The 72,089-nt window shown below is 43.0% G+C and overlaps 1 protein-coding gene across 2 annotated transcripts; it reads left to right on the top strand.

Annotated features, from left to right (window-relative positions):
- The first annotated feature begins 11,929 nt into the window (after positions 1 to 11,929).
- On the top strand, positions 11,930 to 55,547 carry C4H1orf198 (chromosome 4 C1orf198 homolog). Of its 2 annotated transcripts, XM_075862839.1 has the most exons (4): positions 11,935 to 12,553; positions 23,204 to 23,254; positions 42,532 to 43,146; positions 48,528 to 55,547. In XM_075862839.1, exons 1-4 carry the CDS (start codon positions 12,212 to 12,214, stop codon positions 48,582 to 48,584), a joined length of 1,065 nt encoding a protein of 354 aa, XP_075718954.1. In that variant the 5' UTR covers positions 11,935 to 12,211; the 3' UTR covers positions 48,585 to 55,547. The 2 variants fall into 2 exon arrangements, with proteins under 2 accessions (XP_075718955.1, XP_075718954.1); XM_075862840.1 differs by lacking the exon at positions 23,204 to 23,254 and having other exon boundaries at positions 11,930 to 12,553.
- The last annotated feature ends 16,542 nt before the right edge of the window (positions 55,548 to 72,089 follow it).

Consider the following 72,089-nt stretch of genomic DNA (forward strand, 5'->3'; position numbering starts at 1 on the left):
ATCCAGTTGACATTTGTTATAAAGTAGTTTGAAACTTTCAATATGATTAACTTTTTTTTAGTGGCCTTCTAATCAACTTTCTCTAGAAACATCAAAAGTTTTGCATTGAAATGTGTAGTTCGAGGTGTCCTGATACAGCAGGGGGCACGTTTAAAGAGAGAAAAGGGGGTAGCTATTGCGCGGCACCTTGATCAGATACGGGATTTGGAATCCTGTCATAAACGCGATCCCTCCTCACAGGTTTTCTCGGACATTACCATAGCGAGATAATCAGTGCGTTCTCTACTAGACCAGTCAGACGCTAGGTTCAGGGATCGGATGCGGAAGCATTCTTATGAATTTGCAGACAAATGTGGTAGGTCTCTGGCAAAGATTTTACATCCCCGTACACAGGTGTCATACATTCCTAAAATTGTGTCTCCCACTGGCGGTGAAGTTCATGATCCGGTTGGCATTACTGACTGTTTCAGACAATATTACTCTGCCTTGTATAATCTCAAAGGACATTTTCATGATATGCCGGCAGATTCGTTGCGGGACAAAATTAACCGGTATGTACACGACACTGCTCTACCGTCCTTGGGGGACGGGGAGGCTTTGGGACTTGAGGAGGATTTTTTGGAATCCGAAGTGGAGTGTGCAATTGGAGACACTCCTTTGGGCAAAAGTCCAGGCCCGGATGGGTTTAATACTAAATTTTATAAGACATTTAAAGATCAACTTGCTCCCTTTTTGACGAAAGTCTTTAATTCAGTGTCTTCCTCTTGTCCCTTTGCGCCTCAGTCCCTCAAGGCTCATATTACCCTTCTCCCAAAACCGGGTAAGGATCCTACGATATGCGCAAACTTTAGGCCCATCTCGCTGATCAATGTCGACGTAAAGCTCTTTGCAAAACTGCTTGCCTCTCGCCTCTCTCAGTTATTGCCTGGCCTGATCATGGATGATCAGGTGGGGTTTGTACATGGTAGAGAATCTCGGGATAATACCAACAAGACCCTTCTTTTAACGTCATATTAACAATCACGCAAAATACTGATGTGTCTCTTCTCAGTTGATGCCGAAAAGGCTTTTGACAGGGTGCACTGGATGTTTCTCCGTAGTGTCTTGATACAGGTTGGCCTTGGCACCACTATTGTGGACAGGATTATGGCATTGTACCGTGGGTCTACAGCTCAAGTTCGAGTTAACGGTCTCTTATCTGGCACGAGACAGGGGTGCCCACTCTCGCCTCTACTATATGTTTTGGTCATGGAACACCTGGCCGTGGCACTACAGAAGAACCCTAATATTAATGGCATATGTGTTGGCGCACAGCATCACAAACTCGCACTCTATGCTGATGATCTTCTTGTGTACATCACGACTCCTATGATTTCTTTGCCATCTTTGACTGGGGATTTTGAGCGGTTTGTGCATTTGAGTAATTTTAAAGTTAATTACTCTAAATCGGGGGCACTGAATATATCTCTGGATGCTCCTCTTGCTGCTCATCTCGCTCGGGTTTTCCCGTTTAAGTGGCAATCTAAGTCCTTAAAATACCTAGGGATACATATCCTACACATTTGTCTGACTTGTTTACCTTGAATTACACACCTATCTTACAACATACCTTGAGGGAATTGGCGGCGTATGGCGGGAACCGCATGTCGTGGTTTGGGCGTATTAACGCTGTCAAAATGGATATCTTGCCAAAATTCCTATACATCTTTCAGACTGTCCTTATTGTAGTGCCAGCGTGTTTCTTCCAGTCCCAGTCTTCCATAGCCAAATTTGTATCGGGGTCCTCTAAGCCGCGCATTCGATTTTCTGTCCTTAGCCGACCGAAACTGGAGGGTGGCGCGGGTTTGCCAGATTTTAAGCGTTATCATTAAGCTCAGATCCTCATGCGTTTGGTGGACTGGTTCTGCTCAGATGCCGATAAGCAATGGGTGCGCATCAAGAGGGGAATGTCTTCCCTCGCCTTGTCCTCCTTGCCGTGGTTGACTGCCTCCCAGCGACCAACGTCTTCTTTGCCTTTCTTCACACGTCAATTTCTTGTAGTTTGGGAGCGGATCATTGGTACTCTGGACCTTGTTCACCGTCCGGGTCCTATGACTCCCCTTTTTGATAACCCTTCCTTCCCTCCGGCAGTGGGTGTGGATACATTCCTCTGTTGGGAGAGACGGGGCAGTGGATGTCTGGCTCAGACCCTTACACCTGATGGCTCAATCTTGTCATTGACTGCTGTCTCTGAGGTCTGCCCGGGGAAACTATCAATATGGTGGTCTTATTTTCAGCTGCGTTCCTATCTCTCTTCCATGGGTGATTGTCTTGTGTTGCTACAAGATAAGACTCCTCTGGAACATTATCTGTCCCTGACCTCTGCTCCTTCTCACGCACTGTCTCATTTACATGGTGTCCTCCAACCTGGATATTCTTACTCTCAGTTGACATTCACTGCAGCTTGGGATGAGGAAATGGGAGTTCGGCACTCTGAGGAGGAATGGGGAACTTCCTTCTTGCTGGCTCATAAATTACCGACTTCGTGTTTTGCTCAGGAGAAGAACTATAAGAGACTTACCAGATGGTACCACTGTCCTTCCTTTTTACATAGGATCTTTCCTAATGTGTCTACCGATTGTTGGAGGTGTGGGGAGGCTCCTGGAACTATGTTGCATATTTGGTGGGATTGCCCCAAGCTCCGGCCCTTTTGGGGGAAAATTTTTGATCTCAGCAACAAACTTTTTGCCACTGAAGTGCCTACCTCTGCTTCTGTTGGGTTGCTTTCCATGGTTCCTGGATCACTCCCACATCTCAAAAAGGGTGTCTTTAGGCATTTTCTGACTGCAGCTAGAACTGTCATCCCACGTCATTGGAAGTCTAGTACTGTGCCTTCTTTGAAGGAATGGGTAACGGAGCTGAATGAGATTATGAGGATGGAGGAGCTGATGTCTGCTGATCGGGGTACATCTGAGATCTTTGTTCGTACCTGGTATATCTGGTCTGGATTCCGGGGTGGTGCTGATCTGCCTCTCTGGCTGGATGGCCTTTTCTGTTGACTGATCGTATAGCCAAAATTTTCCTTTCCCTTTGTTGTCTCGTGTTTATGTAACTTCGGGTTGAAATTTGCACTTAACCGTGTCATTACTGCTCGTTTGTTTTTTTGTTCTCGGGACTGGTTTCCCTACATTTTGCACTACCTTTGATGTAAATTGAGCATTGATAATTGCCATTAGCTGTTATTATCTTCTTCCCATTGCTTCGGTGGCTGGGAGGCTACCTCCTACCAATGTTCATATGTCTTTGTAACATTTTATACAGTCTGAATTTATTATGTTGCACTGCGTACACACTTTTGCAATTTTGTGAGATGTTTTATATGCTCTGTATTGTTTTCTACTCTAATAAAATTGTTTCGATAAAGAAAAAAAAAAAGTTTTGCATTGCACAAGGAGTATCAGGTTCATTTCCTGAGATGTAAACAGAAACAATCTAAATAAGGAAGAATGATGATTGATCTTTGATTCCAAAATTATTTGTTTTGTCCTTGATGGTCTTATCTTCATTATGGTTTTTTTGCATGACAATGGAACCAATGCGGATTGTTTACTGATAAGACAATAAAGAGGACCTGTCACCTCTCCTGACTGTATGTTTTAGTAAATGCTTGTATTCCCCTTTAAAAAAAAAAAGTTATTGAACATATTTTCTTAAAACTCTTCATTGTGCCATTCCCTTGTTATTTCTCTTAGAAATGTATGAATACATTGACAACAGGGCGTTACTAGTCCTCTGGTCCAGGGGCGAGTCCCTACAGTCTAAGGCCCCATGCACACGACCGTATTTTTCATCTGAAATTACGGATCCATTAATTTCTATGGGTTACGGGCACCTTTCCGCATTTTTACAGATGGGTGTCCGTGCCGTAGAAATGATAGAACATGTCCTTTTATGTCACAGAATTTTTTTTACGCCACGGACTCTCCATAGAAGTCTATGGTCTCTTCCGTAATTACGGATGGCTATGGATGTGCATCCGCAGCCGTCCATAATTACGAAAGCGTTGCTATGCGACGCCAGGGGATTACTGAAGATTCCTCACTGGTTGTTTTTGCGGATCCGTAAATACGGATGCATTACGGATGCACTGCGGACCGTAATTACGGACACCGTTACGTATATGCGGATGATTTACAGATAACTATAAATTACTACAGATCCGTATTTATGGACAGTATTTACAAATGGTTGAAATCTACGGACGTGTGCATGGGGCCTAAGGCCCCATGCATACGACCGTAGAATTTGTCCGTAATTATGGGACCAATTCACTTCTATTGACCGTGGACACCTTCCCGTAAATTTGTGGGAACGTGTCCGGGCCGCAGAAAGCCTCCGCAAAAATAGGACATGTCCTATCTTTTGCTTTTTACAGACCGTGCTCCCATACGCGGACCATGATTACGGGCACGGCCATGTGCATGAGGCCAAGGGCCCATTCACACGAACGTGAATATCGTCGGTGTGCTGTGCGTGGAAATCACGCACAGCACACGGACCCATTGATTTCAATGGGGCCATTCACACATGCGTGAGTTTTCACCCAGCGAGAGTCGGCTGTGTGACACTCACTGCATGTCCTATATTGGTGCGTTTTCGCGCACATACGCGCCCATTGAAATCAATGGGTGTGTGAAAACCACACACCGCACACCGGATGCACATCTGTGTGTGGTGCATGATTTGCGCATCAATTTCTTTGAAAAAGCACACTGATGCATAGCGCAGCACACGCGGACAGATTTACGCAAGTTTTTTATGTGTGTAAATCTGTCACGCTATTGTGAATGTAGCCTAAGAATGTGAGCACTGATTGAACATTGTCAAACCGTGTAGGGACATACCCAACTGGTAACACATGGTTGTGAATGTATTGATATATTTCTAGGAGGAATAGCAAAGGAATGGCACATCATAGAGTTCTAAGAAAAGAAGCTCCAGAATTGTTATTTCATGGGGAATTCAATTGTTTACGGCAAAAGACATGTCAGGAGAGGTGACATGTCTTCTTTAAATAAAGGTCAATAGATATAACAATATACCAGCACACTGTTATATTAGGGCTAGTATAGAAAACCTGTTACACGGGTTTGCTAGCAAAAAGAATGCAGTGGTCTGTTAATATATCTAAATGCTCCCCATAGCTGCCCCACACCGTATAATGCCCCCCATAGCTGCCCTACACAGTATAATGATCCCATAGCTTCCCCCACACAGTATAATGCTCCCATAGCTTCCCCCACACAGTATAATGCCCCCATAGCTGCCCCCACACAGTATAATGCCCCCCCATAGCAGCTCCTCCCACAGTATAATGCCCCTCATAGCTGCCCCAGAGTATAATGCCCCTCATAGCTGCCCCACACAGTATAATGCTCCCCATAGCTGCCCCCACAGTATAATGCCCCACATAGCTGCCCCCACACAGTATAATGCCCCCCATAGCTTCCCCCACACAGTATAATGCCCCCCATAGCTTCCCCCACACTGTATAATGCCCCCCATAGCTGCCCCCACACAGCATAATGCTCCCGATAGCTGCCCCCACACAGCATAATGCTCCCCATAGATGCCCCCAAAGTATAATGCCCCCTCTCTCCCATACACAGTATAATGCCCCCCCCCTCCCTTCCATACACAGTATAAAGCCACCACTCCCTCCCATACACAGTATAATGCCCCCCTCCCTCCCATACGCAGTATAATGCCCCCCTCCCTCCCATACACAGTATAATACCCCCCCTTCCCTCCCATACACAGTATAATGCCCCCCCTTCCCTCCCATACACAGTATAATGCCCCCCCTTCCCTCCCATACACAGTATAATGCCCCCCCTTCCCTCCCATACACAGTATAATGCCCCCCATCCCTCCCATACACAGTATAATGCCCCCCATCCCTCCCATACACAGTATAATGCCCCCTCCCTCCCATACACAGTATAATGACCAAATAGAAAAATAATAACATACATACTTACCTATCCCCGTTCCCAGGACGGGTGGAGGATCCTTTGCCTCCTCTGCACTGTGCTCAGTGTGCTGTGATCGGCTTGGCGAAGACAGGCGCGATGTAGTGACGTCATCGCGCTTGTCTGCATCGAGTCACTCACATCGCACAGACCGGAGGAGGAGAAGAATCCTCCACCCGGCGGGGGAACGGGGATAGGTAAGTATGTATGTTGTTATTTTTCTATTAGGTCCATACATATGGGGGCATTATGCTGTGTATGGGAAGCATATGGGGGCATTATAGCTACGCCACTAATCACTCACATCTCCTTCCTCAGTCTTCTGGCTGTGGGCGGAGCTAACTGGTGGTAGGGCTGTGGGCGGAGCTCTATGTGAGCTTGGGACACCACCTCCTTCTCGGTTATATAATCTATATGATAATCATTACACATTTTTATTTCTAAGTGATAACATATATGTTTTGCAAAGTAAAGTACAAGACTATAGCCTTAAAAGGATTGTCTCACAGTTTGAAATAGGCTGCAGGAAATGTTCAAAATAAAACATTTCTCCTGTTAAATCCATTGGCACTAATGCCCCGGTGGTCCCTGCCAGTCTCTGTTTATTTTCCTGCATTGATGACTTGCCCTATATTCACGTGACCGCTGCAGCCAATCAATGCCCTCAGTAGTCATGTGCATGCATGCTGACATCAACGGTAAGGCCAGTAATCGACTTCAGCGGTCATGTGGATATACGGCACATCAGTGCTGCAAGAAAATAAAGACCGGCGGAGGCCAAAGAAGCTTAACACTGGAGTAGCATGGGATTTAATAGGTGAGATTTTTTTGGGGGGATTTTTTTTTTATAACATATTCAGCAGCCTATTTAGTTTGTTCAACTCTCGGATAACTCCTTTAATAGTTTGATGTATTGTGTACTTAGGATATTATTATTTTTTCGTCTTTCATCTTCTCTAGTGATTTCAGAAATCATTCTTTCAGCAGTCAGCACTATCAGGGCCATTTTTAATTATAGGGCAAATGGTGCAGCTGCACTGGGCCACCTTCAGTGTTGTCAGCCCCGGGGCCTGTGTTGTAAGGCTCCATGCACACGACTGTATTTTCATCTATCAGTAAATACTGTCCGTAAATACAGATCCGTAAGTATCCGTAATTTATCCGTATTTACGGATTGGTATCCGCAAAAACGGTCCGTATTGCATCCGTATTTGATCTGTATATACGGATCCGTAAAAAAAAGATGGAGGCTGCAAATGATGTCATCAACATGTTGCCTAGCAACGCTTCCGTAAATAGGGACAGTTTACAAATGCACATCCGTAGCCGTCCGTATTTACGGACGCTCCCATAGATTTCTGTGGGAGAGTCCGTGCCGTAATTACTGACAAGAATCGGACAGGTTGTATACGTTTTTCAGCACGGACACGCATCAGTAAATATACTGAAAGGTGTGTGTGGCCAATAGAAATTAATGGGTCTCTAATTAGTGTATATAACTACGGACCGTAATTACTGATGAAAAATACAGTTGTGCGCTTGGGGCCTAAGGCCCCATGCGCACGACCGTAAAACTGCGGACCGTACCAAGTTCCGCGGTTTTACGGACCCATTCGGTTCTATTGGTTGCGGACACCTTTCCGAAGCACTATGGATGGGTGTACATGCCCTAGAACCGTGCCGGGAATTATGGAGCATGTCCTTTTTTTCGTATTTTACGGGCCGTGCTCCTATACTTTGTATGGGAGCACGGCCCGAAAATGTGGACGGCCGTCAGCGGTGGGCTGTGATTACGGGCACGGTCATGTGTATGGGGCCTAAGAGTTTACATTTTCTCTACACTTTCTACTCTACAGAGCAGCCCAGGAGCATGCTAGATATTACTGAGGTAGAGAAACTTTTTAACATGTTAATATAATGTATGTGTATATAGTCATGAGAAAAACAAAGCCCACCCTCCTTAAATTCTACGGTTTTACGTATCAGGACAATCCTGTCTCATGGGCCCTGTATATAAGCCTACCACAAGGTAGGTTTAGATACAGGGCCCCAGCACACTGTTATCTTATACTGTATAAGATTACTGTCTGCTGGACCCTGTATCTAAGCCTACCTTGTGGTAGGCTTAGATACAGGGTCCCACAAACAGTATCACACATGGGCCCTGTATTTAAGCCTAACACATGTGTTACTAATCGTTTTTTTTGTGTGTTTTCTTACAGGTTCGGTCGTTGGACTACGTCGGATTCCAGGACTACTTCGATGACGGCTTTTTTTTTATTATCCATAAAATGGTTAATGAGGGTTGTGTGGGGGTTTTTTTTATTTCAATAAAATATTTTTTCTATGTCTTTGTGTTTTTTTTTAAACTATATTACTACCACCTTAGTAATGGCCGCCGGCTGATTGACAGTATCGATTGCTAAGGCGGGGCTTAGTGTTAGCCGGTGCAGAGGCTAACACTAACCCCCTTTATTACCCCGGTACCCACCGCCACCAGGGGTGCTGGGAAGAGCCGGATACCATCCAGTACTTGACCATCTGTAGTGATGGTCGGCCACTGGGGTGGCCGCAGGCTGGTATTAACAGGCTGGGAAAGGCCAGATACAGTGGCCCTTCCCACCCTGGTAATGCTAGGCTGCTGCTGCTTTATTGTATCTGGCTGGTTATGAAAAATGGGGGGGACCCCACGTCATTTAAAAAAAATAAAATAAAAAATAATTGGAAAGAACGATGTCGGGTTCCCCCCCCAAATTTCAGAACCAGACAGATACAACACAGCAGCAGCAGGCAGCATTACCAGGGTGGGAAGGGCCACTGTTTTTGGCCTTCCCCAGCCTAATACTACCAGCCTGCGGCCACCCTGGTGCCTGCCCGTCACTACAGATGGACGAGTACTGGTTCGTACTTCGTACCCGGCTCTTCCCAGTACCCCTGGTGGCGGTGGGTACCGGGGTAATAATGGGGGTTAGTGTTGGCCTTTGCACCGGCTAACATTAAGCCCCGCCTTAGTAATGGAGGTTGTCAATCAGCCAGCGGCAATTACTAAGGCGGTGATAATAAAGTTTAAAAAGATACAAGCACATATAAAAAATATTTTATTGAAATAAAAAAACAACCCTCATTAACCATTTTATTGAGAATAAAAAAACGCCGTCATTGAAGTCCTCATATCCGAAGTCCAACAACCGAACCTGTAAAAAAACACAAACACACAAAAATAATCAGTAACACATAAAGAAGCAAAATTATTATTCTTACCTTTCCTGGGTCCAGCGCTGGAGCCGCAATGTCAGCGAGCTGAGTCCTGTATCTAATCCGATCATGTGTGATACTGTCTGCTGGGCCCTATATCTAATCCAATCATGTGTGATACTGTCTGCTGAGCCGCTGTATCTAATCCTATCACTCGTGATACTGTCTGCTGAGCCACTGTATCTAATCCTATCATTTGTGATACTGTCTGCGGAGCTGTGTATCTAATCCTACCATGTGTGATACTGTCTGCGGAGCTGTGTATCTAATCCTATCATGTGAGATTCTGTCTGCTGGGCCACTGTATCTAATCCTATCATGTGTGATACTGTCTGCTGGGCCACTGCATCTAATTCTATCATGTGTGATACTGTCTGCGGAGCTGTGTATCTAATCCTATCATGTGTGATACTGTCTGCGGAGCTGTGTATCTAATCCTATCATGTGTGATTCTGTCTGCTGGGCCACTGTATCTAATCCTATCATGTGTGATGCTGTCTGCTGGGCCACTGCATCTAATCCTATCATGTGTGATACTGTCTGCTCAGCCACTGTATCTAATCCTATCATGTGTGATACTGTCTGCTCAGCCACTGTATCTAATCCTATCATGTGTGATACTGTCTGCTGAGCCAATGTATCTAATCCTATCCATAGTTTATAGGGTCGTAGTGCTATAGATATGCTATGCTGTCTCCTATACACACATTTTTTTTGGGGCGGACACATATGTATTGGGGCTATTTCCCCTGACATTTTAAGTCCTTAGTGACGCCCCTGGATGCTAGTGCTGCATTGTTGGGTCACTTAGGAGACCCAGCGATGCAGCTGAAAGCTGCGGACCGTCGGCCATGAGAAGTTTGCGGGGGGGGGGGGGGGCAATAAGAACTTTTGCATCGGGGCCCATGAGCCTTTAGCTACGCCCCTGGGAATACCCCTTTTATCTGATACCTAAAATATATAATTATAGTCTGAGCTTCCCATCCCGCTGCCTTCTTTGTACTAGGCAACTTTTGTTTTACTTTTTGTTACAATACTGAGCAGGGGAGTAGATATAAGGGGTTCAGAGGTAGCAGTCACACCCAGGTCCTGGTGCATAAGGGGGCCCAAATGCCATTCTTCCACGTAAGAAGACACCAGTATTACAAAAAGCACATATTAGGTGGGGGACCTTAGTACAGATTTTGCATTAGGGCCCAGGAGCTTCAAGTTACGCCTCTGATACTGAAGTTTTATGCAAAGCAATTAATAATCATTTACATGTGAAGATTCTCTCCCCCCAGACTGATGGCATTATAATTAACTACTCAATTATCAAAAGAACAAAGACCTAAATAACCTATTCTTCTTATCAACTGTGGTAGCTAATAAGACAATATACCATCTACCTTGTTACAGGCGTCTCCTCCATGTATGAGCTCTCAATCTGTGCTGTGTCTATGACCGAAATACAGATTAACATTGATTGGAATTGTGTAGTCATGACATGTGAAAGTGTGATGAACTGTGGCTGGATATATACACCGGCCAATTATCGGGCAAACAAGCATTCACAGAACGCTCGTTCTCAGTAATTCCCCTGTGTAAACAGGGCAGCGATCAGCGGATGAACGAGCAAAAGCTGGTTCATCGACCGATTGTAGTTTTAAATGTGAAAAATATTATCGTTGTCAGCAGCACATCTTCCTGTGTAAACCGTAAGACGTGCTGCCGACATGATTGAAATGTATGGAGACGAGCGATCGGAGGAACGGTGGATCCATCAGAAATGAGTGGGCTCAGTCAACATGCATCTAATGTGTATGACCACCTTTATTCAGTATAGGATGAGATGTGTATTATTGTGAACAGTTTCTATTATTCCTTTTGGTAGTGGGATACTGTTTGATAACAAAAAAATATTGGACTAATTATAGACAACTTTACACTCAACAAGGTTTTGTTAGACATGTCTGCAAATATAGGAATACATTGTGGACCTTTGGCTCTTTCTGACTCATAGAGCGGAGTCTCAAGCAGGGACCCCCTTTATAACGTCCATGTGCCATAATAGGGCATATGTCAAAGGATGTTCTTTATGATTTGATACCATGCAAACTTTATGCAACGAAAAGGCGGCATCAACTGACAATCTAATGCATATGATGTTGCCTGAAAGTCCCTCAACTTCCGCTGTTTGTTTCCGGGGCAGGTAAGTGACTCCAGTGGTGTCTGGCTACAGCTTATTCCACTTTTCGTATTAAAATAAACATGCAAGTTCGGCCGATCCCAACAAAGGACAGCCCTGGTGAACTGCTTATAAAAAGAGAGCTGCTGGCCTTTTTTGACAGTATCAACCCAACAATTGGCATTGGTCATATCATCAGAGTCAGTCGTTGGTGCGGGAGGGTGGCACTACACTATATATCACATGTAGAATGTGTAGGCGCTGGCAGCTTCTCCGGGTGGTAATAGCTGATTTCTGGGGGTTCCAGCAGCCTGACCCCAGTGAAGGGACAACTACTTTTATAATAATTTGGATGAAGAATGACAACTACTTTTATAATAATTTGGATGAAGAATGACAACTACTTTTATAATAATTTGGATGAATGGAAAGGTTTATCTGGCTTCATGTAAAGCAGCATTCAGAAGGATTTGTGACAATGTTCTTGTAGTGACAGACTGTCACCCAGCAGACAATACACAGCACTAGGAAGGCTGGAGAAGAGGCCGTCCTGAGCTCAGAGGAAGCCTCATATAAGGAGACATGGAGGCTGGCATGTGTATGTGGAGGGGGAGGCACAGGGAAGGAGAATAAAGGAAATGACTGTTCCTGCAGACTGTACAGGAGCTGAGGGAGGAGGAATGTGGAGGGCAGGCTCCTCCGTATACTCGGTGCCAGTGTAGCTTCAGGCTGCCAGGGACACGTTTATTAATCACAGCCCCCACAAAGGACGGAGGAAATGGCTTCTATGGCGGCGGCGATAGCTGCAGCCCGGATCTCGGTGTCGGGGAACCGACCCCTGGACGAGAAGGAGAGGAACCGGTTTGCTTATTTCTCTTCCCTGAACTCCATGGCTAAAAAGATCATGCAGGACAAGGAGCGGGTGCGGGAGCGCTATGGTGCCCAGTGGGAGAAGATGCAGCCCAAGGAGCAGGACGAAGCCATAGACAAGAGCATGGTGGAACCGGAGCTGCAGAAGAGATATGCCCTGCACAAAGGCACCAGCCAAGCCGAGCCCGAGCCCTGCTACCCGGCGCTCAAGACCCAGACTGGCCAGAAGGTGGTGCACTTTGGGGAGGAGGTATGTACCGTGCCAGGGAGGTGGGCACCACATAGACACAGTGGCTATAAAGTGACAGACTTTTTCTGGTAACTGTAGGAGACGTGTGTAATAATAACAACAACCTGTAGCTAAATACTACCCGAAATCTATCTACCCGCTTAACAGTTTAATGCAATGTATTGTTCTCTGTTATCAGCCATTTCAGACTAAGGTAAGGCTGACTGGAGTATGACAGGAAGTCCAGGAAAATGTCTGCCCCATGGTCACTAATTTGTCCCCCATCTCTCTAGTCCTGGGATCCTTTAGAGACATCTACATACATATGTGTGAATGATATCGCCTTCTATAAGCAGTGGACCTTTTATTATTATATTGTTTCCTCTTTAAATACTATTGCTGTCTCCTTCATGTGTGGCATTATATATTAACACATATGTGTATACTGTATTGTGGGTGTGGGGGATGTAGCAGACGTAACCGCAATAATGTTATCATTTTCCAGCTGCATCATACGAGTATTTAATAATTCATGTATCGGCTTTTTCTGTTATCATCCCTCGTCTGTCAGGATTGCAATAGAAATATTACAGATTACTGGCAATGACATGGTTAAAGGGCTGGTGGACAAGCAGCTTGTAAAGTCTGGACTGTCACATAAGCCTGATGTCACAGAGTTAGGGTGGCACTGTAGGGTGTCATGGGGTGACAGATGTCTACAATATTATGGGTCATTCTGCATAATGTTTATATAGAAATATCCAGCTTTGTACTGTAGGAGAAGACCAGGGAAATTCGACATTTCTGACTTTTCAGTGGCGTTTAGGTTCCGTTCCGCCATTCACCTATTGCCAACGACAGGCACAACGGTGTAGTAGGCTACACTATTCTACCCCTATATGTCAATGGGATCCATCAGGATTAGTTAATAGTTTAATCTCTCATTTCCCTAATGGATCCTTTAAAAAATGGAAACCATGGCGTCATTGTGAATGGAGCTTTATTTTTGTATTTTTTTTAAAAATTATTATTATTATGATCCCTAATGAACATGCTCTGCGAGCTTGCCCGGCTGTGAGTGAACAGGTTTGGTCAGCTGCCTAGCAACCAGTGAGGATGACCACACTGGAGATGCTTGTGGCTATGCAGATCAGCGTGGTCACCTTCTATACCACTGATATATACTGGGTATAATTAGCAAGTTAATATCCAGAATATATACTATATATCTGTACTACAATGCAGGAAAAAAAATATCTGTTTCTAAATGGAAACCACCAACAAGCAGGCTAGCTAACAGATCAATTATCCCTTGTGTGATTACCAGGACATCCTGCCTCATTAACACATGAACATCCAATTAATATATGAATCACTAATACAAGGAATTCAGAGGATTACCCCATTATGTACTCAAAACACCCAAAGCAGCCTGGTCAACCTGCCACGTTAGAGGGTAAATGTGGATCTTGTTCCACTAGAGGGCCACACATCATGTTCTGACTGGGTGGGAAATGGGGTTGGCACATATTACATATATACTAGTATATAAACTGTAGTTGACCATATTTGTTAAAAAACAGCCTGTCTGTTCTATATCAAGTACTCAGTGTAGGGGAGCGCTCTGGTCTGATCATTAACTTGGGAAAGGCACTGCCTAGTCCCCTGATGCCTTGTGCTGTGGCTCTGGCTACACAGCACACATAGGGTAAGGACACGCACAGCGTCAACACTGGATTTTCCACAACAGATTTCAGTTTGGAAAATCCACATTGCACAGTGGATAAGATGTCAACACACTGCGGAAAAAAATCAACCGAGAAACCGTTCATAAATTGACCTGCTCCTTTGTTGCAGGTTTTCCTCATTGAATGGAGAGGTTATACCCGCAACAAATAGCAAATATTGTGATTTTTGTGTTGGAAAAGCTGCGATTCTGCCGCAAAAATCACAAATCAGAAGAAAAACTATTTTTTTGTTTAAAATGAATAAAAGAACATAATAATATGGCGTTGCCATAGTGACGTCTTTCCCCGTTCTCCGTCCAGGCCGGCCTCCTGGAATGAAGTTTCATCCCATGTGACCGGCCAATCACAGACTGCAGTGGTCACATGGACTGCAGCGTCATCCCAGGAAGCCGGCCTGGACGGAGAACAAAGGGACACATCGCTACAACAACTCCCGGTAGTAAGTATTAACCTTTTATTTTTCCTAGCACTGTTTCGGCAGCGGAGATTTTTGCCAAAAATTAGTCAACTCTACGCTCAGGTTAATAGTAAACCCCAAAAATATCCACAGGACAAAAAATGTAATCAGAATAAAGCTTTATTGTATAAAAATATAATCAAAGACAAATGTAAAAACTCTGAAAAGGAAAAGGAGAACCCACATTAATGGCGGTAAGAGGTAAGTACATTGTCCATTGCAAGAATGGTAAACGGACATAAAACATGTGCCACAGGAGCAAATAATGAATAGTAGATTGCTGGCTGCATATAAAGAGCTGACAGGAGGTAAATAGAAACCAGAAGTCCAGCTAACAAACGGGCAGAAATAAACTATCATTTGCAAGGAATATACCAACCGCACACAAACCACCAGCCCCAACGCACGTTTCGCTCCTCGCTTCGTCCTAGGGTCAGGCTCAAGCTAATAGAAAAACGTCCTAAACAGGGGGACCCCTCTCGTCCTCTATTAACTTAGGGTATTTTAAAATTAGGTTTCTAGAGCAGACAACCAACCCCAGTGCTACAGTCTTGTATGAAATGCTATCTAGTTATTGCTGCATACCCCGAATGGGCAAATTACTCTTGATTTTAGTAGCCAGATAGTCTACTCCAATTAAAAGAAGCACTTTTTTTCCGTTCCCGTTTGCAAATGTAATGTAGTGTCATGTGGAAATGTATACCGACTTACCTGGTGCTGTATTTCATGCGCCGCCACTCTGTTTCGGCCCGCCGTGGAGGTCCATTTTCACTCCCTGTATCCTAGAGCGTCTGCTGTAGGGACCAGAAGTCAGACTCTAAATTCAAGTCTATGAGAGCCTTGATGTGAGTCTCATGGACTTGCCTTGAAAGACTGACATTCGTTTTTCACAGGAGACTTTGCAGGATTTGGGTTGTAAGAGTCCGGCACGGAGTGGCGGATTGTGAAATACAGCACCAGGTAAGTTATACCTGCACCCATGCATACATGCACCATACACTTGTCCACATTACACTACATTACATTTGCAAAAGGGGGGGGGGGCGAGAGAAACTTCTTTAAATCAATGTGTTGACCATGACATGGCAGGTCCTAAAGGCCATTTTCACATGTTCATGGCTGTGTCAGGATATAGGTGTGGGTTCCATGTCTAAATCCTGACGGAATCCGCTCACATTCCGCTGGCAATGACACTCAGGAATGGTTCCACGCGGAATAATGAACAAGCGGTGGTTTTTCATTCTGTAGCATGTTCATTATTGTTGCGGATTCCACACTGAAAAGCGGTGGATTAGCTCCATTGAATTACAATAGGGCTAAACTGCATGTGGATCTGCTGGCCAATCCTCAGCAGAAATCATAGTGTCAGCGGTGTGGGCTGAGAATGGATTTTCTGAAAAAGGGCTCATTCACACGAACGTGAATCTCATGCGTGTGCCGCCGTTAAAAGAACGGCCGTCACACAGACCCTTGTATTTCAATGGGGCCGTTCACACGACCGTTGTTTCAGCGGAGCGTGTGAACGGCCCGTTGAAAATAGGACATGTCCTATTTTACTGCGTGTCACGCATCCCTCCTTAGACTCTAGTCTGTGGAGAATCTGTGACAGTGACAACGCATCCCGCATGCGTCCACCCCGGACATGAAAAACTGCAATTTTTCACGTCCAAGGTGGGCTACGTGTGAGAGACGCTCTTTGTAGCTGGTCTACAATGGCTTATATATGAAAATCCTTAACGGAGATCCCCTCCCCCCTTATAACTTTGAATTCTCTATTAGGTTATTTGAAAATTAACTTTCTAGTCCTTTTTCGTTTATCACAGAGATCATTCACCTCAATGTCCTCTGTGTGCTGGAGCTTAAAATACACTTGTCACCTTGAATCTATGTTCCAAGTAAAATAACAGGGTCATAAAACGTAATGTAGAAGAGGATGTTGAAAGAACAGGGTCTTATACCTAAATAGATATATCCAGGATTCTTAAAAAGACTTTAGACAGTTGTGTTTCTCTATCTTGCATAACTTGGGTCTGTACCAAAGCCAGAATGAGTGTTTTTTCCCCCTCAAAATAGCTCTCCTCCAAAGAGAAGAAAGCTGTGTCTCTGTTACGCCTATAGGTGGCAACTCTGTAAGTCAATGTCCATCCCTTTAAAGATGGCTCGGATTATCAGCCAAACCAGAGGCAACTCTCTGTGGGTTAAGTTGAATAAAGTGAGAAAATTCTAGCCAGGGAGATGTGCAGCTGAGAAAATTCAAACTGTATGGGGACGAACGATCGTATTATTGATCGTTCATCGCTAACAAATGCCGATCGACATGTCACTATTCTCGATTGGCGCTCGTTACTGGGCAGGGATCTGTCTACTTAATAGGGCCCTTAGGAACATCAAACTAACAGCCACAATGAGCTTCTATTATATATCCAAGTAAATGAAAGATCACGGAGAGATCCTAAATGACCATTTATTATCTGGCCACCTTAGGGATATTTTGAAAGAATGGAATTCCATACTGTTGTAGGCTGAAGATTTGGAAATCCCTGAAAACTTGTTTTGCAGAGTCTGTTTGACGTCTGGATTATTGCCCGAGAGCCATCTGCCCTGGTGGTTTGAAAGGCTTAACAGAACATCTGATAAATTATTTAACAACTTCAACTCTACCTACTCCAATTTTTTTTAATTTTTCTTTCTGGAAGACATGTCACCGTTGATGTATTACAGAGCGGTATCATCTCAGAGTGGAATAAAGAACAGGTTACAACTCAATTCATAGAAAAATTTAGTTCTAGAATGAATTCGGTTGCCGATAGTGAGTATCTGGGGGTACAGAGAACAGCATTGGGGATGTCCTAGTGACTGCGGTAGGACGTAATAACATGGTTTTATTTTTCTTGCTTTAGTTAGAAACTGTAAATACGTACATAACATAATTTATCGAACGTGGCAGACAATTTAGGGCTTAAAGGGGTTGTCTTACCAGGATAACCCATGTCCATATACCCTTTTAAGACATATGGGTCAAATAGAGGGTTGTCCATTAATCGTGATGTCTCAACACGACAAGACTTTTTTTTGGAGGGTGTAAATAAATTAGTTTTCAATTCATAATGGTTTTTATTTTGGAGTAAATGCAGTAGTAGTCACAGCCGCCCTACACCCGCTTCAGTAGTAATTGCATTAGCCCTACCCCCGCTTAAGTAGTAGACACAGTATTCCTTATGACCTTCGGTAGTAATCACAACAACCCAAACCCCCACTTTAGAAGAAGTCACAGCAGCCCTCACTCCTCCTTCAATAGTAGTCACAGCAGCCGTAACACCCACTTTAGCAGGGGCGCCATTAGCCACGAAACATGTTGGAGAGGCTGTTTTGTATTACCTCCGATCAGTATATGTAACTAGATGGACTGCGGTTATCCAGGAAAAATACAAGTTCGAGTGGCAACAGTGGCGTATATTGGTGAAGAGGACTTTTTATTTGGCAACATAAACCAGTTACAATGTTGCCAATATGTTTATAATAGGCTAGAATGACAAACATTTATCTAAGATGTAGCAATTTAACTAGGAACACAGAATGTCTACATAGTTGACCATATACTTTACAGAAATACTGGGATTTTAAACGTATGTGATAATAATTCCTGTGTGTATATACACTGAATGGCCACTTTATTAGGGGCACCCATCTAGTAGCACGCAGGATCTTCTTTTGGCCTTCAGAACGGCATAAATTTGTTGTGGCATAGATTCCACCAGGGGTTGAAATAGTTCTTCAGGAATATTGGTATATGCAGACAGGATATCTTTTCGCAGTTGCGGCTATAGCGTCCTTCTGACATAGAGTAAACAGCTGCAATGAAGGGATCAACTTGGACGGCCACAATGCGTAAGCACAACTGTCTGAATGTACATCCACAGGTATCGGAGGACCTAGGGTGTGCCAAGAAAATATTCCCCCGCACCATCACTCCGCCGGCCTGAACCTTTGACACTTGATAGGAAGGTTTCATCTAATCCTGCTGCTTGCAACAAATTCTGACCCTCCCATCAGCATGGAGCAACAAAAATCTGGATTCATCTAACCAGGCAATATTTTTCCACTGCTCAATGATACTCTTTAGCCCACTGGAGTCTTGCCTTTCTGTTTCCCTAAGGCTATGTTCACACACAGTTTTTTGCAGGCGGAATTTCTGCCTCAAAATTCCGTTTGGAAGTTTGAGGCAGATTTTCCTCTCCCTGCACACCGATTTTCGCTGCGTTTTTAACAGCGTTTTTCGCCCACAGCCATTGAGCATTTTCGGGACCGTTTTTGACGAGTTTTCCGGCGCGGTTTCCTCGTCAAAAAACTCGTCAAAAAAGTCTGTGTGAACATAGCCTTAGACAGCAATGGTTCTCGAAGTGGTCGTCTGTTGTTATAGTCCATCTGTGCTAAGGAACAAGGAGTTGTCCATTCAGACATGTTAGGTGGAGCATCAGCATTGCATTTGGCTGCAATCTGCTTGACTATGCACCGCCTGTTCATCAGAATGATTCTTGACATCCTCCTTAGACCCCTTTCATCGACAAGTTGTTGACGTCCACAGGATCCCCTTTTTCTGGATGTTTTTCCTCGATCACATCCTTCACGGTATACTCTCAACACCGTTGCGTGAGAAAACCCCACACGGTTGTCAGTTTTTGAAATACTGGCCCAGCTAGTCTAGCACTGATGACCATGCTTTGTTCGAAATCGATCAGATCGATTTTCTCATTCTAATGTGGATTCACACTGAAAACTTGCTACCTTGATTTTATACTTCACTCCCGGGTCATGTGTCTGATTTCCATACTGGGAAGCTCCAATCGTGAAACGGCACATATCTAATAAAGTGGCCAATCAGTGTATATATTAATATTAGCAAAATAAAAGTTATAGGAAGCAGAAGAGGTTGTTTTGTTGCCTATGGCAAATATTAAATATTTAAAAAGCCCTGACCCTCCCCCCTTTAGTAGTAGTCACAGCTAATTCCCTCACTTTCTTATCAATTAGTTACAGAATATATCCCATCACCCCATGTACTCCCCTTCAGCCAGTTCCAGCGACGTGCCCTCTGCTGGCAGAAAGCTCCATATAACCATTGCAAAGTGCTGTTTGTATGTTGCTGCATCGGTCTCTGAAACAGAGACTAATGCAGGAGGAGCACACAATTCATTGTATGATCAGAGCTGAGTGCTCCCGCTGCCCTGCTGGAGCGGACTATGATCACTTTTCCAGGTAGAGCTAGAAGGGCTCTATCTCTTGGTTTTCTCCAGCTCTGTATTATGTACCGCTATAGTTCTAATTCTCTAATGTAAATGGTACCAGCTTTTACATGGGCATCTAATGATATAGCCAATAGATGTACTCTGTTCTGTAGCATTTTAGGGTATGTTCACACGCAGAGTCAAAAACGTCTCAAAATAAGGAGCTGTTTTCAGGAGAAAACAGCTCCTGAATTTCAGACGTAATTGCTCGTACTCGCGTTTTGCGGGGCGTTCATTACGGACGTAATTTGGAGCTGTTCTTCATTGGATTCAATGAAAAACGGCTCCAATTACGTCCCAAGAAGTGTCCTGCCCTTCTTTGACGAGGCTGTTATTTTACGCGCCGTCTTTTGACAGCGACGTGTAAAATTACAGGTCGTCGGCACAGTACATTGGCAAACCCATTGAAATGAATGGGCAGATGTTTGCCGACGTATTTGAGCCGTGTTTTCAGGCGTAATTCGAGGCGTAAAACGCCTCGTTTACGCCTGAAAATAGGTCGTGTGAACCCGGCCTAAGGGTTGACCATGGACAAAAAAAAATGGTGCTGGATGATATGGCCCCACCCACATATCTCTCATCCTCATTCAAGTGTACCCATTTTATAGGAACGACCAGGCCACGTGGCATGTAAATAGGATGCTTCTTGGCTATGGTGAGGGATCGGGGTACTATTAGAGACACTAATTGTAATATAAGTATATTAGGATTTTTATATATATATATATATATATATATATATATATATATATATATATATATATATATATATATATATATATATATATATATATATATATAAAATCATTATTGATCGGAACGACTGGCCAAGCTGAAGAGCCACGCCTGGTGGACCACTATACAAAAATAATCATTCACTACCTTTAGGAGGAGTCGTTTACAATCGCCATGATTATTGTATCTGAAGTCAAATCTGCAAATGTAAAGCCAGCCTGACACGCACCATGCTTTATTTTAGTATCTGCCATGCTTAGTTTTGTTTAATAAAAGCAGATTCAGCTAAATGGAAATCTTACACCCGTGTTTTAACGTTTAGGGAAGTAGACTAAGCACAAAGGCGTCATCTGTGGGATCGAGTCTTATGGCACCACAATTATACAAACAGCCTTCGCAAACTTATTTTTATGGCTGACCCCGTGCTCTGTTTAAAAGTAATGTAGGATAAACCTATATTTATGTGGTTCCGTGAGTGTGGATTTATATCGGCTGTCAACATTTCTGTAATTTCATTGGAGCAACCTTAAAATATAAATTAAAGACACACCAACACGAAAAAAAATGTAAATCCCTTTTTATAAAACAAAGGAAATTATAAAGTCTGCAATGTTTTTTTAAAAATCAAGCTATTAGTACAAAACATTTGGCAGTAAAGAGCGCTTACAGAGGACGCAATTGTAAATGGGCACAAGAAATTCTAATCTACTGCTAAAAAAAAACAAAGTTTGAGGTGTCAAAGTGTAAAGGAGCTCTATTTTTATTTAAAAGGGTGAAACTCCGCACCACTGTTCAGAAAAGAAGTATACCATTTAATATATGCATATGCAGGTCGCATTCCCAACTGTGTCTTTAAGTGGTGATATCTCCGGTTGTTTCACAGCTAGAACTGCGATCCTGGTGCCATATAAAAGATTAGAATCTGGGTTCTAGGTGGTCCACAGCCCAAGATATGGCTATTTTAAGGGGTCCCCTTCCCTCCAGCCTCAGTTTCTCACACAGTGTGTGAAGCAGCTTCATGCTGATTGGACAGCGTCAGAGGCTGTGAGGTAGCTCCACCTCAGGAGCATCGCTGGCGTTGACGCCCTCTTTTCTAGTATCGCCTCATTTGCATATTTAGAAAAAAAGGTCATAACTTTAAAATAATAAACCTTTTGGGACACAATTTTCACTAGCATTATCAGTGTGACAGCGTGAGTTTGAACATGTTATTTGTCCAATAACCTATTAAGAAATCATAAAAGGGATTGTCCACTACAGGACAACTGATGACCTATCCATCGAATAGGTCATCAGTAACTAATCGGTGCGGCACCCGGACCCCGCACCGATCAGCTGCTACAGTTGCCTGGGGGCACTGGATGTCATTGCACAGTATGCAATGTACGGAGCTGGAAGCAGTTGGCTCCGTACATTGCATAGCGGCCGAACTGTAGCTTTGCTCCTATTCACTTGAATAGGAGCAGAGCTGCAGTACTGCAGCTTGGCCGCTATTCCGGTGGATAGGTCATCAGTTGTCCGGTAGTGGACAACCCCTTTAAATGTTTAATAGCCATTATTAACAAGGGAGTGGGGGCGGGGCGTGGATGCAATTTTTTGGAGATTCTGCTATTGGGCCCTGTGTACTTAAAAACACCCCTGCAATGGTCCCCATTGTCCAGGAATGGGGAATTGGTCTAGCCAGTCTGCCCAGGCAGGGTGCCATAACCACTGCTATTGCAGTGGTTATGGCAAATCCTTAGATAAGACAGAATGCATGTGCTGACAGTTGGGGTGGCTGTTTAGTAAGCACTTCAGTATTAGGCACACGTAGCGGATTTGTTGCAGATTTTCCGTTTGGTTTTGCGGGTGCTGCGCATGCTCATTCTTTTCTGAATGTTCACTGCAGATTTCACCCTTTCAATACAAAGGGGTGAATACCATAGCAAAATTTGGTACGTGTGTGGGTGCCCTTAAAACAGTTGTAAGAGGTTATAAATAAAGGGTCTGCTTTTTTCCAGAAACAGCCCCCTCTTGTTCATGTGCTGTCTTTGGCATTGCAGTTTAGCCCCATTCAAGTGGATACCAGTACCAGGAATAGCCCATGGGCAAGAGTGGCACTGTTTCTAGAAAAAAAAAAGTAAACCCTTTTTTTTTTAAATCTAATGCAACACTTCATCTTCACATTTTTTATGAATGGTTAATATTCTGTATAAATCGTTCACATTTGCATTGAAAACCCACGTCAGGGTTTCCACCGTTTTTGACAGTAAGAATAGCTCAGTCTGCAGTGCTTTTCTTGCCGTCAAAATGGATGCAGCATATGTCATGATTCCGTTCTAAACAGAAGCCATGCCACTAGCGTGAATGAATCCTAAAACAAAGTGAACACGTATCAGCGGCATTTTGCATCTGGTTTTTATTTTTGACAGACTGTTTACATACCATGCTTTTTATTCTTTTGTAGGATATTACTTGGCAAGATGAACATTCTGCACCATTTTCCTGGGAAACTAGAGTAAGTGTTGACTTTCTTTGCATAGAGAGCTTAGATATTTTTGACACGTGTGAGATACAAATGTCCATATAATGTACTTACTTTCCATAAAGATAAAATAAGATGACCTTGTAGCTGAGGATCTGATGGACATTTCTATCAATATGATCTTCGCATCTGGTGGCAACAAAACTCATCATTCTTGCCTAGCCATGGCTCTTGCAGCAATGCCTTATGTTCACGTCCTCTACCGCTGGGACCCCCACCAGTCGCGAGAACGGGGGTCCTGAACCCCTTGTTCCTAGTCACTGCTCGACCACAGTGAGGAAGACATTGAACGGAGCGGTGGTTGAGCATATAGGCAGACCTGGTGTGAACAGAGCCTTAGCTGAAACTCTTCTTATCTGGGTAAACAATTGCATTTCTGTTGCTTCGACATTAGAGCAGATATGAGAATCTGGTCTAACCAGTGACTAGAGCACGATAGAAACTTTATCAAGTTCACGATTTTTATTTTCCTTTGTCTTAGCGCTTTCATATTTCTCCCTGCTGGTGACATGTAAATTGGAGTTTTATTCAGTCATCAGCGTAGGAATACTCGGCCTCCCACTGTCAGAATGCGAATAAAGTTATAACGGAATGGTTTACACCCTGTCTAAGGGCTGAAAGTAGCACTAGCCAAAAAAAAACATACAAAAAATTAAATCTATCCCAGCACTTCTTCCCTTTATCTCCTCTTCTCTGATACCATTTGTCTCATATTACAATTAAAACAGAAATATATAAATAAATCTTTGTGTATCCCAGTAGCTCAGCCATGTCCTTACCTGAAAATGGAACAGATCAGCAGGAAATTAACCCCTGTGTTCTCTGTAAGGGTATGTGCACACGCTCACTAAAAAATTTCTGAAAATACAGAGCTGTTTTCAAGGGAAAACCGCTCCTGATTTTCAGCCGTTTTTTACAGCGATTTTTCTACAGAGTCAATGAAAAACGGCTCCAAAAGTGGCTCAAGAAATGACATGCACTTCTTTGTCCCGTCGGAACAGAACGCCGTTGTTCCCATTATAATCAATGGGCAGATGTTTGGCGGCGTTCTGCTTCCGATTTTTCGGACGCTTACGGGCTGAAAAACGACCGAAGATAAGCCGTGTGAACATACCCTAAGAGCTCTACAAGGCTGTGTTTCAGGAACATGATTTGTTTTAGCCATTGTTGGGTATGGGCCTTGGAAAGTCATTAATGCAAATGACCGATCTGCTTCCAATCAATTGAAGCCCAGATCAAGGCAGAGATTGATTGACGATTTGTTGTTTTAACCCCTTCCCTTCACAGCTATTTTTTTGATTTCCATTTTAATTTTTTCCTCCTCACCTTCCAAAAGCCATAACTTTTTTTTTTTCCATCGATATAGCCATATGAGGGCTTGCTTTTTGCGGGGCGAGTTGTAGTTTTTCACCACACTATTTATTGTACAATATAGTGTATTGGGAAACTGGAAAACAATTCTCTGTGGGATTAAATAATGGTATATAGTAATACTTCAGACTTTAACGGATGCGGGGATACTAATTGTGTTGTTTTTTTTTATTATTATTTAAGAGGAAAAATGGGAAAAGCTTTTTTTTTTAACTAATAATTTCTTGTTTGTTTTTTTTTTTTTACACATTTAGTTACACATCTTTTTTACATATTAGCCCCCATAGGGGACTTGAAGCCGCGATCGCTGGTACAACACATTGCAATAATGTATTGCAGTATATTGTCATATTGTAATGACAGGGTAGGGAGGTAGGGAGACAGGCAGGTGAGCCCTAATCTACCCGCCACTCAGTCCCTGCCTACTTGCAACGACCCGTCCTAAGCGACGGGGTACAACTGGGCGACGGTCCCTACGCTCAGTAAGTGCAAGACAGATAAACAGACAAGGGTACAAAGAAGCTAGGGAAACGGGGCAGCTGCCCACGGGGACACCGTGAGCAACAAGAATAGTGAATGAGCCGAATCAAACCAGGAGAGAATGAGGTACAAAACGCTGAGCAGGAGAGTGATCAGAAAGCCAAGGTCAATAACAAGCAGAGGATGAGTAGTACAAGCAGCAGCAGCAAGCCAGGAAACAAGCATAGAAGAATCACAGGCAAAGGAGGAACAGGAAAGGCAGGTATAAATAGACAGTGGGCGGGAGCTAGCTCCGTCTGGCCGGGCTGTGATAGGCTCTCCCACTCCTAAGCCTGCCATCCTGAGTGGTGGAAGATGGAGTCAGTCTCACAGACATAGGAGCAGGTGCAGACTGATTGCCCACGGGCGTCGACACAGAAGCTGTGTCTGGCAAATCCTTTACAGTACCCCCCCTTTTATGAGGGGCCACCGGACACTTTCTAGGTGGACCTGGTTTATTGGGGAAACGAAGGTGGAACCTCCTGAGCAATACCCCAGCGTGAACATCCCGGGCGGGTACCTGTAATGGCAGGAAGGAGGTGAAGGGAACAAGTGAGCCCTAATCTACCCACCGCCCTGTCCCTGCCTACTTGCAACGACCCGCCCTAGGCGACGGGGTACAACTTGGCGGCGGTCCCTACGCTGTCTAAGTGCAAGGGAGTACAAACAGGGAACATGCAAGGGAATACAGTAGCCCACGGAACGCCGCGAGGAAACGGAGCGGTGAATGAGCCAGTCAGGATCAGGAAGTAGTGGAGTATACAAACGGGAGCACGGAGCAGAAGCAAGCCAGGGGCAAAGCAACGCAGGATAAACGGAACTGAAGCAAGGCAGAAGCACGGCAGAAGCAGGCTGGAGCAAGGCAGCAGTGGGGCCAGGAATCCAAGAAGAATAACAAGCAAGGAGGAAGAGAAAACGGCAGGTATAAATGGACAGGGGGCGGAGCTAACTCTGACTGACCAGGCCGCGATAGGCTCTCCCACTCCTGAGCCTGCCACCCTGATTGGTGGGAGCAGGTGTCAGTCTCAGAGGTCTGGCCTCAGGTGTCGACTGATTAATCCTGGGAGTATACCCAGACGTAGTGCCTGGCAGATCCTTTACAGTACCCAAGTCCTCTCCTCAGGCCCGTATCCTCTCCAATGGACCAGGTACTGGAGGGAGCCTTGGACCATTCTGCTGTCCACAATCTTGGCCACCTCGAATTCTACCCCCTCAGGGGTGAGAACAGGGACCGGAGGTTTCCTCGAGGGAGCCAAGTACGGGGAGCAGCGTTTAAGGAGGGAGGCATGAAAGACGTCGTGCACTCGAAAAGACGGGGGCAACTCCAATCGGAAGGAGACAGGGTTAAGGACTTCAATGACCTTGTACGGCCCTATAAACCGGGGAGCAAACTTCTTGGACGGGACTTTAAGGCGCAAATTTTTTGAAGATAGCCACACCAGATCCCCGACCACAAACAAGGGGTTAGCAGAACGTCTTCTATCTGCCTGGGTCTATTGTATGCTCTGGGACGCCTCTAGGTTCTTCTGAACCTGGGCCTAGACTGTGCACAGTTCCTGATGAACGACATCTACCTCGGGATTGTTGGAACTACCAGGTGAAACGGAGGAGAACCGTGGATTAAACCCAAAATTACAGAAAAAAGGGGAGACCCCTGACGAATTACTAACCCGGTTATTAAGGGATAATTCGGCGAGGGGAATGAATGAGACCCAATCATGTTGACAGTCAGAGATAAAACACCTTAAATATTGTTCTAGAGACTGATTAGTCCTCTCCGTTTGGCCATTAGTTTCAGGATGGAAAGCCGAGGAGAAGGACAGATCAATCTCCAACTTTTTACAGAAGGCTCTCCAAAACAATGAAACAAATTGTACCCCTCTGTCAGAAACAATATTGACAGGAACCCCATGGAGGCGCAGGATGTGTTTGACAAACAAGGTAGCTAACGTCTTAGCTTTGGGTATTTTCTTGAGGGGCACAAAGTGGCACATCTTACTGAAGCGGTCTACTACAACCCACACCACCGACTTGCCTTGAGATGGAGGCAAATCGGAGATAAAATCCATGGGGATATGGGTCCAAGGTCTCTGGGGAATGGACAAGGAACATAGTAAGCCCACTGGTCGGGACCTGGGAGTCTTGGACCTAGCACAAACCTCACAAGCGGCGACGTAGGCCTTAACGTCTTTAAGCAACCCAGGCCACCAGTAGTTTCTGGCAATGAGGTGCTTGGTACCCAGGATGCCTGGATGGCCAGATAGTGCAGAGTCATGATTTTCCCTAAGTACCCTTAGCCGGAGTTGCAGGGGAACAAACAGCTTGTTCTCAGGAAGGTTCCCGGGAGCTGAACCTTGATCAGCCGCAATTTCGGAGACTAAATCAGAATCAATAGAGGAAATGATTATACCTGGAGGCAAAATACAAGCAGGATCTTCCTCCGAAAGAGGGCTGGCCATGAAGCTGGTAAAAAAAAACGCCCATCGAGCTTGTCTCGGGTTTAGCCTCCGGGCAGATTCTAAGAAAACCAGATTCTTGTGGTCGGTAAGGACCGTTACCTGGTGCCTAGCCCCCTCCAGGAAGTTGCGCCACTCTTCAAATGCCAATTTAATGGCTAAGAGTTCGCGGTTGCCAATATCATAGTTACTCTCAGTGGGCGAAAACTTCCTGGAGAAGTAGGCACAGGGACGGAGATGGGTGAGGGACCTGGTACCCTGGGACAAGACAGCACCCACTCCCACTCCCACCTCGGAGGCGTCAACCTCCACGATGAATGGCTCCATTTGGTTGGGCTGAACCAGCACTGGGGCCGAGATAAAGCACTTCTTAAGGACCTCAAAAGCCTGGACAGCCTCAGGAGGCCAGTGGAGGAGATCATCACCTTTGCGAGTGAGATCCGTAAGAGGCTTAGCGATGACCGAGAAGTTAGCAATAAATGTCCTGTAATAATTAGCGAATCCCAGGAAGCACTGTAACGCCTTCAGGGAGGCAGGTTGGACCCATTCCGCCACAGCCTGGACCTTGGCGGGGTCCATGCGGAATTCATGAGGAGTGAGGATTTGACCCAAAAATGGTATCTCTTGCACCCCAAACACACATTTTTCGATCTTAGCAAACAGTTTGTTTTCCCGAAGGACCTGGAGCACCTTCCTGACATGCTCAATGTGGGAGGACCAGTCCTTGGAAAACACAAGTATGTCATCAAGGTACACTACAAGAAATACCCCCAGGTAGTCTCTTAAAATCTCATTTATGAAATTCTGGAAGACCGCGGGAGCATTACACAACCCAAAGGGCATGACGAGGTATTCGAAATGACCTTCGGGCGTGTTAAACTCAGTCTTCCACTCATCCCCCTCTTTGATGCGGATAAGGTTATAAGCCCCCCGTAGATCAAACTTAGAGAACCATTGGGCCCCCTGAACCTGATTGAAGAGATCAGGAATCAAAGGAAGGGGGTACTGGTTCCTTACAGTGACCTTATTCAAGTTTCGGTAGTCGATGCACGGCCGAAGACCACCATCCTTCTTCCCTACGAAGAAGAAGCCAGTACCTACCGGAGAAGTAGAGGGGCGAATGTAACCCTTGGCCAGGCATTCCTGGATATACTCTCTCATGGCTTCACGTTCGGGACAAGAGAGATTGAATATCCTACCCTTAGGGAGCTTAGCTCCTGGTACCAAATCGATTGCGCAATCGTACTCTCTATGAGGAGGTAACACTTCGGAGGCCTCTTTAGAGAAAACATCAGCGAAGTCCAGAACAAACTCAGGTAGAGTGTTCACCTCCTCAGGGAGAGAAATAGAATTAACAGAAAAACATGACGTCATGCATTCATTACCCCATTTGGTAAGATCCCCAGTATTCCAGTTAAACGTGGGATTATGCAACTGCAACCAGGGAAGGCCTAAAACCAAATCGGACGATAATCCCTGCATCACCAGTACAGAGCACTGCTCCAAATGCATGGAGCCAACACGGAGTTCAAAAACAGGGGTATGCTGTGTAAAATAACCATTAGCAAGAGGAGTGGAGTAGATACCCACTACCGGGACAGGTTTAGGCAAATCAATCAATGGCATAGCTAGAGACATAGCAAATTTCACAGACATAATATTAGCAGAAGACCCTGAATCCACGAAGGCACTGCCGGTAGCAGACCTACCACCAAAAGAGACCTGAAAGGGAAGCAAGATTTTATTAGGTTTCATCTTTACGGGAAATACCTGTACGCCCAAGTGACCTCCCCGATGATCAGTTAGGCGCGGAAGTTTTCCGGCTGCTTATTCTTACGCCTAGGACAATTGTTCACTTGATGCTTGTCATCCCCACAGTAGAAGCAGAGACCATTCTTCCTGCGGAACTCTGTACGTTGTTGGGGGGACACGGAGGCCCCGAGTTGCATAGGTACATCCGAGTCTTCCGTGGAAGAACGAAGCAATGGAACCTCGGGAGGCATCATGGGGGAGTCAGAGGAGAAGGCACAAAAACGTTCAAGTCGTCGTTCCCTGAGACGTCGGTCAAGTCGTACCGCTAAAGCCATAACCTGATCTAGGGAGTCAGCAGAGGGATAGCTAACTAGCAGGTCTTTCAGGGCGTTCGACAGACCCAATCTAAACTGGCACCTCAAGGCAGGGTCATTCCACCGAGAAGCTACACACCACTTCCTAAAGTCAGAACAATACTCCTCTACAGGTCTCTTACCCTGACGTAAGGTCACCAGCTGACTCTCGGCAAAGGCAGTCTTGTCAGTCTCGTCATTAATGAGCCCGAGAGCAGAAAAGAAAAGATCAACGGAGGAAAGTTCAGGGGCGTCAGGAGCCAAGGAGAAGGCCCATTCTTGGGGCCCGTCCTGGAGCCGGGACATAATTATACCAACCCGCTGGCTCTCAGAACCTGAGGAGTGGGGCTTTAAGCGAAAATAGAGCCTACAACTCTCCCGAAAGGAGAAAAAAGTCTTCCGGTCCCCTGAGAACCGGTCAGGCAACTTGAGGTGGGGTTCAAGAGGTGAGGTGGGGGGCACTACCAGGGAAGCATCACGCAGGTTGTCCCTCTGAGCCAGGGCCTGGACCTGTAGGGAGAGGCCCTGCATCTGCTGATCCAGGGTCTCAAGGGGGTCCATAGATGTGTCAGGGACCAAGGTAGACTAGGTATATGGGCCTGTGATTATGTAATGACAGGGTAGGGAGACAGACAGGTGAGCTCTAATCTACCCGCCACTCAGTCCCTGCCTACTTGCAACGACTCGTCCTAAGCGACGGGGTACAACTGGGCGACAGTCCCTACGCTCAGTAAGTGCAAGACAGATAAACAGACAAGGGTACAAAGAAGCTAGGGAAACGGGGCAGCTGCCCACGGGGACACCGTGAGCAACAAGAATAGTGAACGAGCCGAGTCAAACCAGGAGAGAACGAGGTACAAAACGCTGAGCAGGAGAGTGGTCAGAAAGCCAGGGTCAATAACAAGCAGAGGATGAGTAGTACAAGCAACAGCAGCAAGCCAGGAAACAAGCATAGAAGAATCACAGGCAAAGGAGGAACAGGAAAGGCAGGTATAAATAGACAGTGGGCGGGAGCTAGCTCCATCTGGCCGGGCTGTGTCTGGCAAATCCTTTACACATATAGCCAGAGGCAGGGCTTAACAAGAGATGAAGAAAGGCAGTCCTGGGGGCCTTCATTAGGCCCCTGGACTGCCATGACGACCATCGGCACCCCCCAATCGCTTTGCAGAGGGGCTGATGAGCTCCCCTCTTTCTAACGCATCAGAGGCTGTGATCGTGATTGATCGCAGCATTTAAGGGGATAAACGGGCAGGAACAGCAAGATAGATTTTATACACAGCTGACACCCGCTGCGTACGGAGGGGGCTCAGCCGCTGAGACCGCTCCAAGCATCACCTCCCACACCATGGCGTGCTTTTACATCATGGTGCGGAAACAGGTTAACATATGGCGTTGCCGTCCAAAACAATAACCTGAATTGTAATTCATTCATGAACAAAAAGTAATCCAGAAAAAAAGCTGTCTGAAATCACTAATGTATGGCCAGCTTTACTCACGTTTAGGAGTTGCAGTAATTTTTGCAAAAAACAAAAAATACAATTTTGCCAAAATCCCAGGAAAAACTGCAACATCCGTGACGTGTGAATATCACTACATATAAACAAGGCTGGAAAAATCCCTGTCACCAGGTCGCCATGGCAAATAGAAAATTGGCTCTTGGCAACCGGGCCTCCTGCATTTGGCTGCCAGGTGCTAAATTCATGGAGCTGGAAGTTGTCACTGACAGCATCTAACCCCATGTCTCCTGGCAGGAGTGGTCAAATGCGCAAATGCAATTCACAATGTTTTCTTTTATCAAGAGTTCAGTTGAATTCAACTGTGGATGTTTCCATCGGGAGAGGCTAATGTGTGCTTCACCCCCCACGTCGAACTTTCATGGCTAAGGCCTCAAGTCAATGAACTCTTTATTACAAGTAACTCCTCACTACAAGATACTAGAAAACTTCACAGATCCAATAACTATAACTTGGTATTCTATCTTTGCTTGGCCGGGCTCCACATGGACCTGGATCTTTTAAATTTCAGCTGGTTTCTCTGGTTCTTTTCTCCGTTAATGTTCAGGTACAAAGAGACAGAATCAGATTCCTTTCTCTGCTATATAAAATTCTCCAGACTGTCATACTAAGCAGCTTCCTCTGGTCACAAGAGGCCTTGCATGCCTGTGAAATAGTATACATTCCTACCAACTGCGTAACATGTAAAAATAGACTCCCGAGCTCTAAGCCTTCTAACTAGGAGAATAGGAATAATTTATTTTTTAGGCACTAATTTAGTTATATATCCCCGCCCCCACATCACTGGACCTATATGCCATTCTGGATAACCTGGGTAACACTAATCATTGTCACCCAGTCTTGCCAGATACAGCTGAATAGAATATTTAGTAAATGGCCAGAAGAGGACGTGTGAAGGATTTATAATTTTAAACATAGAACTTAGGCACAGTGTGCCCGCTGTGGCCAAATAAAGTCATGGAATGTCACATGGAATGTCACAGTAGATTAGGATCTGAAGCAGTAAGGCCCTGTTCACACAGATTTTTTTTGGGCACGTTTTTTGACGCGGAAACCGTTCTAAAAAAAACCTGCCGAAAACGCCTCCCATTGAGGCGGAGGGAGAAGTAGCGTCATGCCCTTTCTTCTGGCTTTTCCATCTCTGACCTCCCATTGACATCAATAGGAGGCAGAGAAAGCGGTTTTCGCTGCTTTTTTCCCCACACGCCGCTCAATGGCCGCAGCTGAAAAATGCAGAAAAGGTAGTGCAGGCAGGTCAAAATTTGCCTCAAACTTCATGACGGAATTTGGAGGCAGATTTTTCTGCCTGCAAAAAACTGTGTGTGTACATACCCTAAGTGTTCCAATATACTCAGTGTAACGGTAAGTTCACAGGTAGCGAAAGTTTGCACAGAACATGTGCATAAATTGACTTCTGGTGCGGATTGAGTTAATTGGGTTCAATGGGGAAGTCAAATTCTGCTACAAATGGCAATTTGTCCAGCAAAAAAAATGACTGTTCTCAGCAGCTTTCTGTTATGACGTTTCATCACAGACAATTTCAGGTGATGCAACGTCATCCCTAGGTGACCGGCTGTACACGAACCAGCCGGGGAGCAGGGACACGCAGCCATGGGAGCGTCAGGAGAGGTGAGTAAAGTATTTTCCTTTTTTTCCACTGCAGAAAATACGCCAGAATATACGTACCAAACTAAGCACAATTTAGTGCGTATATTACAGCGAATTCCCTGCGGTTTCTCTGTCGGATTTGCTGCAGAATTTTCAACAGCGTATACGACCCATATGAACTTACCCTAAAGTTTTTATATCGAAGGTAAATTTTAAAGCAAATTTGAACGATGTATTCTGCAGCCTGTGAACATACCCTTACCGCAGCGGGGTCAAACCTGTGGCTTTACAGCTGAGGCAAAACTACAACACAGAGCATGCTCTGACAGCCACAGGTTGGGGACCACAGCATTACAAGCATACTAACATTTTCTCCCAGTCTTCATCTCTCTGTACTGTTAGCCAGATGCTTAAATCTTTGCTTGATGCGCAGCTTTCAGAAGAGTGTTTTTTTTTAAAGTGCCTGCAGAAGACCACAGAAATAGCAGCCATTGTAAAATGGAACAGATCAACACAGCATGCACCTCCTGCAGTTAAGGTCCCATAAGGCCCCATTCACACGAGCGTGAATAACGTCCGTGTACTTCGCATGGAAATCGCGCGCATCACACAGACCCATTGATTTCAATGGGGCCGTTCACACATTCGTGAGTTTTCACGCAGCGAGAGTCCGCTGTTTGAAACTCACTGCATGTCCTATATTGGTGCGTTTTCACGCACCTATGCGCCCATTGAAGTCTTTGGGTGCGTGAAAACCACGCACTGCACACGGATGCACATCCATGTGCAATGCATGATTTGCGCATCTATTCAATTGAAAATATAAAAAAAAAGATGTGCTTTGCCAGTGTGTGAATGACGCATGCCACTCGCAAAGCACACTGATGCATAACGCAACACACACGGACCAGATTCACACGTGTTTTTCACGCGCCTGAATCTGAAACGCTCGTGTGAATGAGGCCTAACTTGTAGGACAACAGTGTTAACCCACTAGGGTTTTTCACTAAAGCATGCATAGTCCGTGTAGGGTCAGGGCAATATTTTTGTGATGGAGGTGGCTAAATATGGTGGTTTATAGTGGTTCATGGAGGAGGTTGCTTAATATGAAATCTTTTTGCATTACGCTCTTTATGTTTTTATTAGAAATGCTTTTACATAGCGAGCCCTGAGTGCACCGCACAAGATGTTGGTATGTGGAAGTTTATATATTCACATTCCAATCTGGTGTCTGTCATTTGTTTTGAAAATTCTTACTCTTTAGCAGACAATACCATTTTAACCTCTAATACCTCATCATAACATATGTTTCTGAGCATTTCTATTTTTGGCTTTTGGCACTTTGGCTGTGATCCATTGAATCTGAAAGGTTAGGCGCATCCTAAAGTCCATTTCTTAATCTCCGGGTCCAGCTTTTGGCAGATCCCCACAGTAAAAGCCTCATCCATATCTGATGGGCATTGTAGTTTCAGTGCTGGTATTTGGCACTTACCTGCCTGACTCACCCAGCACTGATTCCAGCCTTTCCTGAAGAGCCTAATTCCTAATTCCAATGCACTATTCCATGCCAAAAATTGAAAGATTTTCATGTGTTTGTTGGTTTTGGTTCTGTGAGTTTCACCAAAGAGTATAGCACTAGAGATACGAGTAGGGATTAATGAAACTGGCAGTTTTTGGTGTTGCATGCCTGTGACCAGCACTAGATAATGACAGAACATTACTGCACAGTTTACACAGCTTGGTTCTGGAGCAGTCGGTTCTGCATAGCTGGACACTTTCCATTCTCCAATCATATCTTGGGGATTTCTTCAGAATTTAGATATTTGTGGGGCCGAGCTTAGCACTTCACTTGCCAGGAATGGAATTGATCCTCTTTCTCCCACATCCTTTTTGCTCTGAGCGGCACATAGCATTTGATACCTGCACTTATACTCCTAAATCTACTTCCTCGCTTTGACTGACCCCTTTTGGACTGGTAGGGTATGTTCACACGCTTAGCAAAAAACGTCTGAAAATACAGAGCTGTTTTCAAGGGAAAACCGCTCCTGATTTTCAGACAGCTTTTGAGCAACTCGCGTTTTTTGCTGAGTTTTTTACGGCCGTTTTTGGAGCTGTTTTCAATACATTCTATGGAAAAATGGCTCCAAAAACGTCCCAAGAATTGTCCTGCACTTCTTTTGACGAGCCGTCATTTTACGCGCCGTATTTTGACAGCGACGCGTAAAATAAAGGCTCATGGGAACAGAACATCGTAAAACCCATTACAGGCAATCGGCAGATGTTTGCAGGCGTAATGGAGACGTTTTTTCAGGCGTAATTCGAGGCGTAAACTGCCTGAATTACGTATGAAAATAGGTTGTGTGAACATACCCTTACAGCTAAGATTGCCTACCTTGGGATGATACAGCAGTCATTCCGCCTCCCCTCGCGCAGCTGACCATCATCTCTCCACAACCATCCGAGGGCATCCAGCTGTCTCTAGGCTGCATCTGAACTGCAGAGTGCCTCTGGTGCCCGCCCGCATCCCCTATTGGGCTCTGTGACAAATATATTTTTCGGTCGGAGACTACCTGTAAGTTGGGGCCTACATCACTGCCCAGTACCTGGGGTCCATTCACAGTGCAGCAGCTTGTCCAGCACTTCCGGTACCTACCACATCAACTTGGCTCCATGACTCTACTCCCCATCTGCCGAGGGAACCCGGCACTTCTCCAGATTCAATGCCTCATATGTTGGAGCCGCTATCGATCAACCGCTGGACAGGCGGTTGTTGTTACCACCAAGAAGGCCTGACCTTGGGACCAGGCTACAATAAGAAACAGGTACTTTGCCACTTTGTTGTCCCCTTTCCAGGATTCCAGGAGATTAGTCAGAGACACTTGTTATCATACTTACTCATCCATCTCTGCTGGGGTTTTATATTAATAAAACCCATCTCCTCCTGAGAGAGGCCTGATAAGGATCGTTTGCTCCATTTGCCAAAGGAGCAGAGTGTTGGACTTCAGCCATGGCTAAGAGTAGGGGCAAGCCCGCAGGGCCTAGAAAGCTGATAACATATTTTTCTGGAATGGGGCCCATACCGGATGGCACCATTAGCACAGATACGGACATGACGGGGCACTGCTTTGTCACCCGGCTCCTCTGCCCCATCGAGATCTAACACTCCTCCACATTTTTCTCTGATGACAGCTTCATCTCCTCACAAACATTGAGATCAGGGTAAACGACCACCAGAGTTATCCCCTTCAGCCTCTCCCTTGAGTAGGGGACCTGCTAATAAAAAAAGTGCCTCAACTCCTGGGAATGAATTGTGTACTCCCCCAGATTTAGAGAGCTATGATTTTGAATGCTATCCATCCGCATTCACCCCTATCACGGAGGATACTCTGAAATGCATGCTGGTAATCCTTCAAAACAACATATCTAGGCGGGTCTCTACATTGGCCAATAACTTTCAAACAAATATCGATGCCATTGGTAAAAGGTCAGACCACCTGGAGCGCAAAATGGCAGAATTTTATTTTCTGTTGCCCACAATGAACTTGTGGAGGTACATAATGCCTTGGAGGAGGAAGTTCAATGGCCCAAATCTAAAGTGGCGGATGCGGAGGATTGGGCCAGACGAAATAACATTAAAGTTAGAGCAGTACCAGAAGGTGTGTCATTTTCTGATTTTGCTGATTATCTCACACTACTGTTTAAGACTTTACTTCCAATTCTGTTGAAATTGGATCTCGCGCTCGACCGAGCCCATCGCATCCCCAAACCCAAATCTGCTCCGGACCAGGTTCCCAGAGATATTTTGGTTAGGCTCCATTTCTATCTTATAAAAGAACGTTTGATGTTTGAAGATCGGATGTGGGGTTGCCTCCCAGACCCATATAACAATGAGGCACTCTACCCATATTTATCAGCCACTAATTTACAAGCCCGTAGGCAATTTTCTCCAATTACCCAAGCATTGCAGGACACTCACATAATGTACAAGTGGAGTAAAACTCCTGATATCCAGAAATGGCACTATGATGGTATTATTCTCTTCTGGAAAAGTGGAAAATTCTCCAGCAGAACTCTACATCCCCCAGCTCCGAGGCTCCTGCTTCATCTTGACTTTCAGAAGAATTGTACATGGCTGGACTACATCGTCAGGAAGTAACACCTAAACTATATATCTGTATCAGCAGGTCTGCCTGATGTTATTTTCTTATACTGAGCACAAGCTTCTATAATTTTTTTCCTCCCCCTGATTTTACGGTGCGCTAGGACTTTTTCTTTGCCCTTCCTTTGTTCGTAACATGCTTTGCTTAAATATTTTTTATTTTGTTTGTACTTTCTTTCTGTTTTTCCTGCAGGAATAAATTGTCACAGTCACTTTGCTTACTAGTGGAAACCATATGCTGTTATATATTGTACTTTGCCAGCTTTTGTGTTGGACCCTTCACACCTCCATCCCGCTACTCCTCCTTTGCCATCACGCCTGTAACTATTTTCTCCATTAATGCTCATAAAGTAGTTTTTTGTAGAAGGAAGTCCGCACTTTAAAGTGTAATGTGCTTCTATTTCAGGAAACGCACTTTCCGAAATTAAAAACTACCTTTACCAATAAAGCTTTTCCTCATATTTTTATGTCCTCCACCACTGCTAAACGGAAGGGAGTGCTCAATGCAAATTAATAACACAGTGGCTTTTGCACTTAAAAAAATTGTGTCGGACCCAATGGGTCATTTCCTCATTTTGACATGTGACATTAATAATGTATGTACACGTTAGTTAAAGTTTATTTTCCTAACTCCAGACAGTCCTAACTCCAGACAGTGGAGATTTTTTTTCCCAAATTGTCACTAAAATGTGAGGAAATTAAACAAGGCTGTCTTATTGTTGCAGGTGACTTTAATACTATATTTGATAGGGATCAAGATACAGCCACTTTTGGTAGACAAGATGATCTTCTCGCTCTGAAAATCTCAAAAGAGGGGTTGTTTGATGAGTGGAGGTGTCAGTACGGCACACAATGTGACTTTACCTTTATTCACTTCCTATTCAGTCTTATTTTCTCATTGATTTCTATTTGACAGACAAGAATACACTCCTCCTTTCACAGTCATCCATGGCCTGACCACTCCTCCATATACATTATAGTTGAGGAAATCTTTAGCTTTGCCCCATCCCAGTGCCAGCTTAATGGTTACATTTTTATCTCATTCTGACTATTATCAGAGACTTAAAGATGCTCTGCTATCTAGCTAGCTGATGCTGTGCCTGGGGACTCCACAACTTCTGCCCACGTCACTGTCCATATATGAGCAGTACTGGAATCCAGGAGCAGAGCATCAGCTGATGTTCTCTTCGGGGACTGCAGGCTGCCGACGTCATTGTCCATATATGGACAGTGACAATGACGTGGGCATAAATTGTGGAGTCCCCAGACAGAGCATCAGCTGATGCTTTGTTCGTGGACTGCAGCAATCAAAACCCCTGAATTTACCAAATATGGACGTCGGGAGGAGGGCTGCAGTCCCGAGCAAAGCGCTAGCTGATGCTCTGCTCGGGACTCAAGCAATAGGCAATGCGACAGCCCCTTGCGGTCATGTTCACGAACAGCACATGAAGCAAGAGCTGTCACGTGGGGCCATGTCAGAGTGTCATGATTATTAGAAAAGCTCCAGCACTTCCTGAATAATTCATGAGGTTTGAACTGCAGCATTTAGTACAGAATGTTTAATTAAAGAATATTAGGAAGTTACTTAGTTTCACATAAATATATTATTGCATTTCAATTTTTGGTCCCCGGATAACCCATTTAACTCCCCTTCGATATTGAACCCTCACTCCTTGTGGAATTATCATAAGGCATTCATGAGAGGTATCCTCATACAAGCTTGTGCTCAAGCCAAGCGTGCTTTTGAAAAGATGTTACTGAAACCATTGTTAAAATTTCCCAGCTGTAAGCTCTGAATAAACGATCACAGACCTTCTGTGGCTTCGTCTACATTTGCGAACTATTCTGTCATCCAAATTTGACACCCTACTTAAAAAATTCCAGTTAAACTCTTACATGCATAATAACAGGGTAGGGGCCCACCTAGCTCGCAGGATTAAACAAACCACAAGCAAATCTAGGATTGCTTATGTAAAAGGTGATGGGGGAGGGAACATAGTGGATCCAAGACAAATAGCAGAGCAATTTCGCTCCTATTATGAGCATTTGTACAATTTGTCTTCAGATCCCAGAACATACCAGCCATCCCAACATAAGATTACCTCCTTCCTTTAGTGAACCTCCCTACGTTTATCTCATCCACTCTTGATAATCTATCTGGCCCAATTACTTCTGCAGAGATTTCAAAGGCCATTTCCTCCACATTATAAGTGCCCTATATTGTACATGATGTGATCGGCGCTGTAATGTAGATTACTGCAGTGTTTTTTTATTTAGAAAACCGATCATTTTTGACGGAGTTATGACCTATATTAGCTTTATGCTAATGAGTTTCTTAATGAACAACTGGGCGTGTTTTTATTTTTGGCCAAGTAGGCGTTGTACAGGAGTGTATGACGCTGACCAATCAGCGACATACACTTCTCTCCATTCATTTACACAGCACATAGCGATATAGCCACATATGCAGCCACATAAACACACTATAACGTTACTGCAGTGTTTTGACAATGAATATATATTACCTCCAGCCAGGACGTGATGTGTATTCAGAATCCTGTCACTTCTGTAGCGTCTCTGTGATATTTACAGCAAGGCAAGGCAAAAATTAGTATTTTTGCAATATGTTTATTCAAGGCGGCAATGCGTCACCGGCTTTCTTTCTCATCCCTCTCCCCCCTAAAGGTTTTCATCTGGTTTGTGTATATTTGAGTACCATATGGCTAGTTCCTGTACAGGATTACAGCTCCAAATTCTTTAATTTATGTATGCACATGCCTTGCTTCTTTTTTTGTGTCACAGGATATTATTGTAGTTCTGCAAATTCTTGTGTAAGGGTAAGGCCACACGAAGCGGCCCTGACACGGTTGCAACGCGGCTAAAAACCGCGCCGGCACCATGTTCGGTTTGGCTGTCAAACAGCCTGTTAGCGCGGGTAAACTGTCCCTTTATCCGCAAAATCGTGCGGCCATAAATTAATACACCCTTTATGGCCGCACGATTTTGCAAATTACAACAACTTACCTCCTATTCATTCTCTATGGCAGCGCCGGAAAAAGCCGAACACTGCACTAGGCTATATCCAGCGCTCCCATAGAGAATGAATGGAGCGGCAGTGCGTATGAGTATGTAACCGGAATACCCCTTAACAAGGTATTTGTTAGTTGCTCCTACATAGTGCCAGCGCGGTTGTTAGCCCCGTTGCGACCGTGTCAGGGCCGCTCAGAGTGGCCGTACCCTTAGAGTTCTCACTGTTTTACTTTTTTGAAAATTGCTAATAAAAAGTTAATTTTAAAAAAAGAATTTAGGACTTCGTCTTCATAGGCACAAGTGTTATTTTTAGCATGTGAGCAGTGTGCACCCTATATTTAAGTCTACGGTAATAGTGAAGTAGAAGATGGTTGGATAAAGCTCGATCATGATATAAATAAGGAACGTCTCCATTTAAGCTGATTCTTAGGGTATGTTCCAATGATTAACAAAATACGTCTGAAAATACGGAGAGGTTTTCAAGGGAAAACAGCTCCGGATTTTCAGACGTTTTTTGAGCAACTCACATTTTTCGTGGCGTTTTTTACGGTTGTTTTTGGAGCGGTTTTCAATAGTCTATGAGAAAACGGCTCCAAAAACGTCCCAAGAAGTATCCTGCACTTCTTTTGACGAGCCGTCATCTTACGCGCTGTATTTTGACAGCGACGCGTAAAATGAGAGCTCCTCTGCACAGAACATCGTAAGACCCATTGCAAGCAATGGGCAGATGTTTGCCGACGTATTGGAGCCATCTTTTCAGGCGTAATTCGAGGCGTAAAACGCCTCCATTACGTTTGAAAAGAGGTCGTGTGCACATACCCTTCTAGTAGATTTATGCCTGACAACTCTTCTTTACCAGCTGTAGTTGTTAGGCAGTGTATCCCTAGCAACCAGTTTGGCTCAAATGACTCATCTATTCAGCTCAAAGCTGTCAGCAGAGGAGGGGAAGGAAGCTTTGCATGCACTATTGCGGTACCATTCTCCATCTCATGTTATTAATCCGATTTGTCTGAAATTAATAAATGGAGAGTCTTTTTAATCCCATGCATTCTGACAAATGAGGCTCGTTACATGCTAGTTTGTGTTTTAAAACCTATGTGTGTTATATACATAAGTTTCTATTCATAATTTTCTATTACTCATGCAAACATTTACAGTGGGTCTCTGGAGGTTCCTTCTTTAAAATATCTATTTTTACAGCTGGTATGGCAGAGAATAATACTTTTATTTATAGCAACATGAATCTAGGCAAAAATATTTTCCGAAGAAAAGCAATGTAGGAAAGTTCATAAAGTGCAGAATCTCTTTCCTTTTCTAGTGTTGACAGTACACCTTGTCTTACATGCTATTTGAAATAAACATAACTAAAGTTTTAGCAATGGTGGTTTTCAACTTGCTGACCCTACAGAAACATATTAGAGAATTTTCAAAATCGCTATTCTCATTTTCTGCCTTTATCTCCCAAAGATTTTGTTGAAAGGTACTTAAAAGCAGTCTCTGGGGCTGCCTGTGACATGGGGGAAAACTAACTAAGGCCCCATGCACACGGACGTGCCCATTGCGTGCTACGGGCAAAAAACACAGCGAAATACGCTTTAAATAAACGGGAAGGTGTCCGTGGACAATAAAAGTGAATGGGTCTGTAATTGTGGACCATAATTGCGGTCCGCAATTACAGACAAGATTTACGGTCGTGTGCATGGGGCCTTATTAAGTAACTTACTAACAAAGCAGTGCATGGCTATGGAATTAAAATGTAGGAATTCTACATTTTCTGCGTTTTGACACAGGCACAGGGACAGCTATATAAACAGCTCCACATATACATTATAACTAAAGCTTTATCATTGCTTTATATTGTATGCCTTTAATAATCTTGGTGTTTTAACGCCTCACTATTTTTTAGATCTCTGCTTGCTGTCAGTGAATGACACCATTCTTGTTTTTATTCAGAGGCACAAAACTAGGTCAGTGTTTAGCATGGGGCTAAACACTGGATATCACACGAAAGCTTCATTAGCAACGGTTGTGTGCCACTTTCAGTCATGTGACTTGTGTGCACGTTTTATTGTTTTTACTGGGGTATTGGGGTCATTTGATATACGTTTGCTTTTTTCTGAAGGGTTTGACTCTCCGCCGACCAGCCGTTTTAAGCTGTTTTGTTCATACTTGCACACGCCGTTACATTCATAGCTCACTTTACTTGAGTGGGATAACGCTGCAAAACCTTGCACAACTGCTAAGAAAGTAACGTAGTGTGCAATACTGTAGGGGCCGCATCACTCGTACGAACCCTGTGGAGGTGAGCTTGGACCTCCGCCAATCCAATATTGATTGCCTATCATTCATGTAAAGGTTTAATGAATTGACTAGTGTTATTGGGATTGGCATAGCAAGCAAAGGTCTAAACTTTTTAAAATTATTGGATAGTAACAACCTGTTTTGCTATTATTATTGTTCAGTTTCTTTTTAATCTTTTTCTCAATAGAGTCAGATGGAATTCAGCATTGCCTCATTGTCTGCTCAAGAACCAGCAAGCGCTATTGTACAGAGTGAGCAGAAGCAAACCCCCAAATCTGCCAATCAAACCAACCAAATGAAGACTCCCCTTGGAAATTCAGCTGCCAAGCCACCTCCGGTAATGAGGACACCTAGTTGTGATGGGTCAACACCAGTCCGAAAAGAAGAAGAGTCAGCCTTTTGGAAAATAAGCATGGAACGCTCTAGAGTTGAAGGTTCACAATCAGAATTTCAGTCTTTAACACCCAGTCAAATAAAATCCTTAGAAAAAGGAGAGAAGCCACTTCCCATCTATTGTAGACAAGATTCCTTCCAGAAGGAGAAGCAAGTTACAAAGTTGGAGAAACCCGACAAGTCTCTTGTGTCTGAAAAGCCATCTGTGGTCACTAAGCAGCCAAAGACAACCAATCCAAGTATTGCTTCTTTACCTTTGGAAACTCCTAGACCGAGGGAAACTTCTGTCAGCACTTTAGATGATGTCTTTCTTCCAGAACCACCAGCACGAATGCAGACAGTGACAGCAACCAGTACGGAACCTGAAACCGATGGGGCTTGTTCAACAACACCTCAGCTGTTCTCACAGGTTGGTGTTCGTTTGGAATTTATGTTGATCTGGTCCATAGTATTTAGTCATAACATTTTCTGCTTTTCGACTTGACAAGACAGTGAAAACCAGGTCTTCTGCTAAAACCTGAAAGTGCTTACACCTCACTTCCGTCTGATAATACAGGGGAAAATCATGCAGCAATTTGGTGAGGATGGGTACACTTGAAATATAAAGATTATTAGTGACTTTTATGGTTTTCATTGCTGGATTTTCTGTAAATATAAGTTTAAATACGGTTTCTTAGGTGAATGAAAATGGTGATAAGCTAGATAAGTCTAAAGACCGATACACAGATAGGTTTCCCTTTATGGTGTCCATCTAGCTTATATACAAAACTATCAGTGCATTATTACCAGTGATTACCCGAATCATAACCTTTTAAAGGGGTTTATCATATTGGACATTTATTGCATATCCACAGGAAATGCTATAAGTGTCTGATAGATGCGGGTCCCACCTTTTGGACCCGCATCTTTCACTAGAAAGGTGCCCCCTGACCCCGTCCCATCTTCTCTTGCTCCCAAGGCTCTCTGGCCACTTTATTGATGAGGTGACTGAAAAGCATTGAGAGCAATAGAAGGTAGGACGAAGGTCTGGGGGCCCTGTTCTAGAGATAGGTGCCTATCCCAGAGGTGAGACCCGTATCTATCTGACATTTATGGCAAATCCTGTAAATGTGCCATAACTGTCTAAGGTGGGAAAACCCGGGTCAGATTTTTGGATGAGCATAAGGGGGCAATCATCTGTGGGCTTCTGCCACTTAAAGGCCGCCACTACCCTGACCCCCTTAATCTAAACTTGCATCATAGAGCCAGCAAAATTATAGTAAAAGCTTTTTTTGGTGCAGAATTTTAGTTCCACAAAATGGCTGTCATGTGTATATGTGTATTTTATAACATATATAACTCGATGAAACTAAATGTGTTACTAGGTAGGCTCAAAATGTTAGAGCAGTATGCCATAGGTGACAGATCAGGAAACATAACAATGCTGTGGAAACACAATGTTCATGATATACATTCTGCATATTACCGAATGGCCAGATTATCATAGCAAATTTGCCATCTGTTCAGTATGGCTATAACTGGTGTGTGTACATTCCGCTGTCACAACATTCATGGTCCTTGAAATCTAATTTTCTTTAGGTCTGTTGTCTACACAATAAATAAATACAGAGCTAAATACAATTGTCTGGGCTAATTGGCAAACCTGCCTGTTGGAAGGAAATGACAATTCATAATTGGCAGATATAACTTCAAACACTGGGAACATAATTGTTTCATAGGCTAGTCTTGATAACGACAAAAGAGTAAAATGCGCCCAATTTATTTAGAGCCGCATAAATTAGGAGATAAATTAGAAACAACATCTACGCCAGCTATAATTTACGTGAGTTTCTGGTGTAAATTATGATAAATGTGTCAGGCCACAGGGGCCCCACCCCTTACACTAAGCCACACCTTTTTTAAGGAAAGGGGTGTGAGCGGTGGACACAGCACAAAAGTTACAATTTGTGCAACTTTTGTGCCGTTTGCAACTACTCTATGCCAGAACACTGGAGTAGAAGGGTTGATAAATTTCCACCAATGATTCTAATCTCCTGCCAATGCCGATTAGCAAGCAATGTAGTCTTGCTGACTGTTCAGTAAATTAAATGTTACATCTGTCCAAATATTTCTCTTCTCCCAAGATTTAATTTATATTCGTGGATTTCTTGCCCAGGGACTGAATTTATATATATTATATAAAAAACAGCATTTTACCTCAAACCCTGGAACTGAATAGAGAACAAAACAGAAAATTTTTAAAAAATAGCGAAAAAAATTCTCAGCAATTCCTCTATTGCTCGCCTTGTTTTTTTTAGATCCTATGTAGCCTCGTATTGCGATTAAAATTGATAAATATATAAAGAAATCTGCTCTGTGTCCCGAGAGATCATCCGCTTTCCCATCCTCACAATCCTGTGTCTAACTATAAAACAACTGGCTGTAGCATGAGCCTCCCCATTGGCCCTGTCTGCAGTAGATTGTTAAGCCTTTGCATCTTGACTAAGCCCCACCCGCTCAGCCATTTACCAGCTGAAAATGAAACAGATCAGCAGGAAATTAACCCCTGTGTTCTCTGCAGGATTTCTGCAGTACTGTTTGTTTTAAGAACATGCAGAAAATCCTGTAGACCGACAAATACTGTGGACAAGTATATCTCCTGTTTACATTTATCATCCATTTCTAGGCTTAGTGTTCCTTTAAAAAATGGCAATTTTAACCTCTTTCAATGGCACAAAATATGATTTGTTTGATAAAATATCATTAATTTTTAATGACTAAGCAACTGACTGAAATGTATTGGCAGACATTTTTCCCATTGGAATTACTTTATTGTTGCTTTAGTTTAAAGGAATACTATCATTAGAAAATAATTCATCAACTTAGATTTGATTGGTATTGGGGTTAGATTTTGTGTCAGAGGCACACAGGAGCTGCTGTCTGCCGAGCCGTCAATATGACACTAGGTGTCCCTGCCTCCCCGCGGGGATACTGTCCTGAACTGCGTCATGTTTTCAGTACGGGACAGCAGTCCCGCGGGGAAGCAGGGAACCTAGTGTCATACATAACTATGAAGCTAGGAGCCCGGCTCCTTGAACTGTGTTCGGTCTGGGAAATGTGGCCGACAACCGGTCCATATATCACGGACCGAACAGGGTCGTGTTCATGAGGCCTTAGGTGTTGTTGGCACACACTTTTTTTTTAAATCTAATCCATATTAAATATGACCTTATTTTCCCAAAGTCTCTCTGGTTTCAGTGGTAGGAATCTTAATGGGAATTTGTTATAATACAATGACCTCTCGTTTAAATTAAGTCTTTATAGTTTTTAAGAATTTTTGGTGATTTTTATTTTCGATGTTTTCACTCTGGCCACTGAGCCTCACAATAGACTGACGCTTCCTGTTCTGTAGAGATCACGTCTAAGCAGTCATCTCATTATCATCACAAGCAGGATTACAAAAAATGTGAAATCAGACAGCACTCCAAAAGTAAAAGTGATCCTTATATTCCCACATGCTATGTTTTAGCTCAGTGTGAGCTTTTCTCAGGCATTACCCACCTACTTATAAGTCTTTTGATCTAGTGCTGCTGATATCCATTGAACAGGCAGGATTAAAATGAAAGGTAACACCTAAATATAGATAGCACAGGATCCACCATCGATAATAGGTAATGGAGACAACTCAGCTCCTCACCCTCCTTACTGAATAACCTCTGCACAGCTTACAGAGCAGGCCTAGATAACTCCCCCATAGAAGTCAATGGGTCCCCTCCTGTTTACAGTTTTCTATGGTCCATGTTGCTGCTGTAAAGAATATCTCTAAATGCTGTTAAAGGGAATGTGTCGCTAGTTAAACAGTTAGTATATAAATGATTACACATTGTTCTAATTTTTTCACAAGTCAGGAAATATTCTAAATTAGATTCTAATTTATAACATTTCCATGTGCTGGTCACTAGGGGGAGCAATTCCCAAAATTGCAACATTGGCATGTGGTAAAGCAACCTCATTGCTTTATGCTGCAAAATTGGAGAAGACACACTCGCTTTATTGTCCTCAAACAATCCCCCCTCCTTTATCCTGGCTAGTGCCAGGAGAAAGGAGGGGGTTGAATGTTCAAACCTCCTACAGTGTGCCGCCATTTTTTGAGCGAATGCACAGTGTAGGAGGATTAGATACAGTGGTAATCAGACAGTATAACACTAACATACACACACACATCACATACACAAACATAACTTACCTGCTCCTGCTGTCGCCGCCGTCACTGCCTCCGCTCTTAGTCCTTGCGTCTGAACATATGGCCGGAAGCCGCGACCGGAAGTAGTCGTCTTACTGTCCGGCCGCGGCCTCCGGTCCACATGAAAATGGCGCCGGATGTCACTCTGCCGAAGACCTTCCTTTTGGTCTATGTGGGAGCGGCGCATGCGCCGTTCCCACACGGACGGCGTACGCTATAGTGAATGGAACGTCTCCCGTTCGCATTCTCTATGGGGATGTATGTGCCGTATTCCATCTCTGTATGTGTCGTTAATCGACACATACAGAGATGAAAAAGAAAATGGCAGCCCCCATAGAGAAGTAAAAGAAAGAAAAAAAAAAGTACAACACAAAAACACAAATAAATAAAACGTATTTTAATGACATACTAAAAGCAATAACAATTTAAAGGGGTTTTCCTATCAGGGACATTTATGACATATCCACAGGATATAATCCTAAAAATAAAATATTTGAAGCAGCACAAATCCCGATATCAGGAGCAGTGTCACGCTGTAAGATCAGACAAACCCAGTCTGACGTAATGTAATCCTCAGAAAAAGCGTGGTTGAACAGCAGCACACGTCTCCCAAATTTCAATCAATATGTTCTTTTATTGGTCAAACATCCAGTAAAAAATGGCAACGTTTCGACCCGTGACAAGTGGAGGTTCTTTCTCAAGCCTAACAATATGTCTAACAGTGTGAGTTTAAATAGGGAAGTATAGAACATCACATGGTGCAAGTAATCCAATCAAGACATCAGCACGTCATAGAGAAACTCTAGAGAAAGACCCTCCACTTGTCACGGGTCGAAACGTTGCCATTTTTTACTGGATGTTTGACCAATAAAAGAACATATTGATTGAAATTTGGGAGAAGTGTGTTGCTGTTCAACCACGCTTTTTCTGAGGATATCCACAGGATATGTCATAAATGTCAGATAAATGCGGGTCTCATCTCTGGGACTCCTGCCTCCTGGCTATATAGTCGGGTGTTACAAAAACAGGGTTTAGAGGGCCCCGTTCTAGAGATAGGTGCGGGTCCCAGATGTGGGACCCGCATCTATCGGACATTTATGACATATCCTGTGAATATGTCATAAATGTCCCTGATGGGAAAACCCCTTCAACAGCACATCAGGCAAGATGGCTGCTCCATAGTCATGTACAGAAAATATAATAAAAAATATTAAATCAGATTAGAAAAAAAAGATTATGTTCCACTATCTGGTTTTAATTAGAAAAAAATATATAGGTGATAAATTCTCTTTTACAAAAATGCTGTATAAGCATAATCGTTCCTTGGGAGGACAGGTGACACACAGGCTGACCTGATAGAGGATGTTCTCTTCTTGCTGTATTCACCAACATGTCCCATTTCCAGGTGACTTGTTTTTGATATTACTGTTTTTGGACTTGTCTTTTGGATATTCTTTGATTTGCGAATATACAAAACCAGTTTCAGTACTCCAAAGGTTCTAGCTGTCCAAATGTCAATGAATCCTCTAATCAGTCCCATTTCTAACACAATTCTCCTTCCCTTACAGATAAACACTAGCAGTGCACTATTGAAGACCGGATTTGATTTTCTTGACAACTGGTAACAAGGCTCATCATTGGTGTTCGAATCTGTTGGGAGACCCATGCTTATTGCTTTCTTTATAAGATGGTTTTATTGTAAACTGCAAACTCTTCCTATGTGGCTCTTTGTAAGACTAGAATTATAATTTTCTATATTTTTGTGATGCATTTGTTAGTTGAATCTTTATATACTGTTTTGGTGAAGTTAAGCGGGTGGATTTATCAATGGCTATATGCCAGCATTATGGCGTAAAAAAAACCCCACAAATAATGCGACACCATATTTGGCCCATAATTTGCAACATTTGCTGTTCTACGCCTGGCTCTTTTTAAAAAAAAAAATGTGGGCGGGTCCTAGGCTAAGGGGTGGGCCCGACAGATTAATTATAATTTACGCCAGAAACTGCTTTCAGGTGGTGTAAGTTTCTCTTTCTTTCCCACGGAGCGCCAGAGATCTGTCTAAAAGTCGTACACCTCTTAATGAATTAGGTACATTTTACTCCAGCGCTATTCAGATTAAGACAGTCTTAATAATTTCACCCCCTACGTCTTTTTTTAAAGGTGCCTATACTATGCTTGTATTCTATTTTCCTATAAGGGTTAAGAAAGTCAATTTATTACACTATTGCTTTTGAAATGACACTAAAACCAAAAATGCCTATACATTAATCTAAGTATGCTACCTGATATTAGTATTGTTGGACTTGTCTTTGTGGTTTAATTAATCTCACATCATCATTTCTAGATGGACCAAAAAATTGTGTAATCATAGGTCAAATATTTCCAAATCTGTAGAATTACGTCCCCTGTGCTTAGCCAAACTCTCATAATATATATTTGTTTTAGTTTTGATGAACAATGTACGGTTACACTACATGGTGAGATGTTACTTACTGTAAGATGTTGTAATAAGTATTGTGTTAAATAGAATCTGTCAGAAGTTTTGAGCCCTCAAAACTGCAGAGAGCGCTATATAGAGGAGGGGAAGGCAGCGTAACAATACCTGTTGTATCGGTCATGCAAGTGAAGTGGCATGACCTAGAAATCAATGTTTTCATTTCCCCGATGCCACAATCGCAAGTGCCACTGAGGCGGTACCTTGATGTTCCAAGTGCTCCAGGCTCTCCTCACTGAATGCGGCCCGACCCTCTCCTCTGATTGACAGCTCTAGTGGTCTCCTGATTGGATGTTAAAGCCGTTATTTAGAGCGGAGAGTGGTACTTGCGACCGCGGCACCAGAGGCATTAAACTTTGATTTCTCGGCCATGCAACTTGCATGACCGACACAACAGGTATTGTTACACTGCCCTTTCCCTCCTTTATATATAGCGCTGTCAGCAATTTTGAAGGGCTCAAAGCTGCTGCCAGATTTCATTTAATGGGTTCCATCAGGTTTTCCTTTTTTTTTTACAACATAAATAGCGCAGTCATCAGTGCTTTCATTGCCGTCAAAAATACCAGAACCCAGACAGACTCTATTAAAGTCAAGTATATACTTGAAAACTGATCCAGCATAGCTGTCGTGGCTCATTTATAAACAGAAGCCATGACACTAGTGTGAATAGAGCTTTACCTTACGCCACATTAGGGGTCAAGTCACATGCTTTAAAAGAGTCCCGATTTTTTTAGCTAATTGATGATATGCACCTTGTCTATATTTCTTTCAGACATCTAAGTAAAGATTTTTCACAATATTAAAAAAAAACAACTTTCCAATATACATACATTTTAAATTTGGCACCATTTGCATGCTACTTGTCAGCAAATTACCCCACCTAGTGGTCATTGGTTTGTGATCACATTTTGCCAAGTGTCATACCAACATGTCACCGAGGTGGCCAGCAGTGACATAATACAGCACTGGACAACACCGTGATGACAAATAGAAATAGCAGGAAACCGGGTGTCCACCAGCAGAGGAACGCTGCTGAATTTTTGAAGTACTGTATATTGTAAAGTATTTTATTTATTTTTTTAATATCGTAAACATGTAGAAACCTGTTCTCCGGTGTCTAAAGACTTCCTTAATGGGTTATATTGGACAGGAAGCTTCAGAGGTAATGAAATATTTTCTTCTAGTTACAAGACACAGAAACCTCAGCAGCTTTCATGTTTGTGTGATATCACACTAGTATCTTGAACAAACTACACGGGCTCTGTAATATATTTTATATGATAAAACTGAGGTTGAATTGTTTTATGTAACCTTATTTGTTTTCCCCCACATTCTTTATGGACTACATTTATATATTGCACAATGAAAAGTATTTTGTTACATTGTCATTTATCATCTCATATGATAAAGATATACGTTTGTTCAATATAGACCTACTAAATATATAATATGTGTGTGAGTATATAGATATTAGTACATGACAATAAATGTCTTTGTACACTGCTAAATCTAATTTTAGAGGAATAGGAGTGTTATGTACCATATGACCTTGAACAGGATTCTATGTCTTTTCCCTTTGGATTATATTCAACGTGACCGCAGTATAAAATCGGTTTGGCAAAGTTGGCGTAGATTTAGTTATCACCTACCCCATTTCTGTAAAAAGATACGATGGTAATGCTTATCCCACCCCAGCTTTCATGTACTGCAAAAATAAAATGTACTGTGGTCATCAATTTGAAATACAAATAATAGAGGCATCAATATATTTAGACATATATTGCGATATTGTTTTTCATGCATTGGTACTGTGTGCACAGGGTCCAGATCCGGGGTATCTAGTACCCGTCTCTAGATATAGACATTCTCTAGATATGGGTTGAACTCTTTTACTCCGATGAGCAAAGTCCATTGTTAATATGACAACTGACTTTGTGGATTGTGTTATACTTAATTATCCACATAACAAAAATGAAAAGAAATGAAATTATCTGCATAAAACTCCATTCCTGTTATTGCATGATTAGCTTTTTATTGTGCTAATAGTGAAATACTACTCAGTAGTACGGTTTTCTAAAACAACAAACTTATTTTTGTTAAAACCAAGTAGTTTAAATATTTGTACCATTTGTTAAACGGGTTGTCAGGTTTTTAAAATATATTTACTAAAAACCTAAGTGGGGACTTTTGAATAAATAGGGGAGGTCTCATATTCAGGACCATCATACACCATATAGGACAAAACTATTGACACACCTGCAGAAGCTTTTATGACATCCCATCCTGTAACCTGTCATTTACAGGGTAATCTCACGAGATTACGCTTGCTCTGCTGTAACTACCACAGAAACAGTAACGAAGTGCAGGGATTGTGAATAGACATCCTGTGGAATGTCTATTCACTTCAGTATCGTTAATGTGTTAGTATAAGACAGCACATACTAATCTAAAAGGATCCCTATGCGCTGACTAAATGAATGGAGAGGAGTGCATGACACTGATTGGTCAGCGTCATACACTCCTCTGTACAACGCCCACTTGGTCAATAGTAAAACACGCCCAGTTGTCCATTGAGAAACTCACTAGCATAAATCTAAAATCGCTAATAACGTAGTGAAAATAGATCGTTTTTTTTAAATAAAAAGCATTACTGTCACCTACATTACAGCGCCCATCTCCTTATATAGGAGATAGGGCATTTATAATGTGGTGACAGAGTCTCTTTAATATGGAGTTGATCCCCCTTTGCAGCTTAAACAGCTTTCACTTTTCTGAGAAGGCTTTCTAAAAGATTTTGGAGTGTGTCTGTGGGAAGTTCTTCTACACCAAACTCACCCAACGATGCCTTTATGGACCTTGCTTTGTGCACTGGGGCACAGACATTCTGGAACAGAAAAGGCCTTCCCCAAACTGTTCCCACAAAGTTGGAAACATACAAATGTCCAAAATGTCTTGGATTGCTAAAGCATTAAGATTTCCCTTCACTGGAACTATGGGGGTTGGACCAACCCCTAAAAACAACTCCATAGCATTGTCCCTCCTCCACCAAACTTACAGTTGGCTCAATGCAGACAGGCAGGTAACGTTCTCCTGGCATTCACCAAACCCGGACTCGTCTATTGGACTGCCAGATAGAGCAGCGTGATTCATCACTCCACAGAACACATTTCCACTGCTCCAGAGTCCAGTGGTGGCGTGCTTTACACCACATCTTCTGACGCTTGGCATTGTGCTTGATGTAAGACTTGCATGCAGATTCACGCCCATGGAAACCCATGCCATGAAGCTCCTGGCGCACAGTTTTGTGCTGATGTTAATGCCAGAGGAGGTTTTGCAGTTATTAAGTCAGCAGAGCATTGGTGACTTTTATGCACTATGCACCTCAGCGACTCCGCTCTATAACTTTACGTGGTCTGACACTTTGTGACTGTAATGCAAAATTTTCCATGCAGTTTTGCTTCAGGGGAATTGAACACTTGCTGATGAGTTACCTCACAGATTACAGCGGATACCAACAGCGGGATACCCTGTGATCAGCACACTGTCGAGGGACACCTCTCCCGAAAATGCCACAAACAATTAAAACAATCAAAAACAGGAAATTGAACAAGACTAAATGTGTTTTTCGAGTTTATAAAAAATGTGGTTGGGGGATACAATAAAATAAAATAAGACCTTTACTTCCCCAAAAGATCCCCTGGCCTCAGTGGTCCCATGCCGTATACCTTCTGAGGCCAGTAAATGGCTGCAGCCATGTAATCAAACCTCTGCGGGAGCACCCAATTGGCTGCGCTGGGGGATCTGTCGGCAGAGTAATGCCTCTTTATCTTGTTTTATTGCGTTCTCTCCTCGGCCACATGTTTTATGAACTCGGAAAACCCCTTTAAGATATATCTGTAACTGAAACACAGTGGCAAATTATAACATTTTAACCTAAACAAGTTTTTTCTTCATCTTCCATAAGTCAGTGCAAAGCTTGGACATTGCGACAGACTGTATCTGTATAGATTCTTCTATTCTACAATTTTGTTCACTTACCGCCTTAAATCTCAACCCTTGATTTAATTTCTTACTTTTTATTCAATTTAATATTTGATTAAACCTTCTATTGCATGTTACTTTTTAAGTCTACTTCTTCGTACAGTAGATAAGCAACAGTTCAGCATACATACAGTTTGTAATATTTTTAGATTTCCTGGATCTGCTTTTTAACCCTACCTGTGCCCGTTTCATTATGGCAGTCTCTATATTAATCTTAATAGGATTAGGTCTCAGGTCTTCATCCGTTTACCTGATTAACAATTTGCACACACAGAATGCATTTTGTGTTTCATAGGGATTAATTGTCTCTACTCCCAGCATAAATTATGACGTAATCCCGTTTAACTCTGCTGCAGAACAGATACTATTTGATACACTACTCTCATTTAGATCTGTCAGTCGCATACTTTTTATATCTTTAAGCGGTTTTATATTCATTGTTTATATGGCATATAACATACACAAACCTATTATGAGCAGAATCATTATTTTTTGGAGGGTTTATAGGCATTTCTTTATAGTATATGTCAATATTTTATTCTTACTCTGTGTACATATTTGCCTTAAACCATGAGACGATATTTGTCAGCAGTTTTATATCTGCAATTCTATCAATATTATCCTTGTTTGTTACACCTTTACTTGCTGTATTAGTGATATATTAAACGTTACATACACTTAATGTTTTATAGTGTTGCTTAGTGGCTCTAGATTTACATTTTCTAGTTGTGTATTTATTAATGTCTGTTAACCATTTGTGATTTATTAAAATGAACGGAGTGGCAAATGTCTTGTGATTGGGTATTTTTCCTAATGTGTTCTAGATTAATACAGTACACCAGTTTTGTAAATTGCGACAAATGCTGTAATATCTGGGTAATTGCACAAGAGTGCGCGGTCCCAAACCGCCTTCATGTAAAATTTAATGGAAGACGGCCATTAATGGCGATACTGTGTGCAGTCATCTTTGTAAGAATGGAACAGCGGGATCACTGAAGTGGACGACAACACTGTTGACTGTCACAATACAACCGCATTTCTTGGCATGCCTAATAAAGACCACACATTTTGAGCATCTTGTTACTATGCATGAAGAACATTGTAGGACCATGCACTATTATCAATTACTCGATACCACTACAAATATTGTGGCTAGCATTAATCTCCGTTTCTACTAAACAAGCTTTTGTAAGCTTCTGCATATGTGTTTGTGAAACATTAACTAGGTAGAAGTCGTTCGTAATATCAGGGGTAAATTTTATCTTTTTTTGGAATCGAGCTGGGTCTCTCCAACCTGACTTTCCAAAAGCCTAAATATTCCTGGACAGTCCATAAATAAGCACCTCCCAAAAAAAAAGACCTTTGATGTTTAAAGGCTATGTATATTTTTGCAACCATTTTATTTTATCGTTCCAGTGCATCTGACTTAAAAAATGAAACAACTTTGTCAATAGTCTTCAATAAAAGTATCCTACGGTTTTCTGTTTACAGCTTCTATGCACGGCTTCTTTGTTGTCTCTATGGTTACATACTACAAATAAACCCTATGTAACCTGATCCCGCAAATATGTTTTAAGTAGAAGAGTGGGCAGATGGAAGGGGAGTAACACATGACTGCAGGATCAGACTACACAAAAGTTTTGTGGTCTGTAACCATAGAGACACATCAGTCTGTATAGGAGCTGTATACACAAATGGTATATTTTTAAGCTAAACTATTTGCAAAGTTGTTTATTTTTTTATTTTAGATGCATAACAGGCCTACAGTATACCTATACTTTGCATATATGTATTCTCTGGTCAATGAATCCATACTGATTTGCTAGTGTAAAGTATTGCAGATCTCTGGAAGCTAAAATTATGTTACATAGCATTTCATTGTAACCAGAATCTCTTTGCTGTATGTTTTTTGTTACTGGGAGTTAGCAGCAGGCCATGAACTGTCTGTTTGCTCCTGACTTCATGCCGTTGGGTCTTGAAGTTTATGGAATTCTTGACATATTTTATATTGTAAACATTAATATTTTAATAAAGTCTGGAATATTCAGAATTTTCTTGAACTATTTATTTATTTATTTACAAAAAAAAGGTAGAAATGAAAGGGAATTAGGATATTAAAGGGTGTATTGAATTGTATCATTTAAAAATGTTCGTAAAACATTATGGTATATTGATTGTTAATTTTTACATTTGTTTTGTTTCCTGTCTCCTTTACAGTTCAAAAGCTTAATTGATTTTGTTAATCTTTCTTTTTCACTTTGATAAAAGTATGGCCTTTGTATTATATCATATAAGGATCTCTTAAAGGGAATGTGTTGCCAGCAAAACATGTTTTTGTTTTTTTTAATTAAACATTTAGTGTGTAGGTGATTAAACATTGTTCACATTTTTTTCACGAGTCAGGAAATATTATAAATTAGATTCTAATTTATAATATTTCCCATTGCTGGTCACTAGATGGAGCTATTCCCAAAATTGCAGCATTGCATGTGGTAAAGCAACCACATTGCTTTTTGCTGCAAAATTGGGAAAAAAGCACTCGCTCTAGTGAGCTCTGAGAATCCCCCCCTCCTTTATCCTGTGTGTCGCCATTTTTTGAGCTAACACACAGTGTAGTAGGTTTACATACAGTAGTAAACACACACAAACACGAACATACATAGAAATCTCTTACCTGCTCCTGCCGCCGCGGCTCCCTCCGGCCCGTCCGCTCCGTCTGCTGCCGCTGGTCCAAGTGCACAAGTCCGGAAGCCGCGACCGGAAGTAGTAATCTTACTGTCCGGCCGCGACTTCCGGTCCACAGGAAAATGGCGCCGGACGGCGCGCATTTCAAATTGGACTGTGTGGGAGCGGCGCATGCGCAGTTCCCACACAGACGGCGTACACAGAAGTGGATGGAACGGGACCCGTTCACAGTCCCTATGGGACTGTGGCTGCCGTATTCCATGTCTGTATGTGTCGTTAATCGACACATACAGAAATGGAAAAAAAAATGGCAGCCCCCATAGGGAAGAAAAAGTGTAAAAATAAGAAAAAGTAAAACACAAACACACAAATAAATATAAACGTTTTTAATAAAGCACTAACATCTTTAACATATTAAAAAAAAATTTGTGATGACACTGTTCCTTTAAGTTTGTTTTTTTTGGCCTTCATTTCGATCAACGCAACAGGATCTGTCACTAGTTTATTAATGCCCTATCTCCCAACTAATCTAATAGGCGCTATGATGCTGATAACTACAATGTATTTTTTTTTTCAAAAACGTTTATTATTTTCAAAGTTATGTGCTTTTTTTTCTAAATATGCTAATTTGGCTATAATTGCCAAATGTGAGGTTACTCTTTCTTTTCACTCTGGGCAGTGTAATGTTTTCTGTATGACGCTGTCCAATCAGCGTCATACAGTTCTGCTCTTCTCAGCTAGCAACACAGCGTGATCATATAGTATACAGCTTCCATTCCTGACTGTGTTTGAACTGGTGATACCTCTGGTTGTGACGTCACAGCGTGATCTCTCGAGAACACGCTGTGTCTGTGCACTGCCAGAAGCTGGGTGTTAGCGAAGAGAAGTGGATGATGCTGATTCGTCAGCATCATACACTCCCATTCACAACGCCCAGCTAGTAAAAGAAGTAAAAACTCCCAGATGTACGCACATAATACACGCCCAGTTGTACTTTTACTTTAAACACGCCCAGTTGTACTTTAGAAAGCCTCATTTGCATAAATATAAAAATGGTCATAACTTGGCCAAAAATGCTCGTTTAAAAAAACAAAAACGTTACTCTTATCTACATTGCAGCGCCGATCTGCTGCAATAGGAGATAGGGCTTGCAAAATCTGGTGACAGAGCCTCTTTAAGCCTTTTTTTATTCCAGCAGTGTTCACCAGTATCATAACATGGGCTCTACCACAAATGAGACATTCGGATCTAAATTTGCAGGTAGCAAAGAAGCAGCAGTGGCCCTCATTATACAACCTTCAGGCACTTGTGTGTTTTTGAGCCACACTCGCTGGACTTGCACCAGAGGAAGCAGTTCCTTCTAGAAAGGGCTGAGTTTGTTTTTGTAAAAGTACAAGCTGCATTCAAATGTCTATTGCCTACGGCGCCCATACAATGGGTGACATCAATGACAAACCACGTCTAAACTCTTCAATGTAGCGCTACCAAGCCACACCTCAGTGCAGTTTGTGGATGCTAAAAATTGAGTCGAGATAAACAAATGCTCAGACCCTTTTCAGGAAATTTTAAGATATGCGCCAAAACCTTAAAACTAATTACCGGAGGTCTTTGCTACCTTAAGTTTTTTTTTCTGAACCTTTTTCAAAAATACATTCCTGTTGGCTGTCACCCAATCCACTAAACCAAGGACCATATATCTACAAATTAATTTTTCCTAATTGTTTCCTTTGATCCAGTGGGTAGATGGGTCCCCAAGGGAGCCACACCATAAAACATTGAGTCCCTCAAGGAAAGACATAAAACGTAAGACACGTATGCACGTTGCCAACATTTTAGGCCTGTGCGTTACAATACTGACCAAACCTGTTGGCAAGACAACTCACTAGAACATGGGAGGCCCAGCTGTAACTGGGGGTGTCAGGTGGGCGAGCTGCGGCCGGACCCTCCGAACTTCCAAAAATCGTGTCAAAACTGCACCATATTCCCGTGACTTTTCAGAAAATCGTGGCAAAACCGCCGTTTTGCCGTGATTTTTGGAAAATCTTGGAAAATTGCACGGTTTTGCAACGATTTTCGGTAAATCACTGCAAAATTGTGCGGTAAAAAAAGAATTTTGACTGCTGCATGTGAAACCAGCCTTATGAATGGCGTGATTTTTTTAAGCTTTTCTTCTGACCTGCCCCAGCACATTAAATATAATCAGATATTTCCCCCCAACATTACTCTTATTTTTAGTAGTACATTGCAGCCTAGGCTCTTTAACTATCTCCTGTAATTTGCCTGCATTACCTTGTAGGGTCGCCCTCTCATCATGGCTCTGCCCACTGTCACTCCATTGGTTGTCCCACAGCTGCAAGAGAACCTGCTGATTGGATGAATGACTGTCAGCTACGGAGACTGACCGGCACTTATCAAAATCAGTACTTCCAAGTGGCACAGAGTGTGCTGCGTGCAGGGGAGCTGGCAGCTGGAGGTATGGGGGCGGCCCACTGACTGACCAGCCCAATTGGAAGATTCCCAGTAGTTTACATTGTCAATCCGCCCCTGCCTGTAGCCTAGTAAATGGCAGAGCAGGGAGATATCTCCCTGCCATAGTGTTCAATAGTATCTGCATCCTAAGGACGCAGATACTATTGAATTTCGCTACCGCTGTACCAGCGATAGCGGCACCATCGGACATGGGGGGCTGTGCCTGCCGCAGGCCCCATAGCAGCCACTATTGGTGCTACAGCGGTAGTTACGCCACTGGCTGCCATCTTTGGCCCTTTTTTTCATATTCAAAATTTTTATTACGTTTAGAACAGACATGAATAAAACACATTTGGAAGTAAATACTTCCCCAATAAAGGGAAATAAATAGGGGTAAAGCCGCAACAGGAAGTGGAGAACCACATCCTATGACAGGAGATGATACACAATATCAGTTTGAAAAAGCATAATGAACAGGAGCATTGCAGGATAATGGAAGAGAGACATAATTACAGCTTAGTCTCCTCCGCAGCATATAAGTGTATCGGCATCCATCAAACAGTCACAGGGCGCGAAACATCACCTAAACCGACAAAGAAGGGGGGGGGAAGGAAAAAACAAGGGAGACGAAACAAGGGCGGGAAAGGGGTATGGGTAGGTAGAGGTTGTGGTGAGCCTTGACTTCAGTTCCGGGTTAGTATAAGCAAAGAAAGATGAGAGAAGCTATTTGCATAGAGTGTGTATGGTTAATGCGGACAAACTCACTAAAAGCTGCACATTGTGTCTTCTATAGTGTAATGTGGATTCATATGAAAGGGGAACTGAGCATTATGCTACTAGAGTAAGATATGTGGGTGAAGAGAGGAAAGTAATCCAATGGGACCATGTGGATATATATCGTGCAGAGGGAGCTAGGGTTTGTGCCATCAGATGTTCCAGTCTCTGTGTCATGACGTTCTCTTGGAACCACTTGTCCAGCGTTGGAGGATCCGCCGATTTCAATTTACACGGGATGACTGATTTGGCAGTCTGGAGGTGTCTAGTTAAATATGGATAGTGGCATAGGGAACATGAATTGTAGAGCTGCCTCGGCGGAGCTGTGGACCAACACCCCAGTGACCTCCGATGGTTTTAAGTACAGCATTCCAAAAATTCCGCAAGGAGGGACAGCTCCACCAAATAGAAGACATGCACTGTGCGTATTATTCATTAAAATGGAGCAGGCATTAACATGACTCAAATGTGCAAGCAATTTTCAACTAGGTACATGCTGCGTATCTATCATGGCAGGTAAGCATTTACTGTGTAGATTCACAGAAAGGCTAGGTCATCAGCATGTAACGAAAATGTGGTCACAGACTAAGAGGATGTGACCTGACATAGTGATCGAAAACAGCTAGCCTAGTGGACAGCGTGTATCAAACATCCACAAGAGTTAGAAGAGTTTAAATAACACAGCACAAAGCATGCCTTACCCATGGATGTGGGGTATAGTTAGACGGCCCAAAGAGGAGACAGCACCCAGACGCAAATTTCGCAATATACAGCTTTTTCCTTGAAATGTGAGGAAGGTTTAAGTCCCATAAGAAATCAGGTAAGTCATTTGGTGACCGCAGTGTACATGTTGGACCTTCTGTTCTGACCATCTCATATATGGACAGTGTTGTCATGAGCAGACCTGGAGTGCCAGTCATAGCGCTAGAAGCGGCTCTGCTCTGGGACTCTGGCTCGGGAAGCCCCTGACACCACTGTCCATATATGGATGTCAGGAGCAGAGCTGGAGTCTCAGGAAGAGCGCTACTAGCTCTCTGCCCGGAAATCCGGGCCTTGGGTTGCCCCTGACGTCACTGTCCATATATGGACAGTGACGTCAGGGGCTTCCCCAGAGTTCCAGAGCAGGGCCTATACTAGTCAAATTCTGGTCCAGGAGGATCCCCGATGTCACTCTCTATGGACAGTGATATCAGGGGCTCCTCCAGCAGAGGAATCCCCGGCAACGCTCTGGTTGGGGATTCCTCTCCTAGAGGGAGCCTCAATGGAGCTTTCTTCAAGGGGGTGTAGGGTGTGTGTGTGTGTGTGTGTGTGTGTGTGTGTGTGTGTGTGTCACTAGCTACAGAGTTCACTGTGGCATTTACAGAGTTCACTGTGGCAATATCTACAGAGGACACTATGGCATTATCTAGGGGGCCTGTGGCATTATCTACGGGTGGGTGTGTGGCAATATCTACAGAGGGCACTATCTAAAAAGGGACTGCCCAATCTTCATATTCTTGTGTCTGCCAAACGCTGCCAACTGAGCAGCCAGACTGCATTTAGCGACACTTAAACTGGAAAACTGGATTGTTAAAATAAGAAAGTGGCGTAAACTCGCAAATTTCCATTAAGTTTAAACCTAGCGCTATTATTATAGTAATGTAGTATTATTATAGTAATGTAGTATTTTTATAGTAGTTCAAATAAGGAATTAACAATAATTTTTGTAATGTATCAAATTTGAATGTAATGCCGTCAACTTCAAATTCTTTCTATGTGGTTTAAGTATTCAGAGCCTTAGACTATATGCAAAAGAAGTGAGTGACAGACACAAAAGTATCTTAGAACCATTTATGAAATAGTATTCCATTCATATGTGTATGTGGGAACACCTCTCATAAGATTTGATAAGCAACACCATTTTTTACCCATGTTTGGTATTGTAGTCTGAAAAAGTTATAACAATAAAAGTTATAAAATATAAAAAGCAGTTGGCATCTTTCTTGGCACTGATTAAAGGAATGAAATGATAGTTTCAGGGACAGTAATTCCAGATGTTTTTCCTCACAGCAGGTTTATATTTAGATAGTCCAAAAATATTTCCAGTTAGCCGCAATGCCGTCTATTATGTTAGAATTAAAATATATACAGGCCAACTTATACAGATTTTAGTAATTTACCACAGACATCGCTGTACAATAATTTATGATACTGAAGAAATTAAGAAATGCTCAAATTTACTAAAATTTGGATACAATAATCTGAATCCAAGAAGATCTGTTGTTTATATGTAAAGGATTTTCAGCACGTTTGGTTGGGATATTTCACTAATTTCCAACTATGAGCTGGTTGAATAGGTAATGAGAAAAACATCATGCAACTGCTTTTGATGAGAAGTTGTCCAATGGAAAAAGTGGGAAAGTGTAGGGCACACAACCATTGGTCTTTAAAGCAGTGATATAAATAATGCTTTATTACATGGCAGTCTTACTATGGTTTTGGCATGGCATGCCAGGAGAAAATGTTCTTGCCCAATACGCATTACCAATTGTAGTAGCTGGTAGAGAAGTAATGCTCTTGGGCTGGACTTCTTTGTTCCATTGAAGGGAAATACACTATATGGACAAAAGTATTTGGACATTAGACCATCACATTATAAGCTTATTGGACTCCCATTCCAAAACCATGAGCAATAATATAACGTTGTGCCCCCTTTTGCCGCTATAAACAGCCTCCACTTTTTTTGGAAGGCTTTCCACAAGATTTTTGAGTGTGTATGAATGGGCATATACACACTGAGAATCCGCACAGTCACAAGAGCATTTATGAGGTCATTTACTGATGTTGGATTAGAAGGTCTAGTTCGCAACTGACGTTCCAATTCATCCCAAATATGTTTGATGCGGTTGTGGTCAGTGCCCTGTGCAGCCACTCGAGTTCCTTCACACCAAACTTGTCAAACCATGTCTTTTTGGGCCTCGCTTTGTACACAGGGACACAGTCATGCTGGAACAGGAAAGGGCCTTCCTCAAAATGTTGCCATAACGTTGGAAGCATACAATTGTCTAAATGTCTTTGTATGCCTTAGCATTATCATTACCCTTTAATGGAATTAAGGGGCGAAGCCAAACCCCTGAAAAACATCCCAAGACATATATCCCTTATCTATAAAACTTTTCAGTAGGCATTATGCATTCCAGTCGGTAACCTGCTCCTGGCATCTGCCAAACTCAGATTTGTCTGTCAGACTGCTAGATAGTGAAATCTGATTCACCACTCCAGAGAACACATTTCCACTGCTCCAATAGTGGCGATCTTTATACTACTTCAGCCGGCGATTTGCATTGCACATGATGATCTGAGGCTGAACTGTTACTCCTAGATGCTTTCACTTCACAATAATAGCATTTACAGGTGACCAGGGCAGATCTAGCAGATCAGAAATTTAACATACTCTCTTGTGACAAAGGTGGCATCCTATGACAGTGCCTTGTTTAAAGTCATTGAGGCCTTAAAGGACGAGTGTCGCGAAAAAAAAATTTTTTATATCAATTTGCTTTTAGTGTTTTATTAAAAAATGTTTTATTTATTTGTGTGTTTGTGTTTTACTTTTTTTTATTTTTTCACTTTTTCTTGTCTATGGGGGCTGCCATTTTTTTTCCATCTCTGTATGTGTCGATTAACGACACATACAGACATGGAATACGGCACATACAGCCCCATAGTGAATGCGAACGGGGCCCGTTCCATCCACTATGCTGTACGCCGTCTGTGTGGGAACGGCGCATGCGCCGCTTCCACACAGTCCAAATTGAAGGTCTTCGGCCGAGCGACGTCCGGCGCCATTTTCTTGTGGACCGGAAGGCGCGGCCGGACAGTAAGATTACTACATATATAACCTAAAGAGAAGGATGCCAATAGACAAAAGGTGTACGAAAGTAGAAAAATACTTTATTCAAGATGACACATAGGTATACAATGATTAAAAAGAATCCACAAACCAACAGGTTAAAAAGGACATGCAAGCCATGTAACTCACAAAATGAATATACCATGTAAGCAAAGAGTATATGTGAATAAACAATGTCTGGTGGCATATCCTAACACTGTATGCGTCTGCAAACTGTATACTGCCCGCAAAAGTTACGCAAAGTTAAGTGTATATCTACCATATAAAATGATGTACAGGTAAGTAACAAAATACATATGAAGGTAACAGCAGGAAGTAGACAGTGCTGACAATTAGAACGATGCAAACTGCAAATTGCAATGATTGAGCATACCCATGATAGGTGCCAAAGCTGAGTGCACAGCAAGAAGTCCGCCCCAACGCGCATTTCGGCGCAAATGCCTTCATCTGGGGGTGGCGTTGGACACTGAATATGCCACTTTTAAGGGTGAGCCAGCCAATCGTAAGGTATCCTAAAACCGGGATCCTGTTTACTTACAGGTCGCCTCGAGGTGAACTAAGATGGCCGCACCGCCGGAAACGCCGGTCATGAGGGGCCAGGAGCCGGATACACGTCACCGCGTCAGCTGACACGGTCCCGTGAATCCGAAGTCCTGCACGTCACAAACGGCGGAGCGGAGGCCGGTCACTCGTTCACCAATCAAGGGAGCGACACAGTGAGAGATAGGTAACCCTGGATACAACAGAAACCTAGGTGGTCTAGCTCATACAACAATAGGATCATGTTTATTAGCTTGACCATGATTCTTGGTCAGTCATTGAACACCGGTAATAAACATGATAACATAAGTGTATATAATAAATTGTGAGAGAACATTGGTGAATGGTACACAATATATCAAAGGTCCCAAAAATAAATTGAGAAGCGTGAACACAGTGATCATAAGTTACTAAAGTTATTATAAAGTAAAATAAATTGTGTGAGTGAAAGAAAATGTGTCTGTGAAGGATTGATGCAAGAAGCAAAATAAATGATGATATGATTGGGTGCGGAAGATTACATGTGTGAAAAATAATAAGTGCGGGGAAAACAACAATAATGTGAAAGCGGAGAAAGGAGGGAGATATTGTAAAAATGACCCTCCGTACAGTGAAGTGCAATGTGAGACCATATGAAGAAAATATGATGTGGTGCATGGCAAAATAAAATATTGACATGTAGAAAGTGACTGAAATAAAGTGAGATATTAGTTCAAATAAATATGTTACCATAGACAAATGTGAGTAAAAGATGATAGGACACTATTGTTATATTTGAGAAAAGACCATAACATAGACCATAAAAGCAATCTCAACAATGGTAGATCCGTAGACACAACGAGAGGCCGAAACGGATGATAATTCACAAGGGCACCCCGATAAAAGTTGGGAAAACAGGAAATCCAGATGTAATGAAAAAACTTTATATTAGAAGTCTAATCTGTAAAAAACAAATATAAAAATGTTAAAAATCACAAAAGCACAAAATATACTACAAAAAATCCAGCACCACTAAAAGCTGCTAGCAGTCAGAGAAATGATGAAAACCCTGCGGTCTCATTGAGACCCTTGGGGTGCAAATCTTGGAGCCTCCAAATCCATTTGCACTCCCTCTGCAATAAGCGTTTTTTGAGGTCACCTCCACGCATGTCGAGATTGATATGGTCAATGCCTTTCACCTTCAACATTTTGGAGCTGCAAGCATGGTGAAGTCGGAAATGTCTAGGGATTGTTGTAAGTTGTTCAACATCATCTGCGGTTTTCGCATTGTCAATGTCCCTGACATGCTCCCTGACTCTTAAACGCAACTCGCGGGTAGTCATGCCTATATATATCTTTGGACATGGGCAGGTGGCATAATAAATGACTCCTTTAGTATTGCAGGATATGGGCCAGCAAATCTTGAAATAGTTATTCCCGCTAGAGTCCACAAAAAATTGTCTGAGCGCTCAATATTGGGGCAGCTTATGCAATCGCCGCAAGGTTTACAGCCTCATTTAGCACCTTAGTGCAAAAAACCTTTCCAGGTTTGGTTGGAGAGAGGTAACTATGTATCATGGCGTCACGCAGATTGGGAGCTCTGCACGGTGCCATGGCAGGTTAAGGTGGGAGCACCCTCTGCAAAATGGGGTCAGTCAACAAAATAGGCCAAAATTTGTTCAGGACATCACGCATTTCCACCCAACGTGAATTCAAAGTTGTAACAAATCTCACCTTTGTTTCTTTACGATCTTTTGGAGTGACCTGAAGTAGTTGTTGCCGATTAACTTCTGATGCTCGATAGCAAGCTTTACGTATACTACGTTGGCTGTAACCCCTCTGGGTGAACCTATCTCCCAATTCATCGAAACGAAATGTGAGATCTTCTTCAGTAGAACAAATCTTTTTAACGAGTAAAAATTGACCCACTGGAATCGCGTCGAGGTATGTCGAGGGTGTGAGGACGTAGCATGCAGTAGCGAATTGGTAGATGTCTCCTTTCGATGAAGATCTGTCTGTAAGAGACCATTAACATCTTTCTTGATCAAAATATCAAAAAAATCAATACTGAGAGGACTCCATTTATATGTAAGTTTGATATTAAGCGAATTGCAATTTAAAGCATTAATAAAAGAAGAAAGGTCATCAGGAGTGCACTGCCAGATCATGAAAATGTCATCGATGAACCGTGCCCAAAACAGGACACGGCTCATCGATGGCCCACGATCCGACAGGAAAAAGGCCCCTCTCCCACAGCCCCAGGAACAGATTGGCATAGGAGGGTGCGCAAGCTGCCCCCATAGCCGTCCCCTGGAGCTGTAGGAAAAAGGAACCATTAAAAGTAAAAAAGTTATGTTTGAGGATGAAGTCTAGAAGAGACAAAATAAGCTGGGAAGTCTCCTTTTCAATATTGCTCATCAATAAAAAGTTCGCCACTGCATGCAAACCATCCTTGTGTTGAATGCTGGTATAAAGGGACTCAACATCACATGTGACCAATAAGTGGTCCGAGTCCAGATGAATCCCCTCGATCTTCAGCAATAAATCAGCCGAGTCACGCAAATAAGATGGGAGACACTCCATCAAAGGTTTGAGATGGAAATCAATCCATTTACATGCTTTTTCGGTCAAACCCCCAGTACCCGAAATAATGGGCCTACCTGGCGGATTCTTTGCATTCTTGTGAATTTTAGGCAACAGATACATTGTTGGTATGGTAGGTTCTGGCACATAAAGATTTCGTGATTGTGCCATTCTCCACAGCATCTTGCAAGATCCTGTGAAATTTCAATCTGAAAGATGACAGGGGGTTAAAAGTAAGCTTTTGATGGCGAAGAGCATTCCGTAATTGACGGTTTGCTTCGTTCACATATGACTGACGTGGCCACAATACTACATTGCCCCCCTTGTCAGCTGGTTTCACTATCACATCATCCCATAATTTCATTTTATCGAGACTTTCCCTCTCTGATCGGTTCAAATTATCATAACTGATTTTATGAGATATCGTACTCCAATCATCAGAAACAAGTTTCACGAACAAGTCCTCTGCTGGACAGATGGAAAGAGGGGGAAATTTTGTGGATTTGTTCTTAATACACTCAGGTATTCTACCTTTAGGTGTGGGTTCTTCTTGATTAAGTAGTTCTTCCAACACACGTAATGTTTCTTTTTCTTGTGGTGTTGTGAAGATGTTGTCTTCCTCCTTAAAATACCACTTCTTGAAAATCAGGGACCTCCCAAACAGTTGTAGATCCCTCACTGCCAAGAAATGGTCAAAGGAAGAAGCAGGGGAAAAGGTCAAACCCCTTTCCAACAAAGACATATCACTAAGAGTGAGTGAGTGAGTGTTTAGAAAGATTGATTATCTTCAAATGTTGGTGACCTGGATTGAGTTCCAGATTTGGATTTGGATTCACTTGTCTAGGATTGTAATCAATTCCTCTATTGACCCTTCTCTTTGGATACACTGAGTTATTATAATTGACTTTGCGCTTTTGTCTAGTACTGATGCGTCCAAAACCCGTATTTCGTGTGGTCGTTTCATGTTGGTCACTGAGAGATGATGTGGATGAGATGGATGAAGAGCGACTATTATTTACTGCTGGTATTCTACGATTCCATCCTCTTTTGAATGTAATCATCATGATCACGAATCAATTTTTTGGTCTTAATGGACTCTATTTCTTTCTCCCATGTGGTGCATTGTTGCTCCAGCTGTCGATTAAAGGTCTCCAAACTCTCCCTAGACATCTCGGACTTCAACCGTGATTGGATAGTTTCCATTTCCACATCCATGGTGTCTAATGATTTAGTATTTAGATCAATAAGTAGATCCATCATTTTCCGTTAACAGGCACTACAATTATTCTCCCACGAGGATGTAAAATTCTCATCCTCAATGGGAAATGATGGAAACACCTGGACACGTAAGCCCCTTGGGATAAGATAATGTTGAAGGTAATTTTGAAGAAAAGCACGATTCCACCATACTTTCATCCTTTTGTGCATGAGGTTTTTAAAATAATTCTGAGACTCTCTAACATCTCTCTGACTGCCAGCACCTGTGGCTATGGATCCATCTTTAAAAACATTTGAAATTTGGGAAAGCCACGATTGTTCTCTGGCCCGAAAGTCCATAGTTGGATTGCTGATATTATCTGTAAAAAACAGAAGCAGAGCAAATGATATAACCGAAAAAAACAGCATGGATCTGGTTAGCCCAAGAAAAATACAATGCAGCCGTCAGCAAACATATGGTCAAGTGTGAGCTAGATCCTGGGGCGTGTACCCACAAAGCATCCAAAACATATAAATATATAACCTAAAGAGAAAGATGCCAATAGACAAAAGGTGTACGAAAATAGAAAAATACTTTATTCAAGATGACACATAGGTATACAATGATTAAGAAGAATCCACAAACCAACAGGTTAAAAAGGACATGCAAGCCATGCAACTCACAAAATGAATATACCATGTAAGCAAAGAGTATATGTGAATAAACAATGTCTGGTGGCATAGCCTAACACTGTATGCGTCTGCAAACTGTATACTGCCCGTAAAAGTTACGCAAAGTTAAGTGTATATCTACCATATAAAATGGTGTACAGGTAAGTAACAAAATACATATGAAGGTAACAGCAGGAAATAGACAGTGCTGACAATTAGAACGATGTTTAAAGCAAATTGCAATGATTGAGCATACCCATGATAGGTGCCAAAGCTGAGTACACAGCAAGAAGTCCGCCCCAACGCGCGTTTCGGCGCAAATGCCTTCGTCTGGGGGTGGCGTTGGAAACTGAATATGCCACTTTTAAGGGGGAGCTTCCGGACTTGTGTACTTGGAGCGGAGGGAGACGGAGCGGAGGGAGCGGCGGCGGCAGGAGCAGGTAAGTTATTTCTGTGTATGTACGTGTTTTAGTGTGTGTTTACTACTGTATGTAAACCTACTACACTGTGTCTTCGCTCAAAAAATGGCGACACACAGTGTAGGAGGTTTGACCGTTCAATCCCCTCCTTTCTCCTGGCACTAGCCAGGAGAAGGGAGGGGGGGGATTCTGTGAGCTCACTAGAGCGAGTGTGTTTTCTCAAATTTTGCAGCATAAAGCAATGTGGTTGCTTTACCACATGCCAAAGCTGCAATTTTGGGAATTGTTCCATCTAGTGACCAGCACTGGTAAATGTTATAAATTGGAATCTAATTTATAATATTTCCTGACTCGTGAAAAAATTAAAAAAATTAGAACAATGTTTAATCATTTATACACTAACTGTTTAACTAAAAGAAAAAAAAAATGTTCTAGCGACACATTCCCTTTAACCTCACTAATGCTTGTTTAACTGAAAGTACACAAATTCACATAGTCCACATATTCTAAAATCCTTTGGACAAACTTTGGGGGGTCCATATATTTTTGAACATGTAGAAGTTGCATTAAAAAAAATAATGATATTTACACTTACCGGTAACAGTGTTTTCTCCAAACCCATGACAGCACCGACCAGGGAGAGGGACCCCCAGAGGGACATGAAAACTGGGGTAAAAAGTAGGCCCTCCCTCATTTCCTCAATTACAGAGACTCCAGAAAAACCATCCTTTGTTATTGAAGTCTGATATAACACATTCTTATTTATTTCTTTATAAACAAAAGAAGGCAATAGGCTGGGTGTAAAAGGGTGGGAATATAAGGGTGCTGTCATGGGTACCATGACACACAAAAACCGGTAAGTGTAATTACTGTAATCCCCGTCACCCATGACCGCACCAACTGTGGAGAATACCAGACAAGATTTTAGGGTGGGACAACAGACTGATGAAACTTCCTCCAAAATTAGAGAACGAACCCATTAGCCATAACCAACCAATAATATTGGAAGAAGCTGTCAGTTGAAGACCCGGTGGTGGTTTTACAAATATGATCAATAGAAGTTTAGCCCAGGAAGCCACCATGTCCAGAATAGAGTGAACAATGAAGCCCACCAGGATTCGAAGACCTTTTTATTGCTAAGTAAATGAATCACTTGTCAGATCCACCTGGAGACTGAATCCTTGATAGCCTTAGAACTTTTGTTGAGCCCCAAAAAATTTTTTAGAAAATCTGTTCTGTGATTTTCTCCATCACCTACTGACGTCTAGGTCATGAACTAATTTTCCTCTTTCAGATTGTTACAAAAAGAGGGGAGGGTGATCTCTTGGGATCAGTGAAATTGAGACAACACTTTTGGGAGAAAGGCTCGGTCAGGTTTGCATACTATTTTCTCATCTTAAATTTGTGTGTACTGGAAATTACGAGAGGAGACAATTCTCCGTGTCACAATCCGTGGGTATGTGGACCCACTAGGCCGCACCACCGTAGCGGAGTAGCAGCTGGCCAAACAACAGTCCTAGTGTAGCGTGCGAACGGGTGACCCGAGGTGTGATGGGAAAGGCGTAGGCCCACAAATTGGCAGCCGGCTTGGCTCTCAGTGTAGATCACGATGGCCAACAGGCCTTCCCTTTCTCTCAGGGCCTGCTCACGGCTAGTGATGAGGGGGTTTGCACTGGATAAATGAGGATGGTAGTCTCGAATTATCCCCCGGGACACTCCCTGTGTCTGCTCCTGTCCTGATGGTGTTTTGGGGTGTCCTTGATGTTGAAGGTGCAAAATAAGACAGGAGGCTGAAGAGTGGCAGTATAACAGGCTTGCTCGAAATGCTGTAGGTACAGGGGCATAAAATATTAGTGCAACATTCAAATTAAATGCAATCAATGAGACACTTTTAGGTTATGATGCCAACAGGTGACATCCAAATGCAGCATAAAAATACACAACAGTCCTCTTTAGCAGGATATCAGGAACAAAGGATTAGGGGTGATGACTCTCTTGTCCAGTAGAAGAGGATAAAAGGGAGTAGGTTCTTTTCAGCAAGAAGGGGTGCAGCAAGCACAACTGGGGCAGTGCCCACAAGTTCGACACTGAACAATTAGAAATCAAAGAAAAATGGGTTTATACCCAAGCGGGATACATCAGAAATGTTTTAAGCCTCCTAGCTCTTTTTATTAACTGCGCGCGTCGACAGAATCGGTGGTGCAAAGCGGCGTACTCCAGCCGGAGTCTCTTGAAGAACCGGGGTTTCTTCATTTTGCCGCCTTTCAGGAGTCGTTTCAGTAGGTGAAACACTAAACATCTTGTCCGCCATTTTCACACATGGCTCAGAAGAATGATCTTCTCAGGATGTCCGTCCCTTCAGTCTGAGAAGTAAAAATGGCACTCCCTGTGTGACATCACTTCCGGTGACGTCAGTGGACGTCGTCAATCAGTCTCAACCTACCAAGCTGACCACCGTGACTGAAGAGTAGGGTTTAACTGTATTACTCACTGTTCTTGTAGTTGAATTCTCCGCTTTCCAACTCCTGCGGCTTCCATTGAGCACGGCTTGCCACTCGCAAGATGGCGGCGCTCTGCAACTTCCGGCTAATTGTCCCAGCTTTTGCTTCCGGCTGAAACTTACAGAGCAGAACTCTGGTTCCGAGCTGTAATTTTTAGATCCCTCTGTTTTTCCCTGTAGCGGCTAGGGTCGCTTGCTTGTGGCTGACAAATCCCGTCACGGCTAACTTGTACTTGATCGAGCGGGTGACCCGAGGAGTGTGGATCACGATGGCCAACAGGCCTTCCCTTTCTCTCAGGGCCTGCTCACAGCTAGTGATGAGGGGTTTTGCACTGGGTAAATGAGGATGGTAGTCTCTAAATATCTCCCGGGACACTCACTATGTCTGCTCCTGTCCTGATGGTGTTTTGGGGTGTCCTTGATGTTGAAGGTGCAAAATAAGACCGGATGCTGGGATGGCAGTATAACAGGCTTGCTCGCGGCACAATTTTACTTAAGTTTTCCACATGACATGCCGTTTACATTCTTCCATATGATATGGAGGCACATTTCTTACAATAGACTCAATCCTTATAATACGATGAAGTGCCAGATGCAGGAGCGGGGGGACCCTCTCTCTCTCTGCTTTCCTTGTGGCTTCCTACCCTTTTAAATTCAGTGGGACGATAATATATCCGTCCATGAATGCAGCTTTCTTCTTCTGTGTAATGGCTCTCAGCCGGTCAGTAAGGGTAGTACACGTGTATATGTGACGGGTGAGACTCACCGACTTGATAAGGTGACATAGCTCACTGTCCACAGAATGTGTTCCTGTTACTCTCAATCGATGTCAGAAGGTTTCCTCTTAAGGCTGTTTTCTTATTTCCTGCGAGCTTTACTATGGCC

This window comes from Rhinoderma darwinii, chromosome 4, assembly GCF_050947455.1.
Source record: "Rhinoderma darwinii isolate aRhiDar2 chromosome 4, aRhiDar2.hap1, whole genome shotgun sequence".
NCBI classification, from domain to species: Eukaryota; Metazoa; Chordata; class Amphibia; order Anura; family Rhinodermatidae; genus Rhinoderma; species Rhinoderma darwinii.

Bases quoted from the DNA above. Each gene is read 5' to 3' on its own strand.
- C4H1orf198 (XM_075862839.1), top strand. From the start codon at position 12,212: ATGGCTTCTATGGCGGCGGCGATAGCTGCAGCCCGGATCTCGGTGTCG. The intron at 12,554-23,203 runs GTATGTACCGTG...ATTCTTTTGTAG, and splicing joins TGGTGCACTTTGGGGAGGAG to GATATTACTTGGCAAGATGA. The intron at 43,147-48,527 runs GTTGGTGTTCGT...CTTCCCTTACAG, and splicing joins CACCTCAGCTGTTCTCACAG to ATAAACACTAGCAGTGCACT.